The 64,949-nt window shown below is 45.0% G+C and overlaps 2 protein-coding genes across 5 annotated transcripts; one reads left to right on the top strand and one right to left on the bottom strand.

Annotated features, from left to right (window-relative positions):
* Window positions 1-5,036: 5,036 nt before the first annotated feature.
* LOC143956238 (uncharacterized) lies at window positions 5,037-14,205 on the top strand. 3 transcript variants are annotated; one of them, XR_013269874.1, is made up of 5 exons: window positions 5,037-5,151; window positions 8,169-8,325; window positions 9,220-9,418; window positions 10,043-13,364; window positions 13,397-14,205. XR_013269874.1 is itself a non-coding variant. In XM_077466419.1 (4 exons), exons 2-4 carry the CDS (start codon window positions 8,236-8,238, stop codon window positions 11,644-11,646), a joined length of 1,893 nt encoding a protein of 630 aa, XP_077322545.1. In that variant the 5' UTR covers window positions 5,037-5,151; window positions 8,169-8,235; the 3' UTR covers window positions 11,647-14,205. The 3 variants fall into 3 exon arrangements, 2 of the variants coding, with proteins under 2 accessions (XP_077322545.1, XP_077322546.1); XM_077466419.1 differs by having other exon boundaries at window positions 10,043-14,205; XM_077466420.1 differs by lacking the exon at window positions 5,037-5,151 and adding an exon at window positions 5,170-5,301 and having other exon boundaries at window positions 10,043-14,205.
* Window positions 14,206-16,151: 1,946 nt separating this feature from the next.
* On the bottom strand, window positions 16,152-39,547 carry LOC143956216 (uncharacterized). 2 transcript variants are annotated; one of them, XM_077466388.1, is made up of 7 exons: window positions 39,402-39,547; window positions 31,978-32,075; window positions 31,156-31,335; window positions 30,946-31,069; window positions 19,743-19,840; window positions 19,444-19,549; window positions 16,152-17,734 (listed from the first exon to the last, which is right to left on the bottom strand). In XM_077466388.1, exons 2-7 carry the CDS (start codon window positions 32,050-32,052, stop codon window positions 16,212-16,214), a joined length of 2,106 nt encoding a protein of 701 aa, XP_077322514.1. In that variant the 5' UTR covers window positions 32,053-32,075; window positions 39,402-39,547; the 3' UTR covers window positions 16,152-16,211. The 2 variants fall into 2 exon arrangements, with proteins under 2 accessions (XP_077322514.1, XP_077322515.1); XM_077466389.1 differs by lacking the exons at window positions 30,946-31,069; window positions 31,156-31,335; window positions 31,978-32,075; window positions 39,402-39,547 and adding exons at window positions 19,957-20,080; window positions 20,167-20,298; window positions 20,951-21,048; window positions 21,176-21,593.
* Between the last annotated feature and the right edge of the window lie 25,402 nt (window positions 39,548-64,949).

Here is a 64,949-nt window from a genome sequence, read left to right as displayed (position 1 = left end):
GCGAAGTCCGAACATTTTGGTCCGTTCGCACCAAATTCGTGTGGCGCTCACGGCCCACAATGCACTGCGATGGCGCAGTGCATTGCTGGCTCATGATTGGCCAAGCATGCACTGTGACCCCGCATGCTTGGCCAATCGCAGCGAGGAGAGCCATGATTGGCCACAGGCAGGATGCCTGTGGCCAATCATAGCTCAGGCTGTGTAGTGCACGCCCCACACTATATAAGGCCGCCAGCGCGGCGGCCTTGTGTAGTGTGTTGGCGTCTGAAGCAGTGGGTGTTCTGTGTACCCTCAACACAGTACATACCGATCGTTTTCGGACGATTTTCGATCTTGCTGTTGTGTAGTGGTTGTTGTCTGCGTGCCCTGACCGCAGTATACACCGCTATATTCACCTCACCTATATAGCTAGTGATCTATCATTTATAATAGAGCTTGCAGTCAGTAGTGTTAGGAGCTTGTGCGTGCTGTCTGCGTGCTCTGTACCCAGTACATACCGCTATATCCACCTACATAGCTGTTCTCTATTTGAGCCCACTTGCCATCTGCAGGAGTTATTGGAAGTTGTGTGTGCCTCCAGCACAGCACAGTATACATCTGTATATGCCCCTTTATCTCTGGTGTTCTATAATAAAGGCATCTGCAGGAGTTAGTGGGTGTTCACACCGATCGTTTTCGAAAGATTTTCGATCTTGCTGTTGTGTAGTGGTTGCTGTCTGCGTGCCCTGACCGCAGTATACACCGCTAAATTCAACTCACCTATATAGCTAGTGTATTGCTCCGTCAAAATTTAGCCAGCCAAAAATTGATAGCAGGTTCTCAATTTTCCCAATGTAATAACTTTCTATCGGTTATTCCGATCGTGTGTATGCAATTCCGACATGCCACAAATCACGCTTGCTCAGATTCAACTACGAGACAGAAGCTGTTGGCTACTGGCTATTGAACTTCCTTTTTCTAGTTACGTTGTACGTGTTGTACGTTGCAGGTTTCAGTGTCGTGGCACCAGCACCAGTGCCTAAAGCCCAATTTTTCTGCCCCTGTTTAACAGGGGCGTTTAATTACAATTTTTGATGCAATGCTTTGCAGCAGGGCTAATTCCTGCAATAAAACTAGAGTATATGGCAGAGGTTGCAGTGTGGTGGCACCAGCACCAGTGCCTAAGGCCCAATTTTTCTGCCCCTGTTTAACAGGGGCGTTTAATTACAATTTTTGATGCAATGCTTTGCAGCAGGGCTAATTCCTGCAATAAAACTAAAGTATATGGGAGAAGTTGCAGTGTGGTGGCACCAGCAGCAGTGCCTAAGGCCCAATTTTTCTGCCCCTGTTTAACAGGGACATGTAATTACAATTCTTGATATAATATTTCACAGGAGGGCCCCTTCCTGTGCCCACCCAGAGTAACTGTGAGGACTTATAGTGTTGTGGCACCAGCACCACAACCACCAAAGGTCAATTTTTCTACCACTGTTCAACAATGGGATGTAATTACAATTCTTGATATAATCGTTCACAGCAGGGCGCTCCAGCGCCCACCAAGAGTCACTTTGAGGGCTTACAATGTTGTGGCAAAACCAACACCTTGTTCCGCCATTTCTGCAGAGCATATAGGGCAGGCCCCTACTTTAAAACATCCAACTTACAAACGTTTCCTACTTGCAAACGGAAGGAGACAACAGCAAGTGAGATGAAAAAAGATGGACGACCAAACAAATTATACAGGGGTGATAACCCTTCTCTATGTTTTCCAAAAAGCTTAAATTTTTTTTTTTTTGACTGGAGCTACACTTTAAAAATGTACCAGTTTAAAATTACAAACAGATTCAACTTAACACAACAAACCTACACAGTCCCTGTCTTGTTTGCACCGCCTGTATACTGCTGTTCTGAGTATATAGGGCCTGGGGGCCACACGTATTTCCCTTTTTTAATATGGGTACGGGGTTCCCCTTAATATGCGTACAAGACCCAAAGGTGCTGGTAATGGGCAGGGAGGGCTACCCATGCCATTTTTCTCAATGATTTTCAACCATATTGCAGGAACCAGATATAACATTAAAACCGCAAACAGCTTTAAATGACGTTATTTCCGTTAAATGTAATTTTGTGCAGGGACTGTTCTAAACACGGGAAACACGTGGCACTTCACAGGCATACTACAGACACCCCCAGGCACGATATTTAAAGGAATATTTCACTTTTTTTTCCCACTTTAATCGTCATTAAAATCAGTGCTCCCGCCAAAACAGCCGTTTTTAAAACTTTTTTTGCATTGACCCATGTCCCCTGGGGCAGGAGCCAGGTCCCCAAACTCTTTTTAGTACAGTATCTTGCATATTAGCCGTTAAAATTAGCACTTTTAATTTCGAACGTTCGAGTCCCATAGACTTCAATGGGGTTCTAACGTTCGTACGAATTTGGGGTCCGTTCGAAAGTTCTGGTGCGAACCGAACGGGGGGGTGTTCGGCTCATCCCTACTCTAGATCAGTCTTTCTCAATCCGTGGAATTCTGGGGTTTCTTCTGAGGTTGTCAGGTATCCTTGATCAATGATCAGTTTTGGTCTCTCCATTAGGTAACTATTGACGCCATCTTTTAAGCTATCTCTGAGGGCAACTTTCTTGCCAAAAATTAGAAACAATTTAAGAAGGCCCTTCTCCACTGACCACCTTTATGCTTTTCCACTGACCACGTATATGCCTACAGTATATTAGAAGGCCTCCTCCACTAACCACCTCTACACCTATAGCGGGAGGTCTTGCTCTACTGATCACCTATAAGGCTGGGTTCACATATGAGCCACATGCACCTCACAGCAGTGGTCCGGTGCGTGCTGGTTCACCGTTTCAGGTCCGATTTCAGCGCAGATTTTGGGCTGAAAAGGGATTTTGGGCTGAAAAGGACCAAAAGACCCACAGCCTTTTTTCTGCAAAACGCACTGAACCTGCTGCGGAGATATGTGAACCTGTGTTCTGCCGAGAAAGGTCCCACCGGCGGATAATGACCCCCCTGTACTGTGCAGCGTTTGCGCAGTACGAATCACAACGGAGCCGCCTAAAAATAGCCGAAGCTGAACACCTGTGAGTCAGCTGTATACTGCACCTGCGTTCCAACACTGTTGTAAGACACCACTTTGTAACAGGGCCCCTTGCGGGCTCGCTTCGCTCAGCATATTTATAATCTAACTCTATGTCCACTTGGATGGTGGGGCTTGAACCTGGACTCAGGGCAGAATGTAGTATTGAGTGTGCAGGCGCCATGTAGAGCTGACGATCAGCCGTTCATCTTCAGAGACTCAGCAGCTCCGTAGTCGTTCATACTGCGCAATTGCTGCTCCTGCGCTGTACAAGAGGGGTCATTATGTGCCGGGGGACCTTTTTCGGCAGGACACCGGCTCCATAGAGAGCCGATCAAGATCTCCTGCTATTGCGAAACTAGCAGCGCTTTACTGCCGCCTCCCCAGGTGCTGGCTGTGTGAAAGGGCTCTAATGAAGGTGACACAGGAAATTGGAGACAGTAATGAAGGTGACACAGATCAATGAGATAGTAATAAAGGTGACACAGAGAGGTGAGGGAATAGTAATGAAGGTGACACATAAAACTGGGGACAGTAATAAAGGTGACACAGAGAAGTGAGGGAATAGTAATGAAGGTGACACATAAAACTGGGGACAGTAATAAAGGTGACACAGAGAAGTGAGGGAATAGTAATGAAGGTGACAAATAGGGAACTGTGGGGACTCTAATGAAGGTGACACAGGGAACTGAGGGTACACTAAAAAAGGTGACACACAGGGAACGGAGGATATGCTAATGAAGACAACACAGGGAACTGAGAAGACACTAATAAAGGAGACACACAAGGAACTGAGGAGACACTAATAAAGGAGACACACAGGGAACTGAGGAGACACTAATAAAGGAGGCACCCAAGGAACTGAGGAGACACTAATATAGGAGACACACAGGGAACTGAGGAGACACTAATAAAGGAGACACACAGGAAACTTAGGAGACACTAATAAAGGAGACACACAGGGAACTGAGGAGGCACTTAGAAAGGAGACACACAAGGAACTGAGGAGACACTAATAAAGGAGACACACAGGGAACTGAAGGGACACTAATAAAGGAGACACGCAGGGAACTGAGGAGGCACTAATAAAGGAGACACACAGGGAACTGAGGAGACAGTAACGAAGGTGACACAGGGGACATTATTAAAGGTGACAAACAGGGAACTGAGAGGACATTGATGAAGGAGACAGAAAGAACTAAGGGGACGCCAATAAAGGAAACACACAGAGAACTGAGGGGACACTACCAATACTGGTAATTGATTGGCCAGCCCCCTCCTCCTCCATCATGCCTCTGGCAGCCTCATATTGCAGGGAAGCCCCCCTGGAGAGCCATGCTCTCCGCCTCATGTGCGTGAGAAGTCTGCAGCTGGAATGTTTGTCTAAATATAAATGTGTACAGAGAAAATTATCTTTTTTCGGGTGGGGGGGGGGCTGTGTTGTTGGGGGTGTCCCTGAATGGCAGTTTGGAGATGTGGTCACCCTAGCCTGTGAACCCCCCCCCCCCCTGCACTCGGCGGTTGTGGTACTCGGTTTCTTGGGGAGCCACAGTCCATTATGTATACTGTGTCTGGGTTCATGCAGTCTGAAAACCCAGACACATGATTCAAAACCCAGACAGTCTGGGTGAATCCCGGATATATATATATACACATATACACAAGGCATGGAGCTGCCATCTAAATTGAATAGCATTCCAAACGACTAGCCCAGCACAAAGTCCCACCCATGAGGAACAAATAAACGAATACAAGTTTCAAGTGCTCGTGTAAACCCCATTAAAATCCTCTGGAGGTAAAAAAAAAACAAGAATGACACTAAGGGTAATCAGGCTGTGCTTAATTGTCCCAGCCCTTAGCGGCTTTTTTGTTCAATGGCATGGAATGAGATGCGAGTTGGAGGGCGGAACTAAGAACGCGGCCGCTGGGAGGACAATACGCAGCACCATCCGGCCTTTGGAACGCAAAACAAGGAAGCCACGTGGAACGCACAGACCGGAAGTGCATCGGAGCTTCCTCTCCCCGGCTCTCTATGGGAAGAAACGAGTGGGGAAGCTGATGTGTGCTCTGATCGCCGGTAAATAACGCTATACACGTTGTGTGCTGGTGGATAAAGAGGGAGGACTGTCATTTCAGGGGGGAGGGGGGTCATGTGATCATGTCTATCTGGTATAGGGTTATAGTGCCTTCATTTGTCCAGCAGGGGTCTACATGGTCCTGTTAAAGGGTAAGTTCACTTTTGCAATCTAGGGGCACCAGTAGGTAGTAAGAAAACTGAGCAGCTTTGTAAAATGGGTTTTCATTTTATTTTTATACCTGTAGGTCTCCTGGCCGAAAAACTCCCGGTTAGCAACCCCATCGTCCTGCCTTGTTGCTAGGATGCGGAAACCATTGGTTTATACTCCTCCAATGCTGGGAGGGAGCGTCCAGTGGCTTCCATGGCATCCAGTGTTTCCCGTCTTCTAGCAACAAGGCAGAACTGAGAGTTTTTCAGGCAGGCTTCCAGAGGCTCCCGATGGCCTTACAGCTATGACTATAAAATGAATGGATGTATATGTGTCACTGGGCGGCTGTACTCCCAGCACAGTGAACGACGGCTCTCGATCATGTGACCGCCGGGACAGCCAATCTCAGAGGTCGCATGATCCCCAAATCTTCCCACCCCACAGACCCTAATAAAGGGATGCCGGGGAAAGGGTTACCTGTACCGCGAGCCTTGCATGGCGCGCTTGTGCACAGGCATCGCAGGTCCAGCTGCTGTGCCCTTGGGAAATGCAGGGAAAGTAGAGCCCCTGACCCCTTTATTTGTTAATTGCACCTAATCGCATAGTGCTGCGGGAACATGTCATCCGTCACGTGTTAAATCACGTCACAGGTGCCATTAAGAATAAAGAGCACCCCTGCACGTCCGCTAAAGTGCGGGTTGGGAACGCATGCGAGTATGCACACGACCCATACCAGTGTGAACCTGATGTGGTTGCAGGATTGACTTCTGACCACTAGGTGCCGCCAATGCTCATTATTACTACAGGATGCAGGTCACCTGACTGTGGAATGTGCAGTGCTATGGGGCTTATAGCTGTATGGGACATGTGTTTTGTGGCTCTAATGCAATGTAGTGACCACTAATTGGTGCTGTGGTTATTACTGCCGTAGAGCTTCAAATCACCATCCAGTACATTGTGGCTGCAGTGTTTTGTACTGACCACAAGATGGCGCTGATGTTATTAATGATATAAGGATACAAGTAACCATCCAGTGCTTTGTGGCTGCAGTGCTTTGTACTGACCACAAGGAGGTGCTGTTGTTATTGATAGAGGGTTCCCATTGTTACTATAGGGGTACAGATCACCTGAATGTGGCATTTGTCAGTAGTGCTGTTTTATCACCAGCAGATGGCACTGTGGTGCTTGTTACTGTAGGGCAGGGGTGCTCAACCTTTTGAAGAGCGAGGGCCACTTGAGCGACTTGGTAACTGGTCGTGGGCCACAATGAGTGGAGCAGAAGGATAACAGTTCCATGTCCATTGTGCATATGCAGAGCCGACACGGATACAACCCATTCTACTCTATGGGCCATTGGATCCCATCTGCCCAGATAGAAGGGGACGGATCAGAGTGGAGGTAAGTGGGGTGTAAACGGCCACAGGTCCGTTACCTTTAATAACAGTTTTCCATTCAGGTATCGGCAGCTGTTGTCCCAGGCACTTCGCATTTGGTGTCACTCCACCTGTGATAGAAGTTGGTGCCATACAGGAAGTATTGGCTCATGCGGCTCTGCAGCCACTTACTTCCTCTACCAGTGGCTTTTTTTTAGTCACAACTGTGGGCTTGCCAACCCGACATCCCAGAGCAAGAGGTCGCGGGCCACATCAGAGGGCTCCGCGGGCCACATGTGGCCCCCGGGCCACTGGTTGGGCACCCCTGCTGTAGGGATACCTTCTGTGTATTGATCTCCATGAGTATTGTAGCTGTAGTGCTATGTACTGACCACAAGATGGGGCTGAGGTTATTAGTGTCATAGAGCTTCAAATCTACATCCTGCGTATTGTGGCTGCAGTGCTTTGTACTGACCACAAGAAGGTGCTGTTATTAGTGATATAGGGTGCCCATTGTTAATAGAGAGGTACAGGTCACCTGACTGTGGCATATGTCTGTATTACTATGCTACCACCAGCAGATGGCACCGTGGGCTTGTTACTGTACTGTATAACCCCTGTGTATTGTGGCTGTAGTTCCATATACTGACCACAAGATGGTGCTATTGTTAGTGATATAGAGATACAAGTTACCATCCTATATATTGTGTGCAAAATGCTTTAGGGTCAAGTCAGGATTGTCAAGGAAGGCACGAGAAGACCCACACAGGTACAAACCCTTCTCCTAAGCGATATGTGGCAAAAGCTTCAACTACAAGTCCCACCGCAGTGGTCTAGGGATACAATCCATCTGTGTATAGTGGCTGTAGTTCTACGTACTGACCAATAGATGGTGCTGTAGTTATTAGTGATCTAGGCATACAAGTCATCTGTGTATTGTGGCTGTAGTTCTACATACTGACCAATAGATGGTACTGTGGTTATCGGTGATCTAGGACAGTGTTTCTCACCCCAACAGGTCATGTTTTCAGGTTTTCCATTATTTTCCACTGGTGATTTGATCAGTTTCACTGCCTCAGTAATTACCCCAGCTGTTTCATCTGAGGGAAATCCTGAAAACATGACCTGTTGGGGCGCCTGTAAGACTGGAGTTGAGAAACACTGGTCTAGGGATACAAGTCCTCAGTGAATAGTGGCTGTAGTACAATACACAGCATGCTGATTTGTGTCTCTGTAGCACAAATAACCACAGCACTATCTATTGGTCAGTATGTGGAACTGTAGTGCTGTTTACTAACCACTAGATGGTGTTGTGGTTAGTGCTATAGGGATACAAGTCAGTATCCCATGTAATCTGATTGTAGTGATGCTGTCTGTCCTCTGGGGGTGCCGACACTTTTCCTGCTTCTGTACAGAAAGTAAACTGTTTAGTTATAGAGTAGTTGGCAGTGAGTGTCAGCTATTTTCTGTAATTGGTTCTTTCTGTCTATTCTCAGATTTTCCAGCTGTAGAGGTGGCGACTCCGACTGCAAGACCGAAGGCAAAGAGAATTCTGTATAGACAATGCCACTGAGCGTGAGTGAGGGAAGAGGTCATGTTTCCGAGAGGATACTGAGCCTGACCCTGGAGATCATCTACCTGCTGACCGGAGAGGTGAGGAGGATTCTGGGAGGTCACATGACATCACTCTTATCTCTATTAATAAAACACAGACCTGACCGAAGAGGTGAGGAGGATTCTGGGAGGTCACATGACATCACTCTTATCTCTATTAATAAAACACAGACCTGACCGGAGAGGTGAGGAGGATTCTGGGAGGTCACATGACATCACTCTTATCTCTATTAATAAAACACAGACCTGACTGGAGAGGTGAGGAGGATTCTGGGAGGTCACATGACATCACTGTTTCTTTATACAGAGTTTTCCTCCTGTGAATATATGCCACTTATTCTGCCGCATGGGCCACGAAATAGGACTAAAACTTCTCCCAAAGGACTTTCACATGCGCAGACCACACATAGAATATAAATAAGAAAAGTTCTCATAGCGTAAAACTGGTAAACAGACTTTTTTTATTTGTAAAATAAGACACAAATACTCACAAACAGAAGTAAAAAACAGCGTTAATGCCAGCCGGCAAGCAAGCGCCCGTTCGCTCAGAGGTCACGTGATAGCGTCAATACGTCTAAGCCACCCAACGCACGTTTCGTCATAGGTGACGTCGTCTCTATTAATAAAACACAGACCTGACTGGAGAGGTGAGGAGGATTCTGGGAGGATCACATGACATCACTCTTATCTCTATTAATAAAACACAGACCTGACCGGAGAGGTGAGGAGGATTCTGGGAGGATCACATGACATCACTCTTATCTCTATTAATAAAACACAGACCTGACCGGAGAGGTGAGGAGGATTCTGGGAGGTCACATGACATCACTCTTATCTCTATTAATAGAACACAGACCTGACCGGAGAGGTCAGGAGGATTCTGGGAGGACCTTGTGTTTGTGACACTGATTGTTTTACCCAATTACGTTGCAGCATTACAGACCTGTGAAGGAGCAGATAGTGGTCACGAGTAGATGGGCCGAGAAAGCTCCGCCTTCCTCCCTAAAAACTGAGAGGTACAACGACGAGAAGATTCTAGACATCACAAAGGAGATCATTGAGCTGCTGACCGTTGATTTGGAGTTGGAAAAGGACATGACAATGGATAATCAGAAGCCCCTCCCATCTCCGGGTAAGAGAAAGTGGACCTATTGCTCCTTGTGATAAAAAAAACAATATCCTAAAATCCTGAAATGTCTTTCTGAGGCAAAACTAGCCAATGGAGGTTTTATCCTTCTCCTGCCTTTCCTGAAATTCCAGTTTTGGTGTTTCATGGGACTACTGCTGAAGCTTCCAGTTCCATAGATTCCCCTCTCGCCCCCTCCAGCTTATAACCTATGGAACTTCCACATAAATCATCCACTGTATAGGAATGGCCCCTTTCCCGTTACCTCATCTCTTCCCATTAAGCCGGCCTTTCTCAACCTTTTCAACACAGAGGAACCCTTGACATAGTTCTCCGGTCTCAGGGAACCCCTGATAAAAATTAGAAATCTACAACTCATGAAACATTAGTGTGATGGTCAGTGGGAAAAATGGTCCTTACACTTGTGGTCATTGGGAAGAATTACCTCCTTATAGATAGCTAAAAAGATCAATGGCGTGAGTGGAAACTTATCTGAGAGGCAGAAATTGCCCAGTGCTGAAGGAATCCCTAGCAACCTCTGGAGTAACCCTAGTTGAGAATCGCTGCATTAAACTATAGGTTCCCCCATGTGCCCATCTTCTTACCACCATGTCTCCATGTTTCCAACAGATTTACTTCCCGGAGGATCTCAGCTGGACGTTTCTCCATTGCAAGACCTGGTCCAAGAAGATCCACGAGCCACTAGTCCCTCGTCTTTTAGGTCCTCCTCACCAGAGGAGCAAAGCACGAGCCACACTTCAGTTGGAAAAACTTTGACCATGTGGGAAGGACCAGAAGACCATCCCCAGCTCTCCAAGCCAACCAGCCACATGTCAGACTCATCTACCCAGGTTAGAGAGGAGAGGGTTTTGTGTAGAGAACGCTCCTCACAGACAGATAAGGCTACCCCCGAACATCCTCAACCATATTGGCTTCCGTGTATCAAGGAAGAACCCAGCTCATGTGATGAGGAGCATCAAGCTAGGGGTGACTCTTCTCCGTCTGGAGACCAGTGTGACCAAGTTAAGGAGGAAAAAAAGGACCACATTGAGTACACATCTTTCATTATTAAGGATGAAAGCCTTCCATGCAACACCACCTGCTCCCAATGTCACATGTACTTCCCGGATAAAAACAGCTTTCTTAAGCACTGGGAAACGCACTCTAAAACTCAGCCGATTTCTTCCGATTCTGGCAAACCACCTGCTGCAGAGAAGCCGTTCCCCTGCCCTCTTTGTGGGAAGAACTTTGCAGAGAAAGGGTTACTCCGCCGCCACCAGAAGGTCCACTCTGGGGAGAAGCCATTTTCCTGCACGTACTGCGGCAAATGTTTTGCCTGGAAGTCCAACCTAACAGTCCACGTCATGAGTCACACGGGACAAAAACCATACAGCTGCAGCGAGTGCGGTAAATGCTTCATCGCCAAATCGCATGTGGTTGAGCACAAGAGGAGCCACACGCATGAAAAGCCATATCCATGCCCAGAGTGCGGGAAATGCTTCGTCAGTAAGTCGCAGATGCTGAAGCACCAGAGGAAGCACAGCGGCCACCGGGCGTTCCTCTGCTCTGATTGCGGGAAGAGCTTCACCGACAAGTCAGTACTGATCATCCACCAGAGGACTCATACTGGCGAGAAGCCGTATGCTTGCTCTGTGTGTGGGAAATGCTTTACCACGACCACCAACCTCCTGGTTCACGAGAGGATTCACTCAGGAGAGAAGCCGTATTCGTGCTCAGAGTGCGAGCGGTCATTCATCCATAAGTCGGACCTCATGAAACACCAGAAGATCCACACTGGGGAAAAGGCCTTTTCCTGCTCGGTGTGCGGGAAGTGCTTTAGGGTCAAGTCGGGATTGACAAGGCATGAGAAGACCCACACGGGGGAAAAGCCCTTCTGCTGCGCGATATGTGGCAAATGCTTTACGTGTAAGTCCCACCTCCTATCCCACCACCGCGTGCACACCGGCGAGAAGCCTTTCCCCTGCAACGAGTGCGAAAAATGGTTCACCAGCAACTCCGACCTCATCCGACACCAGCGCATCCACACGGGAGAGAGACCCTACGCTTGTAGCGAATGCGGCAAATGCTTCACGTTCCAGTCCGCTCTGGTTCGGCACGTGCGAATACACACCGGGGAGAAGCCGTACGCCTGCGAGGAGTGTGGGAAATGCTTCGTCAGTAATTCAGATTGTGCTCAGCATCAGAAGACACACAGGGGGAACAGACCGGCTTAAAATACGTCGCCACCATGCTCCAGTTTCAGGATGGAGCAAAAGCGTTGATAAATGCTGAAGTCTACATACTGGAACCTTGGTCTTGATCCTTGAGCTACCTTATTCATGCTGCCATGGTTAGCTTCCATTTGGCCACCACACAACTTCCTGTCCCCACTTTAAAGGCCAACTCCTGCTTCCCCCTCTCCCCCATTTCCTACCTCCACCTACTTTGGAGCACCCCCTGCGCTTCTTTATTTATTAAGGAAAAACTGTATGCATACTTTTTTTTTCAGTCTTTGGTCTGGTCACCTGACCAATGGTGAGCACCCACCCGCATCATTCTCCTGTGAGTCCAAGGCAGCTTGATGACACCCCAGGGGGTGGGTGCTTGACAACCCGGGCTTACAGGAAGTGGGTTAAATAACAATAAGTGGACAACCACAGAAGTCGACCAGCATTGGACTACTATGAAGGACACGTAGGGCAGTGCTTGAGCGTGGAGAGGGTGAGAACCGTTTGGAATACTCTTTGGACAGGAGGGGGTGGGGCATATTTAAAAAGATAAAGTTTGACTATGAGCTTGTGCTATAATTCAACAGTGCCTGGTGCCGTTTGGAACTACAAGTACCCAACCTCCTAAAGTGAATGCATAGTGGTTTTGTGCATATTTATTATAGTCAGGACTAATTGCCTATTAATATTTGTGTTTTCCTTTTGAGGCTTCTTTTAACATGTCTAGTTACATATCTCATACTCGTTTTTGCTCGTTGTTAACAGAACCCAATAGTTGAAGCTGAATGAGGGATCAGAGGGGGTGACTCGTTCCTTATTGGATGGCTGAGACCGAGGTGTCAGTTAGGCAGATGGGACCTCAAAGCAGGCAGATTCTCTTTAGCTCAGCCATAGTTCCGTGGGAACCATTTGTCATGAAATGTCTATATACGGTATATTGTATAAAAAAAATAATTAAAAATATTAATTTCAATCTAAGAAAAAATAAACCTGATCTTTTATAAGGGCCTCCAGGTTAGGCATCCTTCCCCTATAAGGGCCCCCAGGTTATGGACCCTCTCCCTATAAGGGCCCCCAGGTTATGGACCCTCTCCCTATAAGGGCCCCCAGGTTATGGACCCTCTCCCTATAAGGGCCCCCAGGTTATGGACCCTCTCCCTATAAGGGGCCCCAGGTTATGGACCCTCTCCCTATAAGGGCCCCCAGGTTATGGACCCTCTCCCTATAAGGGCCCCCAGGTTATGGATCCTTTCCCTATAAGGGCCCCCAGGTTATGGATCCTTTCCCTATAATGACCCCCATGTTAGGAATCTTTTCCTTATAAGGGCCTCCAGGTTAGGGATCCTTTCCCTATAAGGGCTTTGAGGCTTTCCCTATAGGGGCCTCCAGGCTAGGGATCCTTTCCCTATAGGGGCCTCCAGGCTAGGGACCCATTTGCTATAAGGGCCTCCAGGCTAGGGCCGCCAGGTTAGAGACCTTTTCCTTACAAGGGCCTCCAGGTTAGGTATCATTTCCCTGTAAGTGCCTCTAGGCTAGGGACCCCTTCCCTTCTAGGGCTTCCAGGCTAGGGACCCTTCCCCTTAAAGGGCTTCCAGGCTAGGGATCCTTTCCCTGCAAGGACCTCCAGGCTTGGAATCCTTTCCCTATAAGGGCCTTCAGGTTAGGGTTCCTTTCCCTATAAGGACATCCATGCTGGTGCCCCTTTCCCTATAGGGGGCCTTGAGGTTAGGGACCTTTTCCTTATAAGGGCCTCCAGGTTAGGAATTCTTTCCCTATATGTTCCTCCAGGCTGGTGACCCTTTCCCTATAAGGGCCTCCTGGGTAGGGCCCCTTTCCCTATAAGGGCCTCCTGGGTAGGGCCCCTTTCCCTATAAGGGCCTCCTGGGTAGGGCCCCTTTCCCTATAAGGACCTCCAGGTTAGGGCCCCTTTCCCTACAAGGACCTCCAGGTTAGGGACCCTTTCCCTACAAGGACCTCCAGGTTTGGGATCCTTTCCCTACAAGGACCTCCAGGTTTGGGATCCTTTCCCTACAAGGACCTCCAGGTTTGGGATCCTTTCCCTACAGGGGGCCTCCAGGTTAGGGACCCTTTCCCTACAGGGGGCCTCCAGGTTAGGGACCCTTTCCCTACAAGGGCCTCCAGGTTAGGGACCCTTTCCCTACAAGGGCCTCCAGGTTAGGGACCCTTTCCCTACAAGGGCCTCCAGGTTAAGGACCCTTTCCCTACAAGGGCCTCCAGGTTAGGGACCCTTGGTGTTTAGACCCCCAACACCCATTTTTTACTCCACGTCCTGCTGAGCTTTAATGCTGTCTAGACTCAACTTACCACGGGAAGATCCAATCTACCACTTCCGATTATCATAGCAATCCCAGTCTCTATGGGTGAGCCTCTTGGGGCTTCCGGCTCATGTATCTGCTTCCGAAAGCAACCATTCCTAATACATGGGCAAGTTTCTACCCCACCATGGGATCGTCATTGTTGGGTTTGTATATTGTATATATGTATTGATATGTAGCATATGACTTGTAATATTAATTTATTAAAGCGTTAACATGGACTGTGAAACTGTGTTGGGAATCCAATGTGTGTATTGTACTTGACACAATCCGTTAGGAATCCCCATTATTGCAGGCATGGAATATCATACAAATCACAAGGAACGGTAATCACTTATTGGTGGTTTCACTGCAAGTAGCCAAATGGTGAGGTGACAACAGAACAACCACATCAGACAATACATAGACTAGAAGAGAAGCCGATTTGGAGACATCCCTTTTCAGTACTAGTAAAGGAGGTATGTACTTACTATGTACTTACCACCACTGGGCAGCATGTGGTTATTCTGGGCGGAATTTCCAATTGAATCCAATTGCCATTATGATTTGATGGATATACGAGATTTTATTAAACTGAACTTAAAGGGCCACAGCTAAAAAGTGCTGGGATTTGTTTATTCAGAGCTGGGAAGGGAAATGACCATTCAGAGAGCTTACAGGTCTGGTTAGGTAGCATGCATTCGTAGCGGGTAACCCTCCAATTGGTCACTTAGTTCCTGGATATACCGTCATACTCTCCCACTCCTTTCCTGGATATACCGTCATACCCTCCCACTCCTTTCCTGCATATACCATCATAACCTCTGCACTCCTTTCCTGGATATGCCATCATACCCTCCCCACTCCTTTCCTGGATATAATGTCATGCCTTCCCCGCTCCTTTCCTGATCATACCGTCATACCCTCCCCGCTCCTTTCCTGATCATACCGTCATACCCTCCCCGCTCCTTTCCTGATCATACCGTCATACCCTCCCCGCTCCTTTCCTGATCATACCGTCATACCCTCCCCGCTCCTTTCCTGATCATACCGTCATACCCTCCCCGCTCCTTTCCTGATCATACCGTCATACCCTCCCCGCTCCTTTCCTGATCATACCGTCATACCCATCCCGCTCCTTTCCTGATCATACCGTCATACCCATCCCGCTCCTTTCCTGATCATACCGTCATACCCATCCCGCTCCTTTCCTGATCATACCGTCATACCCATCCCGCTCCTTTCCTGATCATACCGTCATACCCATCCCGCTCCTTTCCTGATCATACCGTCATACCCATCCCGCTCCTTTCCTGATCATACCGTCATACCCATCCCGCTCCTTTCCTGATCATACCGTCATACCCATCCCGCTCCTTTCCTGATCATACCGTCATACCCATCCCGCTCCTTTCCTGATCATACCGTCATACCCATCCTGCTCCTTTCCTGATCATACCGTCATACCCATCCCGCTCCTTTCCTGATCATACCGTCATACCCATCCCGCTCCTTTCCTGATCATACCGTCATACCTATCCCGCTCCTTTCCTGATCATACCGTCATACCCTCCCCACTCCTTTCCTGCATATACCGTCAGATCCTTTCCACTCCTTCCTGCACATTATGTCATACATTCCGCACTCTTTTCCTGAATATACTGTCGTACCCTCCACACTCCTTTCTGCACATACCATCTTACACTCCTTTACTGCACAACTTGTCCTACTCTCCACACTCCTTTCCTGCACATGCCTTTATACCCTTGGAATTCTTTTTCCTGCACTGACCATACTACCCTCAGCACTCCTCTCCTGCACACTCCTTTCCTGCACATAATATTCTACACTCTTCTTTCCTGCATATAGCGTCATACCCTGCACACTCTTCTACTACACATACTAAAACCCAGATACCATCCACATTGTTCCTGCACTCAGTGCATCAAACCCTCACACTCCTCCCCTACACATACTGCCTGCTCTCATACCATCCACACTCTCTTCTACAGATACTGCCTGCTGTTAGACCATCAGCGCTCCTTTCCTGCACATACTTTTTGCCTCCATGCCCTCTACATTCCCCCTTACATATCTTACCTACTAAACCAGTTCTTCAGCAGTATTTAGAACATTTTCTATCATTGCCCATTGTGGAAAAGGCACAACTTTGTTCATATTAATGATAAATTGCACTTTAGAAAATAATCAAAAATACTTTATTTTAGACCTCTTGAAGAGCACAACAATGGCTTCTTATCTTGTGTGGGTTTTGCGATGTCTGTTCAGGGCCACCTCCTGTATAAAACGTTTGCCACACTCCAAGCAGGCGAAAGGCTTCTCACCCGTGTGAATCCGCTCATGGTTAAGAAGGATTACCTTTCGCGCAAAACGCTTTCCACACACGGAACAGGAAAAGGGGCGCTCCCCTGTGTGGCTACGCTGATGTACACTGAGGGCTCCCTTAAGGCTGAAGCATTTGCCGCACTCCTGGCACTCAAAGGGCTTCTCGCCCGTGTGTGATCGGAGATGGCGGACCAGATCGGACCTCTGAATGAAACCCTTCCCACACTCGGTACAGGAGTACTTCTCCAGCCCCGCCCTCTGTACAAAGCACTGCTTGCAGTACGGGCACAAAAGCTGCATCTTCTGCCTGCGGATCCTGCGGTGCATGTCTGCGGGTAACTTCAGCGAGAAACATTTCCTGCACTGTGAACAGACAAATCTAGTGGTGCCTCGGTATGTGGTATGATCGGTAAGGTTGCCAGCATGACCAGAAAAAGGGCCGCCAAGTGTAGAGGAGTTGAGAAGATGTCCACTGAGCACAGCAGGACCAAAAGGATGTCCGTCAAGTTTAGAGCCATCAGAAGTGTATCTTCTATATGTGGAGGGATCAGTAGGATAGCCAGTCTGTGTAGAGTGATTGGGAGGATGTCCAATATCTGTAGGGTGATTGGCAGCATGTCCACTATGTACAGAGTGGTTGAGAGGATGTCTAATCTCTGAAGAGCAATTTGGTGGACGTCCAATCTGTGTGTAGTGAGTGGGAGGAAGTCCAAACTGTGAGGAGTGATTGGGAGGAAGTCCAATCTGTGTGGAGTGATTGGGAGAATGTGCAGTCTTTGTGGAGCCATTAGGATGTCCAATCCTTGTGGAGCAATTGGGAGGAAATCCAATCTGTGTGGAGCAATTGAGAGGATGTGCAATCTGTGTGGCATGATTGGGAGGACGTCCAATCTGTGTGGAGCAATTTGGAGGATGTCCAATCTGTGTGGAGTGATTTGGAGGATGTCCAATCTGCGTGGAGTGATTTGGAGGATGTCCAATCTGCGTGGAGTGATTTGGAGGATGTCCAATCTGCGTGGAGTGATTTGGAGGATGTCCAATCTGCGTGGAGTGATTTGGAGGATGTCCAATCTGCGTTGAGTGGTTTGGAGGATGTCCAATCTGTGGGGAGTGGTATGGAGGATGTCCACTCTCTGTAGAGCAACTGGGAGAATGTCCAAATTGTGTAGAGCAATCTGGAGGATGCCCAATCTGTGTTGAGCGATCTAGAGGATGTCCAATATGGGGATGATGTCCAAGGTGTGTAGAGCAATCTGAAGGACGTCCAGAGGGATGTGTAGAGGGATCAGAAGCACGTTCTCCATACAGATCTTCCCCGAGAATCTCTGGATGGAAATCTGGGGTGTTGGGGATTTCTATAAAATCATTTTCTGCTATGCACCTCGGAGATGAAGAGAGAGTCTCCAAGATCTCACTGTTCTCAAGTCCATCTACTAGAAACAAATAAAAAAAGATTATTCTCAAAGTCTAAATGTCTATCAGTCTTTCTCAACCTTTTTACCCCAGAGGAACCCTTGAAATCACGTCTTGGGGAACTCATGCCAAGATTAATCCAAATGCCCCTTACATTGGTGGTCAGTGGGAAGAATGCCCCCTTTACAGTGACGGTTAGAATGACACCCTTACAGACAGCTTTAAAGATCATTGCTGTCATGCTACTAGCTCTGCCAAGTGGTGATGGACCTGGATCTATAGAGGAACCATCCTATGGAAGGTCGATTATCCACAGCTCAAGGAACCCCTAGCAACCTCCTGAGGAGCCCTAGTTTTCTACAGAACCCTGGTAGAGCAAGGCTGGTCTATATATACAGTAAATGACATAAAAATCACAGAAATATTGCAGCTCACAAGTTTTTAGATGTGGTGCTGTATTTGTTTTATTTTTTTAGGTTAAAAAAACTTTCAGCAAGTACAGAAAATACCAGAAATGCAGTGTGCTTGTCACTCTCTCTGAGCTAAAAAGTAAGAATAACCGGTTGTGGATATGCTACACAGTGGGGAGCTGGTTGTGAAGCATCAGAAATTCACAACCAGTTTCCTGAAGTGAAGATGGTAGTACCGGGGACCTGAACACTGGTGAAGGACTGGCCTAGGTGAAGACAGCATGGGATCTCTGGGTTGGTAAAGTGTCTGTATATTAAAGGTCAGCAGATACAGCAGCTGAAGTTATTTTTTAATGCAACCTGATAATAAAAAAAAGAAAAAAAGAAAATCACATTTAACCTCTTAATAATCTTTAGTTTGCAATAATCTGCTCTAATTCACACCTTCCTCCCCTTCCCCCCTTAGTTATTGTTTTCCTGTTTTTTTTTATGTTTCTATCAAATTTAATTTTTTTATTAACATCAATTCATTTTTCTTTTATATATTTATTCTTTTTGTCACTACCATGGCCAGGGCCAAGACAAGGGGTGGGCAGAAGGGGGACACTGTGGTATCATGAGAGGTTGGAGGCAGGTATTTTTGTTAGGAGGGGGAATTTAAGGGGCGGCAGGGGGTATAAGTTGTTCTGGGGGGGGGGGGGGGATATGTGCTAGGAGGGGGATTTGGGGAAAGAGAGCATTTGAGCTGGGAGAGGAGATGGGGTGGCAAAGATTTGTACTGGGAGTGGGGATTTCAGCAGGGGGTGGAATGGTCCTGGGAGCAGAAGGAATTTATGTTTAGGGGGTAAGCATGCAAATTAGTGAAATTAGTGCTCATTTTTTTTTTAATGGGGGGAGGGGGGGGGGGGTTTGCTGACATATAATGTTCATACATCTTATGGGGGGGTTCAGTTTGGCATTTTCGCCCTGGGGTCTAAATTACCTTGTCCCAGTACTGACCATGTCTCCCTCCGTTGATACAGTACAGTGAGTGAGCATTATCACCCTGGATCAGAAAGTGTGTTACTGGCGGGATAATCAGATGGAAACAAAGGGAAAAAAGTAGCCTGAAAAAGAAAACGATTGCAGCCACCATATCTAAAGGACAAATAAGCAGCAAGTGATTATACACCTGGAAGGGAAAGGTCTTATCCCGATTGGAGAAGACGCCTCTAATAAGAAAGAGGACAAATCTTAGATGAATCCACTGGAAGTAATAACAGACAATGCATTCACTTTGGAAGGTTCTTTTCAGGGTGTTGTGTTTAATTAATACTCACCTGTGCCGACCTCTGGAGGAATTTCCCCCTCCATACATGGCTCATCGTTCCTCTCTTCTTCTGACTCATCGACGACTTCAATTTTAATTTGAATCATCTCTTCATCCTGAAAAATAGACTTTTAGTTTTGTCTGATCAATAAAACCACAAAGTACCATTTTATTTGTATGAGGGGTCTTCAAAAAGGTTTCTGCACTTTTTTTTAACTCTTAAATATAAAAAAGTGTGGAAACTTTTTGAAGACCACTCGTATTGGGCCTGTGCAGAAATAATAGTCTATAGTTATCTGGTGTTTATACCTGATCCTCCTGAGGGATCTCCTGATGTTCCTGTGTGGAATCCCGGGAATACAGAGGACGGGGACATCTCTCTGGTGGGTTCCCATTACTGGATCCATCTGTAGGAAACACACACACTGACTGAATACATTGTTTCTATGTGTTTATCAGATGATGGGGGATCTAGGTGGACCCTCCGTACTGCTCTCTCCTTTACAATAAAGTCTCCTCTTACCCGGTGATGTGAGGGGCGGATGATCCTCCATCATGACGTCCTTGTAGAGATCCTTGTGTCCTTCTAAATACTCCCACTCCTCCATGGAGAAATAGACAGTGACATCCTGACACCTTATAGGAACCTGACACACACAATGATACAGTCACCATCCAGACACATCCCTTGTCTGTTACTGGATAATGTCCCAGAATTCCCGGCACCGCTCACCTCTCCTGTCAGCAACTCAATGATCTTCTGGGTGACTTCCAGGATCTTCTTGCTGTTTCTCTCAGATGTCAGGGAGGAAGTTTGAGGCATTGTGATGGTTACAAGATCACCGGACTTCACGGGAGGAAAACTCTGTATAAAGAAACAGTGATGTCATGTGACCTCCCAGAATCCTCCTCACCTCTACAATAAGGTCTGTGATTTATTAATAGAGATAAGAGTGATGTCATGTGACCTCCCAGAATCCTCCTCACCTCTCCGGTCAGGTCTGTGTTTTATTAAAGAGGAAGTAAACCCTGATGAGTTTACTTCCTCTTTGATTCCCTGCAAAGGCAAAGCATAATGGCCTACTATGCATCGCATAGTAGTCCATTATGTGTCACTTACCTGACACAGGAGCCAGCGAAGTCACCGCTGGCCCCTGTAGTCCGGCGCATCCATCTTCTCTGTGGGTCTCGCAGCTCCGCCGCTGTCATTCGGCGAAGCTGCGATGATGTCACTCCCGCGCATGCGCACGTGAGCCGACACGTGCGGCATCTCCATCGTTGACGGTGCCTCGCTCAGTGCGCCTGCGCGCCGCTGTCTACTGTGCATGCGCCGTAGACAGCGGTGGCTGTCTTCGGGCAAATATCTCCTAAACCGTATAGGTTTAGGAGATATTTCTTGGACCTGCAGGTAAGCCTTAATCTAGGCTTACCTGTAGGTCAAAGTGTGTTGTAAGGGTTTACAACCACTTTAATAGAGATAAGAGTGATGTCATGTGACCTCCCAGAATCCTCCTCACCTCTCCGGTCAGCAGGTAGATGATCTCCAGGGTGAGGTTTATTATCTCAGCTGTGTGACTCCTGTGTTTCTCCATCTTCTACAAGTCTGTCTGGTGACCTAGAAGAAAGACATTGCACTCAAAATTCAAAAAGGAAGAAAAATCAGTGTGCTTATGTTTTAGGAAACAGAAAGTCAGGCTAAGAGCTGCTGCAGTATTAAAATAAAAGAAATAGAAAGTCATTACCAGCCTTGGCCAGCCATCAGCAGCAATCTTGCCTCTGTGCTATTATTGTTCAAACCGGAAGTTGTTAGTAAAGTTCAGCTAATATCCGGGTTCTGCGTTCCAAGCTATGCGACCTGCAACATTCTTTAGAGCCACGCTGCCATCTTGTGGCCAAATAAGAGAACGCCTGTTGCCACTAATAAGAGTAATAGAATAGCGTGCCCCCATTCTAGTGTAGTGTGCCGATCTGCCATCTAGTGGTCAGCAAAGAGAATTGCAGCTTATAATTTGTTTCACAGTGCTACTATGATTTCACCAGGGATATTTTTCATCTCTGGGGGAAGGAGGGAATAAAGGGATTGTGGGTATAAGAGAAAGACACAATGCAGCATCATAATCATTTTATTATACATAATAATAATATATTTTTATAAAATGTAATAATATAAATATATTATTATTATTATACAGGATTTCTATAGTGAAAACAGTTTATGCAGCGCTTTACAATCTAGAGGGGAGACAATAGAATTACTATACAGCTCAACACAGATGGAATAGGAGGGCCCATGGAGTTTACAATCTAAAGGAACTGGATTTTATTCCATAATGTAATATAAAAATATAAATATATATTCTATATGTAATATAAATATATAATATTCTATAATGTAATATAAAAATAAATATATTTTGTATAATGTAATATAAATATATATTCTATAATGTCATATAAATATATGATATTCTATAATGTAATATAAAAATATAAATATATAGTCTAAAATATAAAAATATATTAACGTAATATAAATATATAGTATTCTATAATGTAATATAAAAATATAAATATATAATATTTTATATAATGCAATATAAAAAAACATTAAAAAATAAAGTTTTGCAAAAAGTTTGCAATGGTATAAAAGTATCATATGCTGACCACACTATCTTGGAAGATCCATTCTGTAACTTGGAGTATAAAGCCTTCCATCTACTTTAAATAAAAATATAAATTAAAAAAAAATGGAAGGGTTTTACTATTTATGCTTACCTCCAGGACTTCTCCAGAACATCTCCCAGCCTCTGGAACTCCCTACGCAAGTATGTCAGGTTAGCTCCTACCTTCTATCTGCCTTTGGGAGAGCCCCGGAAACCCATTTATTCAGCAGATGCCATCAACCATGGTCACCATCCACTTCTTGAAGTTGGCAGCTCAGATATGGCACTATAATATAAGCATGGGTTAGGGTAAAAATCAAATGCCAGGATTGTGGGGGGGGGGGTTGTTGACTCATGCATCTGAGCAGAGTCAACTCCTCTATGCACAGAAGGTGCCATCATCTGGGGTCACCATCTACTTCATGGACTAAGATTCCGGCTCAAAGATGACAGATGAAGCAGGATAAAGTGCAAGGGGGAGGGCGGGGGTTGTGTAGCTGTCTCCACAATAAGATATATTCAAATTGTGAAGATCTCAATGGTCCATATGACCAATGCGTTGTCGATCATGAAATTGAGCGGTCAACTCCTCTATACACTGGAGGTGCCATTATCCATGGTCATATATGACACCATAATGTAAGGGGTAGGATCAGAATCAAGTGCCAGGATGAGTTAGGATTGGACTCCAGGCCATGACCATGAACAACTATTTCTACAATAAGATATCTTTGAATTGTGAAGATCCCTTCAAAATGATCCAAATTGTCCATAGGGCCAAAGAGTTCATAAAATTGAGCAGTCGACTCCTCCAAGCACTGGAGGTGCCATCATCTGGGGTCACTATCTACGTCATGGACTGAGATGCTGGCTCAAAGGTGACGCAATATTGTAAATAGGGGATCGGCTCATAATCAAGTGCTGGTGGGGGGAGGGGGTGGGTAGCTGTCTCAATTGATTGGTCAACTCCACCATGCACTGGAGATGGGTCAGTTCAGAGACCTGTTCCTTGATCATGGGCATATGTGTAGTTTTCTGGTGTTGCCGAATGCTTTGGCAGCCAGCAGGAAGAAGCAGGGTTTTTGTTTATTGGTGGAGATGGAACCCAGGAGTAGGAAAAGAATGGAAATCTCAGGGGACATACAATTGACTGAACCCATAATGGCCTTGTAAGTGGCAAATGCTCCAGGCGTTTGATATGAGTTCTTCACCTGTTTGGTGTTCTTTCGACCAATGGTTAAAGTCTTTGGCAGGTTTCAAAACAGAGACCTCATTCGTGGTAACTGGCCCTGACTGCATGGGGGAAGGTTCGGGGTGTAGGATAGAAATATCTGAAGCACAAGGAGGGAAAGCACGTGGGGTGAGAATATCACTTTTATAGAGATCTTGCAGTAGGGTTGTGAGGCTGGTCTTGACGCAAACAACCACTGCTTGGTTCTTCTTTCGGCACTCTGTATATCAAACTGGACTTCATAAGGCTCTTCAGCTAAGGGTTCAGGGCTGACGCCTCACCCTCATTCCACTGGGCCAACTCAATATTGAACCCTACTGACTAAGACTGGGATGCCATCAAAGTTCACGTGCAGGCCAGTGCCCCAATACTTTTGGTAATATAGCGTACGTATGTATGTTTTTATAAAAGGTTTAGCTTACAGGACATGTGGTTCATTTCAGAAGGAAACTCTTTCGTTACCTGAACTTGTTTATAGAGCTCAGTAGCTCAAGCTGATTTTTTGTACAGACACTGAATGAGTCAGATAACAGAAACCTTCTAAAGCCTAAAAGTTGCTACCCTACCCAATACCTGGCATTGAGCTGGCAACGCAAGCCATCTCCTGGCTCCCAAGTGTGTATAGCATTATCGCCTTATTTGCATATCACTGTAATTCATGCTCAGGGTCTAAAAGACAGTATGGGTTATTAGTGCAAGGACATGGCAGGAACTGTAAGAACACGGGGGAGCCTCTCAGCTCTGACCCCCACCAACCAAGTCATCTTCAGAGGAGAGCTATGAAACCTCCATAGGGAAGGTGGAGGACACCTAAAAGAGCGCACAAGAATAGGAATACTTGAATATTTAAAAAAATTGACTTTATTTTTGTTAAAAATTAAATGTCTGACCCACATGATTCCCACTGTCCAATAATATATTTGAGTACAAAAACTTCTGTTCTCTCTGTTCCAAAAGTTGGCTCCCTCCAGCGTGCGTCTGTTCATGTTTGGTGAGGTGATATCTGAATGTGAAACACTTTCCACACTCCGCGCAGGAGAACGGTTTACTGTGAACCCTCCGGTGGCTGTTGAGCAGAGACTTATTGGCAAAGCATTTCCCGCACACCGAACACGGGAACGGCTTATAGTCGGAGTGAAGCTTCAGGTGTCGATTAAGAACGGACTTGGAGGTATAAAATTTCCCACACTCCGGGCAAGAAAACGGCTTATAGTCCGAGAAAACTCGCTCCTGATTCTGATAGAGGACTACCTGATCCCCAAAACTCTTCCCACCTTCGGGACAGGAATATGGTTTCTCCTCGGCGTGAAGTCTCTCATGTTTCAGAAGACAGCTCTTCCCCGAAAGGCATTCGCCACATTCAGAACATTCAAGCAAACCCTCGCTGGAGTGAACCTTCTGGTGCTCGGTGCTTTGGTTAAACTTTGCCCTTCCCTCGGTGGATTGGTAAGGCCGGTCTTTGCTGTGGGTGAGCCGATGCCTGAAGAGATTGGACTCCACTGTAAAACATCTTCCGCATTCAAAACAAACGTGCGTCAGCTTGACGATGTCTGTCCTCCTGGGTTGAGGGAGACCTTCATGCTGCGTCAGGCATCTCCCACAATCCGGACATAAAAACGGCACTTTGGGTGTGGCCGACTTCTGCTGGCCAGGAGGTAGTTTTAGCAAGAACCATTTTGCGCACGCCGAACAAAAAAAAGGCTCAACGACCCCGTGAGTTTGGGTATCGGCAGTGTCGACAAGCACCAGGCCATAGGCTGAGGTATTAGGTGATCTGCTTGCTCTGGAAAGTCCAGGATCGATGTCCGGGGAAAGATTATACAATCTGTCTGGATAAGATTCCTCAGCATTAGAGGGATCTGGTGATCTATCCACACTATGAAATCCTGGATGAAGATCATTGCTAAAGGAGTCTTCTCCTGGAGAACAATCTACAAAGTCATCATACTCTGGAGTGGAGGAACGATGTTCCTCTGAGCTCTTGCTCATCCTCTGTTCACCTCCTGGAAATAAAAAGATGGATTATTTTTTAAATTTTTTGGGGATTTATTGTTTATTATTCATCTTGGCTGATCTCCCTACTCCTCCTTACATGGCCCATCACCCCTTATCACATAACATTCATCACTTCTTCCTCTATAGCTTTTATCATACTTTTGAGGCAGACCAGGCTGACAGGTTCCTGGCTGATCGCTTTTGGCAGAAGCGGTGCAGGTTTTTTTACAGGACATCAGAGCGGCCCGGAGGGGGGGGGGTTCCCTGCCCCCCCAGTCGCTCTGATGTTCTGTAAAAAAGCCTGCACCGCTTCTAACAAAAGCGATCAGCCAGGAATCTGTTAGCCGCAGGACACAGAGCGGCAGGATCGGACGGCCCTGGGGCCGCTTTGAGCTGAGCTGAGGCCTCTCTCTCGCCTCTTCCTGTGTATCACACACACAGCGGGAATTACCATCTGTGTGTCAGGGAGCTGGGTCTGTGTTCGACGGTGCTGTAACAAGGTACCGCCCCCCTTAGACCGGCTCGTGTGATACTAGCTGGAACACTGAGTGTTCCCCCTATCATACAAGCCGGTCTAGGGGGGCAGGACCTTGTTACAGCGCCGCCAAACACAGACCCAGCTCTGTGACACACAGAGGGTAATACCCGCTGTGTGTGTGATCCATCATCCATGGTGAGTCTGTATTGATGATGGGCACAGTGAGTTGCATTGATGGGCAGTGAGGCTGCATTTATGGGCACAGTGAGGCTGCATTCATGGGCACAGTGAGCTGCATTAACAGGAAGTGAGGCTGAGCACTCATGGGCACAGTGAGCTGCATTCACGGGCAGTGAGGCTGAATTCATTGGCACAGTGAGCTGCATTTATGGGCACAGTGAGGCTGCTATCATGGGCACAGCAAGGCTGCACTAATGGGCACAGTGAGGCTGCATTTGATGGGCACCGTAAAGCTGCATTTGATGGGCACTGATATGCTTTATGTTAATATTGTTAAAGTTGTTGTTAATGTTTATTTTTGGAACTTCATTCTGCATAAAACATTTAACAGTGTCATTTCTTGGGGGTTGGGCAGGGCAAGTGGTGGGGAGTAACTCTTAAGGCCTCACTAGTGGCTCAGGACTTGAAATTTTGAACCCTGTTCTAGAACACCGATTACAAAAATAAAAAAGGACATCCAAGAGGTGCTGGGACTCTGATATAAATTTATGTGAAGTAGTGAGAGCGCAAAAAGAAATTTGAAGAGCCTACTGACTTTTTTATTGGGCACCCCAGCTGTTTACCAGAAGAAGAAAAAAAGGAAAAAACACACATACATACATGGAAGGAGAGCCACACCATAAGATAAAAGAGTCCATTTTTATTTCTTAGTATTGTGCTAAAAGACAACAACGCGTTTCTTCAGTCAAAAGGAACTTCCCCTTCATCAGGGCTTCAGTTAAAGATGAGAACCACAAGAGTGCTCATGCAGATGCTGGTGAGTAACTCTTCTAATCCAGCAATAAGCTTCCCTGCACAGATTCACACAGGAAAGCCTTACTCTGAGACCAGTCAAGGTTCTCATCTTTAACCGCCTCCCACCCGCTGTATGGACAAATGACGGTGGGCAGGATGCTCTCTTGTTATGGGCTGATGTCATATGATGTCACCCAGTTTTGCTAGGGGGGCGCACAGCACAGTCATTGCAGGGGGAGCTGTGTCCCTGGGACACGGCGCAACCTCGTTCTCAGCTCTTTACCCATGTGATCGGCTGGGTCTAATCGCAGCTGATCACATGTAAACAAGAAGATGCCCTTTATCAGCTCTCCTTGCCTCACACTGGCAGAGTGAAAGGAGAGCCGGTCAGTGGCATCTCCTCACAGGGGAGATCTGCACTGATCATCAGGGCATTGATCATCAGCGACCTGATGATCACTGCAGCCGCAACTGTGCCGATCTGTGATGCCAATCTGTGCCCATCAGTGACATCAATCTGTGCCCAGTGATGTCAATGTGCCCTCATCAGTGATACCAGTCAGTGCTGCCTTTTGAGTGCCTACTAATCAGTGCCGCCTATCCATGCCACGATCATAGCCCATAAGTGCCGCCTATCAGTGCCTACTCATCAGTGCCCATCTATGCCACCTATCAGTGCTCATCAGTGCTGCATATTAGTGCCTCCTCATCAGTGCCACTCCATCAGTGCCCTTCTGTGCCACCTCAGTGCCCATCAGTGCTGCCTATCAGTGCCTCCTCATTAGTGTCAACCCATCAGTGCCCACGTATGCCACCTATCAATGCCCATCAGTGCTACATATCAGTGCCTCATCAGTGCCACCCCATCAGTGCACTTATGTGCTGTCTTAATGCCACCTATCAGTGCTGCATATCAGTGCCTACTCATCAGTACTGCCTATCAGTGCCGCCTATCAGTGCCTCCTCATAAGTGTCAACCCATCAGTGCCCATGTATGCCACCTATCAATGCCCAGTAGTGCTACATATCAGTGCACTTATGTGCCGTCTTAGTGCAGCCTATCAGTGCCCATCAGTGCAGCCTCAGTGAAGGAAAAAAGTGACTTATTTACAAGAAAAACTTTTTTTTTTCATTCTTGGTCTTTGTTTTCTTTTGTTTTCATAGGTCTGCCTGGTTAAGGCCTGTTGTTGCCTCAGAGGCAGACCGATCATGTTGTGTTACCTGATATGCCCTGCTGCGGTTGTAGCCGTAGCGGAGAGTTTGCCCCTGCGTGGGTACTGTTGGCCCGGGTGTGGGCGATTTTCTATGCTGTTGAAAAACTCAATAAAAAAGATTTTACAAAAAAAAAACCCAGAGGTGATTAAGTACCACCAAAAAACAGCTCTATTTGTGGGGAAAAAATTATAAAAATTAATTTGGGTGCAGTGTTACATGACCGTGCAATTGTCAGTCAAAGTGTGAGCGTGCTTAAAGCTGGCCTGGGCAAGAAGGGGGTAAAAGTGCCCAGTAGGCAAGTGGCTTCAGCCATATTTTGATAACTTAAAAGTGAGCAGCTACAAACACTATAGACACTGACCTCTTCCAGGATCCGGCAGTGTCCTTATCTGGCCGGTTTCTTCACTGGGCTTCGCCCATCAGGATAGCAAGTATGGGCAGCCGGCTGTGACTGCTTGCGGCTTCATAGCCGGCTGCTTACTGCGCATGTGTGAGACACGCCATCTGATTGGTAACGCAGCATTCTGGGACTGGTGACATGTCCCAGAAGGCTAGGAGGGGGGAGGGGGGGGCGAACTTCCCCTCAGATCGTCAAGGTGCCAAATGTGAAGGAGGAGGAAAATATTTACAGCCCAGGCCAAGTCTGGCATTCCTCTCCTACATGTAAAAATCATAATTTTTTTGTTGGAAAATTACTCAGAACCCCCAAACATTAGATCTACTTTTTTTAAGCAGAGGCCATAGAGCATAAAATGGTGGTTGTTGCAATTTTGTATGTCACACGGCATTTGTGCAGAGATTTAAAAAAAATTTTTTGTAAAAAATACACTTTAATGAATTTTAATGCAAAAAAACACAATATATATATAACCCACTTTTTTTTGTAAAATATAAAATGATGATGTTCTCGCAAGTTGATACCTAACATATCACGCTTTAAAATTGCGCATGCTCGCCGAATGGATCCAAATTCTGATACTTAAATTTTTTTTATAGGCGACACTTTCACATTTTTACAGGTTACATGTTTAGAGTTACCGAGGAGGTCCAGCGCTAGAATTGTTGCTTGTGCTCTAACGCACGTGGCGATACCTCATATGTGATGAAAACACTGTTTACATATGTGTGCGCAACCTACGTATGTGTTTGCTTCTGGGAGCATAGGGGGTGGGAGTGCTTTAAAAAAAAAAAGGTATTATTATTTATTTTCTTTTTCTTATTTTTTATATTTTTTTTCTTTTTACTTTTTTCCCTATAACAAAAATTGTAAACATCGCTTACAATAGAAATAAGACATGACAGGTCCTCTTTATGGAGACATCTACAAGACCCCAGATCTCTCCTTTACCCTTGAAAGCATCAGATCAAGAAAAAAAAACTTTGGTCTGATGTTTACATCCACCCTAAACCGAAAGTAACATCTTGACGTCACTCTGGTCCTCCCAGATCATAGAGGTGAGGAGAGATGATCTGGTAAGGCATAAAGGTCCTCTATGGACATCTGGGGTCTATAAGACTCCTCTACCCTAGAAAGCATGAGATAAAAAAAAAAAAAATTGATCTCTGCTTTCCAGAACAAAAAATTTGTTTACATCAGCGCCTAGAGGCGATTCAGTTCGCATTGTGCGCTATACAAGTATTTCATTCATTCATCTGCGAGAACCGGAAGTGACATCATAATGTCACTTCCGGCCTCCCAGGACCATAGAGATGACCGGGGACTGTCCAGCCCACAGCCAGCTGTATGTAACCTCTATGATAACCTGGTGGCACTGCTGGATCAGAACCCTGACTCCCCAATTGCACAGGAAAGCTTGGAGAGGCATCGGGAGGGGTAGATGTCCTCTCCTGCTGCCTGTAAAAGGCATCCAGCAGCTAATTAGCCATTAGGATGGCTTTTAAATCTCAGGGAATCACTGGCTGAAAAAAAAAAGCCTGTAGCTGTAGGCATCATCTTGGTAGAACAATGGAAAGTCAAGGACATCCACCCAGCGGAAGGGGGAGTTCTTCTGACCCCCCGAAAAGCATTGGCTGTCTTTTAGCCAATACCAATAAATGAAATTGGACTCTTATCTTTTGGTCTGTCGCTCCTTCCATGTATGCATGTTTTACTTTTTTTTTTATTCTGGGACACTGGCAGAATGACAGAAGGGGCTGCAGAGAGGAAGTTATGTTTTCTCTCTTGCTTTGGTCTCTTCTGGTCTGTAGCTCCTACTCCCTTCAGCTCCTCGTTCAAAGGAAAAACCTCATCCTAGAGGTCCCCAAATGGTACCACATCTTACTTGTACTGATCCTTCCCCCTACCCCAAGAAGAGATCTGGGACTCTTCTCTAGATTCAGTGTTTAGTACTCACCTGCTCGGATCTCTGGAGGGATTTCCTCCTTCTTTGTATATTGCCCATCATCCCTCACATACAGCTCTTCTTCATCACTTTCCACTTTAACAACAATCAAGTGGTCCGCCTGCATCATAAAAAGAGAAGAAATATACGTATTGTTATCCAACCTCATGAGTGAAACTTGATTTGACTCCATTGTCTCTGTACAGATCACATTGTGTGTATTGCTGGTTGGAGATGGTCATAGGAAGGAGAGACATTTGTTTTTTCTAATGTAGTGCTAGGTTGCCTGGACCTGAGAGACCTTCTTGGACAGGTGAAGGTGGATCACAAGAGGAAAGATTCTGTCTGGCTTGTGTGTTAGAGTTATATCTGGCAGTATGGTGGGCGAGTTCCACCTACCTCAAAATCTTGAGGGTCCTTGTGATGTTCCTGTGTGGGATCCCGGGAATACAGAGGACGGGGACATCTCTCTGGGGGGTTCCCATTACTGGATCCATCTGTAGGAGACACACACACTGACTGAATACATTGTTTCTATGTGTTTATCAGATGATGGGGGATCTAGGTGGAGCCTCCGTACTGCTCTCTCCTTTACAATAAAGTCTCCTCTTACCCGGTGATGTGAGGGGCGGCTGATCCTCCATCATGACATCCTTGTAGAGATCCTTGTGTCCTTCTAAATACTCCCACTCCTCCATGGAGAAATAGACAGTGACATCCTGACACCTTATAGGAACCTGACACACACAATGATACAGTCACCATCCAGACACATCCCTTGTCTGTTACTGGATAATGTCCCAGAATTCCCACCACCGCTCACCTCTCCTGTCAGCAACTCAATGATCTTCTGGGTGACTTCCAGGATCTTCTTGTCATTTCTTCCAGGTCTCAGCAGGGAAGGTGGAGGTCCTGTGAAAGGGCTTTGGGTCCTGCTCCATTTTCTAGACATAGGGGGATAGATGTCCCTCTCAAGTGATGAAGTCTTCACCAGGGAGTAATTCTAAATAAAAAGTAGCAATCAGAAAGCATGTCACTATCATTTTTCCAGAATCCTCCTCACCTCTCCAGTCAGGTCTGTTTTAATAATAGAGATGAGAGTGATGTCATGTGACCTCCCAGAATCCTCCTCACCTCTCCGGTCAGGTCTGTGTTTTATTAATAGAGATAAGAGTGATGTCATGTGACCTCTCAGAATCCTCCTCACCTCTCTGGTCAGGTCTGTGTTTTATTAATAGAGATAAGAGTGATGTCATGTGACCTCCCAGAATCCTCCTCACCTCTCCGGTCGGGTCTGTGTTTTATTAATAGAGATAAGAGTGATGTCATGTGACCTCCCAGAATCCTCCTCACCTCTCCGGTCGGGTCTGTGTTTTATTATTAGAGATAAGAATGATGTCATGTGACCTCCCAGAATCCTCCTCACCTCTCCGGTCAGGTCTGTCTTTTATTAATAGAGATAAGAGTGATGTCATGTGACCTCCCAGAATCCTCCTCACCTCTCCGGTCGGGTCTGTGTTTTATTAATAGAGATAAGAGTGATGTCATGTGACCTCCCAGAATCCTCCTCACCTCTCCGGTCAGGTCTGTCTTTTATTAATAGAGATAAGAGTGATGTCATGTGACCTCCCAGAATCCTCCTCACCTCTCCGGTCAGCAGGTAGACAATCTCCAGGGTGAGGTCTAATATCGCATTGACCTGACTCTTAGTTTTCTCCATCTTCAGTGAGTCAGTCTGAAGATCTAAAGACAATTCCAACAATTGATCAAGCAATGAAATAACTCAGATAAGAAGGTATTGAAGGATCAGTCAAGCCAAATCTGATATCTCAATGTTTGGTCAATACTGGTGAGCTCACCCACCTGACATTTCTTTCTGTCTCTAGGTGACTGGATTGGTGACATCTCTGTGCACCTGCTGTGCCCATTATGAGGGGTTTCCACCATCCCTGTGCTGTGTTCCTGGGTCTGTATACATGCTGTGGCCATTATGAGGGGTTCCCAACATCCCTGTGCTGAGTTTCCAGGTCTGTATACCCGCTGTGCCAAGTTCACAGGTCTGTACACCCGCTGTGCCCATTATGAGGGGTTCCCACCATCCCCGTGCTGAGTTCCCCCGGTCTATACACCCGCTGTGTCCATTATGAGGGGTTCCCACCATCCTTGCGCCGAGTTCCTGGGTTTGTACACCCGCTGTGCCCATTATGAGGAGTTCATTTTGTTTATTGAAAAATCTTACTAACAAGAACTTATATACAATAAAACCATAATAAATAAATAAAACATATTTACAAAATAATTGGCCCCATTCACTCATGGAAAGAAACTTCAAGTTGCCCTTCACATATAGTTTTCCATGAAAGGCAAGCCAAGCCTGATCCTTAAACTTCATTGGGATTCTCTCCAAATTAATCAATCGTAAACCCAACACCAAATCCAGGCTTGGGCAATCCCTCAAGGCCAGTGGCTTGCAAAAAGTAGAGCTCACTATCTGCTTCTCAAGAAATTTCCTTGGAAGAGATCGGACTTCTCCTGCTGTTACTTGCCACTGCCGAAGCATTTCAAACACGGGGCAACATAAGCAGGTAGTTTATCATGTTTGACCCTCAGGCTTTTCACTGGCCCACCATTTTCCCAGTCTCACAGAAAGGGCCTAAACCAGGACTGGAAAATACCAACCCACCCAGGTGGTCTCTCTGCCAACATGTTACCAAGTTTGTAATTCACAAACATCAGAGAGAAAAAGACTACAGGGTTGATCATCCCTAGACCACCCTCCCGCCTAGAAAGGTAAGTCACATTCCTTTTGACAACGCTTATTTTGTTCCCCCGTAACAGCTGGAAGAAACAACTATGGACCCTGGTAGAGAGAGAAACTGGCAAAACAAACAAAACTGACATACAGAAAAATCGGAATCAGGTAAGTCTTGATCAGATCAACCTTTTCCCTCAAGAAAAGCTGCCAACCTTTCCAGCTTGCCACCTTGGCATTGACATTCTCCAGCCTGTTCACCCAATTTGCATGACCATAGTCACCTGGGTCAAATTCAATGCCTAGAACTCAAATTTTTTGTTGGGGCTCCGGGAAGTCACCCGGGAGAACAAAGCTCTCACCTTCCACGCCCATCCAGAAAGCTTCACACTTGTCCTGGTTGACCTTTGAACTTTATGCCTCTGTGTACTGCCTTATCACAGAGACCACCTCCTGCACCTCCAGCATAGGCCACAACCTTTAAATAAGGCTCACCAGCGATGCCCAAAAGGTACCCCACACAATGGTCCACTCTCTAGCCTCCTAATAAAGGGGTCGGATGCTGACACATATAGCAGAGGACTCAATGGACACCCATGAAGAAAACACAAGCTGAACACAAAGGGCTGCCTGGCCCAACCATTAACCAGAGGAAATATTTCAGCCCCTTTGTGCAAAATCTTGAGCCAATGAAATCCCCCTCCAGGCCATATTTGCCAAGAAGGAGCCATAAGTACTCATGATTAACCCGATCAAAGGCCTTAGCCTGATCCAATGTCAGCAAAAAAATTATCCCAACCAGCAGCCCTACAATACTCCAAGGCCTCCCTGACAGCTAACACTGCTGAGAAAGTGCTTCTACCCTGGACCGAGCAGTGCTGGTGGTGGGATAACAAACTGCCTGTCACTGGTGATAGGCAAGGTAGGGAGCCAGGATTGTCTTAAAACATTTATAAAATTTGGCTGTCAAACCATCTGGCCTTTATCAATAGCCTGGATTACCTCATCTGCAGTGATTTCATCTGTCAAATTCAAAGAAACATTACTCTCCAGACCTGGTGCAGAGTTAAAAAAAAGCCAAAATCCTGGTCTGATCAAGGTTCTTTCCTCCCAGGAGATTGGCATTATATGACCTGACAACCTCCACGGTCCCTGACCAGACTTCGTCAGAGAGCCCGTACTGTCCTTCAGGCCATGGACCGTCTTAACTGCTACACTCTGTTTACAGTTCTGGTAAGGATCAGGTGAATGGTATTTCATGTAATTCGTCTCCTGAACCAAAGAGGCGTGTCGGTCATATTGATGTCTCCTAAGGAGGAGCTTCACCTTAGAGATCACTCCAGAATCTCCTCCATTCAAAACAAGGCGGTCAAGTTTCCTCTGCAAAGGCTGGTAGGTGATAAACTTATCTTGCTGCGTCTTTCTTCATATGGCCTTGAAAAGCCCAACAGTTTTACAAGCTCCCACCATTGGGACTTACTGTTGCAAAAGTCTAGGATAGTTACCTCTGCTTGAAAAAAATCCTCAAAAGGATTGTCTTACTCTCTCGCCTTCCAGGAGGGCCAAATTCAATCTCCAACTACCCTTCCCCCTAGGTGGCATGTCTGAGGCATTCAGAGTCACAGATAGAATACAGTGATCAGAAAACTCCACTGCCTGCCAAAAAAGCTACTCTGACTACTATCTCACTGAAAAGTGAACCCTGTGCTGTCTGAGCGGCGCTTAATGTGCACATATATCAGATCTGCTTCCCTATTGCATTGAGAAAAAGGCTGTCATAGCCCAGCTTATCTCTGAAACCTCTCCTGTCTTTAGACCTAGTAATGGTGTTGAAATCACCTCCAAAGATAACCTGCTGGGCCGTAAAAAGAAAAGGCTTTATCTTTGTAAAGAGGAATTTTCTGTCCCACTTTGTCTGGGGACTATAGATGTTTTATCAGGCGCAGGTCCTGCCCCCTCACAGAGACGTCCAAGACCATGCATCTCCCAATCTCTACCTCAATTACTCACCGGCAGTAAAGTTTACTGACAGTCTACTGGCTGGAATGGTGCCAGCTGATTGGAGAAAAGCAAATGTAGCACCAATATTTAAAAAGGACCCAAAATACATCCCTGGGTTAGCCTAACATCAATAGTATGTAAACTCTTGGAGGAGATGATAAGGGACAATATACAAGATTTTAGTAATGAGAATGGTATCATTAGCAGTAATCAGCATGGATTCATGAAGAATCATTCTTGCCAAACCAATCAATTAACCTTCTATGAGGAGGTGAGTTGCCAGCTAAAGAAAGGCCTGTAGATGTAGTGTATCTGGATTTTGCAAAAGCATTTGACACAGTTCCCCATAAATATTTACTGTACAAAATAAGGTCCGTTGGCATGGACCATAGGGTGAGTACATGGATTGAAAACTGGCTAAAAGGGCGAGTTCAGAGGGTGGTGATAAATGGGGAGTACTCGGAATGGTCAGGGGTGGGTAGTGGGGTCTCCCAGGGTTCTGTGCTGGGAACAATCCTATTTAATTTGTTCATAAACGACCTGGAGGATGGGGTAAGCAGTTCAATCTCTGTATTTGCAGACGATACTAAGCTAAGCAGAGCAATAACTTCTCCGCAGGATGTGGAAACCTTGCAAAAAGATCTAAACAAATGAATGGGGTGGGCAACTACATGGCAAATGAGGTTCAATGTAGAAAAATGTAAAATAATGCATTTGGGTGGCAGAAATGGGAATGCAATCTATACACTGGGGGGGGGGAGAACCTCTGGGGGAATCTAGGATGGAAAAGGACCTGGGGGTCCTAGTAGATGATAGTCTCAGCAATGACATGCAATGCCAAGCTGCTGCTAACAAAGCTAACAGAATATTCACATGCATTAAAAAGGGGATCAACTCCAGAGATAAAACGATAATTCTCCTACTCTACAAGACTCTGGTCCGGCTGCACCTAGAATATGCTGTCCAGTTCTGAGCACCAGTCCTCAGGAAGGATGTACTGAAAATGGAGCGAGCACAATACTGGAAATGGAGCGAGCTTATAAAGGGTCTGGAGGATATTAGTTATAAGGAAAGGTTGCGAGCATTGAACTTATTCTCTTTGGAGGAGAGACGCTTGAGAGGGGATATGATTTCAATGAACAAATACCGTACTGGTGACCCCACAATAGGGATAAAACTTTTTCACAGAAAAGGGAGTTTAACAAGACTCGTGGCCACTCATTAAAATAAGAAAAGAGGTTTAACCTTAAACTACGTAGAGGGTTTTTTACTGTAAGTGCGGCAAGGATGTGGAATTCCCTTAAAAAGGCGGTGGTCTCAGTGGGGGGCATTGATAGTTTCAAGAAACTTTTAGATAAGCACCTGAACAACCGCAAAATACAGGGATACACAATGTAATACTGACATATAATCACACACATAGGTTGGACTTGATGGACTTTTTTCAACCTCACCTACTATGTAACTTGATGAATTGCCTCAGCACCTCTTGCTGCCTCTGCAATTTTGGAAGACATGGAATTATTGGACACATTCTCGGTAACTGATACCTTACCTACAGACTGGAAAGACACGGGCACACTAAAACTCTGGATAAAGGACAAATCATACTCGTAGGAACCGGCTGGACTGATCAGGGTGAAGATATCTGTGGGCCTAAACCCCATCTGCAGAATCTTATCCACCACTATCCTCCTATGCGGAGGAAGTCCTCCACCCTCCCATCTAAGCTGCACAACATTCCTCCTTTTAAACAGGGAGGAAGATAAAACATTTCCATGCTCCTTCCCCACTTGCTCCCCTTTCCCAGATCCTGTAGCAGCAACACCAGCATACGTTTTCCTTACAGACACACCAATTGCAGTCTTGTCGTTAAACACAATCAAACCAGCTGACAGAGAGTCTGATTCAGCTGGGATAGCAGTCTTTGGATTAACAGAGGTGAGACCCGCCCTCTACCTCTGCTCTGAACACTCAGCTTCTTTCCTGGGTTCAAGCACAGTCTTGGCTACTGCAGACTCCTGGAGAGTTGTAGCACTACTGCTTCCAGCATCTCCTCCACCATTCTCAGGAACAGCCGCTGTATCTGGTCCAGGCAAAGTCACTGTATTGTCCATAGTGCTCCTCTCTGCAGACTCTTCCCCCAGAAGCTGACAATTACTCTCACCAATTTCACCTGAAGCTTTGTTTTCAGCAGGTAATTCAGACTGCATTGCATGCTGTACATTGGCTATGGGTCTGGGCTGACTACCTGTAGCACTGCAACCCTCAGCAAGCCCATTGTCATTAATAAAGTCCACATCACCATCTTGCAGACACACTGTACCTGCTTGCAGTGCTGTTACCTTTGTGATGTCATGGCGGACGGGCTGGATCAGACTCCCCCCCCCCCCCCCAGCTGCTGCAGACTTCATGGTGGATCTTCGCTCTCCACAGGTCTCTCTTTCACAGGGCGAGGAACAGTGTCCATCTCCTCATCATCACCATCTGAGGAATCCACACCCAAAGGGGATTCCAGCTTAGTGATGATCTCCAGCATGCCAGTACCTCCCTCAACCTCCTGCTCACATGTTCCATATTGCTGCTGCAGAGGCAGGGGGACAGAGGCCTCCGCCATTAAGGGCTCAGCAGATGTCTGAGGTGTTGAAGAGCTGGGCTCATCCTCCGGGCCCACTTTCTCACTCTCTGCTGACTCTGTCAGTACCTGCATCTCCTCACTGATTGGGTCACTTTCCATGCAGGAAGCGGCTCCTCTTCTCATTTGGCTAAACCGTTCCTTGTTTCTATATTTTTCTTTAAATATTCCGCTATTCTCCTTCAGAGAGTTCACCAGTTCCTTCAGCTTCCTCCCAGCTTGCTCCAAGTCCTTCAACTCGGGCCTCAGATCCGGTCTATTTTTACTGTATACTTTGGCACAACGCTGTTTTTTCTTCCTAAATTCAGCCATCAAAACTAACAATTTCTCCTCTTCTTTCTCAATTAGTTTCAGCTTACCAACAATCCTCCGTCTAAAGGCAGACAGGGACTCATATCTCTCCTTGGGCCAAGCCCAGTATCTTCCACGGGCTGAGGCCTAGTCACAGGCCTATCTAGGGGGCCCCCGCCGAGAAGCCACTCTAGCCCCAGGTCCCTGGAAGCACAGGAGCTAAAGAACCAGCAACCTCATTGTCAAGGAGTAGAATGGCAGTTTTCCACCATCCCTGTGGAATGCCCAATATCCATAAGTGCCGCTCATCAGTGCCACCTATCAATGCCATCTATCAGTGACAGTGCCACCTGTCAGTGCCAGTGCCACCTATCAATGCCATCTATCAGTGCAAGGCCACTTGTCAGTGTCAGTGCCACCTATCAATGCCATCAGTGCCAGCGCCACCTGTCAGCGCCAGCCAGTGCCATCAGTCAGTGCCACCTAATCCTATCAGTGCTGCATGTAAGTGCCACCCAATCTTTATTGTGCTTTGAAAACTGTCACGACATAAAAAAAAAAAAAAGTATCGGTATTCAGTTTCGGAGAGTACTTGAAAAAAAGTATTGGTACTTGTACTCGGTCTTAAAAAAGTGGTATCGGGACAACCCTAGTAATTAATATGCGATTGGTTTTAAAGGGATGAGGTGGCAACCCTAGTGTGGGGGCTAAGCGTGTGAGGGGAACCCCTCCCCAGTGCTCCTCTCCTTTTATTATACAGAGAAAGGGACACACAAAGGTGGGCGGAGACACCCAGAGCTCCCAGGTGTGCAGGAGCAGAGTCGGGAGATCTCACGGTTGATGTCTCCATGGCCTATAACAAGCCTGGGAGTTGAGTCGGCCCACCCAGCTCCACCTGTATCCAGAATATCACTTCTCGATGGGCTAGCTTTACCGGTAACACGCCCCTATCTCCCCCCAAACCCCCCCCCCCGCTGTGATGTTTTCATCCGATGTGTCCATCCCTCTCTGAGCAGAGACAGCGCCCCCTACCTGTGTGCCAGGGAACCTGTACTTCCACCTATATGGGGGTCACCATCGATGACCGGCTGGAAGGGTGGAGTCACCGACCCGGAAGGAGCAGGCGGGTCGGGAGTGGTTCTTCTCTTTCACTGGCTGCATGCTTATTCCGGGATAGTGCTTTACAAAGCATGGAGGCCAAGAACAGCCAGGAAAGTGGTATTTCCTACACATCTATATCTGTGTGTGTTGACACAGGCAATCAAGGGGCTGATATCTCTAAATCAGTATCTCTATATCACACCTCCACCTACCCCAGCCCTAAAATCCCTCTTCTTGTGGCACAGATAGATAATAATAATCATAAATAGGAACATATAAATGTCATTACCAGCTTTGTACACACATCAGCTGCAAGCTGTCTTCTGTTGTCCCCACCGGAAGTTGCTAATAAAGCTCTTCCTGCCTCCTGAGTCGGCTGAATTCCACCAGGAAGAGCTGTGCGTTCCAAAGGACGCCCTGTGGTGCTGCCGCCTCGTGGCCGGAAATGGAAGCTGCACCTTACTGGTGCTATAATGCTGAAGGGAGTGCAATGCTGTAGGTTGCTGCCATCTAGTGGCTAAAGTTGAAACTGCAACTAGGAATAGATGAAGTGTTCACACATCCTTTTCCTTTTTCTGGGAGAGCTCATTATTCTTTTAATGTGGTCAATCTTAAAAAAAGAAACATGCAACCAATAATAAAAGCAATGTTTTTGAAAACTCATTTACATTTTTTTTGTCTATAAAATTTTGGCTTTTCTTTTTTTGCAAATTAAAATAGTATTAAACCCTCTGCTTTTATTATTTTTTTTTTTTTTTTTAGCTTAGCACATTGCTACCAATAATATAATAATTTACTTCTAAACTATTTGTTAAAGTTCTTACCTCAGCACTTGCACTTTACAATTCTCAGTGCTGCTTCCCTGAATTTCCGGTCTTCATAGGAAAGAGTTAACAGTGGACAGTGCAGTCACGGGTCAGTATGATAGCTTGGGGGAGGGAGGAGCAGGGGAGCGCTTTGCCACCTTAGGCTATGGGGCTGTGTGTTCCTATTGACACACACAAGTAGAGAGAGACTCAACTCTAGTCTGTGAATTCAAGAGTGGCTCCATAGGACGCTGCAAGTGAAAGGAGCCATCCTGAAACTCGTCACCCCCCGGGGCAATGGTTTTATCACCAGCTTAAACAGTCTGCAACTTAGCCTACAGTGCATCCAGAAAGTATTCACAGCGCTTCACTTTTTCCACATTTTGTTATGATACAGCCTTATTCTAAAATAGATTAAATTTGTTATTTTCCTCAAAATTCTACAAACAATACAATGTGAAAGAAGTTTGAAATCTTTGCAAATTTATAAAAAAAAAAATCCCATGTACATAAGTATCACAGCCTTTGCTCAATACTTTGGTGAAGACCTTTTGGCACCAATTACAGCCTCGAGTCTTGTTGAGTATGATGCTACAAGCTCGGCACACCTATTTTTGGGCAGTTTCTCCCATTCTTCTTTACAGGACCTCTCAAGCTCCCTCAATTTGGATGGGGAGCTTCATTGAACAGCCATTTTCAGATCTCTCCAGAGAAGTTCAATCGGGTTCAAGTCTGGGCTCTGGCTGGGCCACTCAAGGACAATCACAGAGTTGTCCCGTAGTCACTCCTTTGTTATCTTGGCTGTGTGCTTAGGGACGTGGTCCTCTTGGAAGATGAACCTTCGCCCCAGTATGAGGTGCAGAGAGCTCTGGAGCAGGTTTTCATCAAGGATGTCTCTGTACATTGCTGCATTCATCTTTCCCTCGATCCAGACTAGTCTCCCAGTTCCTGCCGCTAAGAAACACCCCCACAGCATGATGCTGCCACCACCATGCTTCACTGTAGAGATAGTATTGGCCAGGTGATGAGCAGTGCCTGGTTTCCTTCAGACATGACGCTTGCCATTCAGGCCAAAGAGTTCAATCTTTGTTTCATCAGACCAGAGAATTTTGTTTCTCATGGTCTGAGAGTTCTTCAGGGGCCTTTTGGCAAATTCCAGGTGGGCTGTCATCAGGGGCGGACTGAAAACTCATGGGGCCCCGGGCAATAGGAGATTATGGGGCCCCCAGACAATAGAATTTTATGGGGCCCCTGGGCAATAGGAGATTATGGGCCCCCCAGGCAATAGATTATGGGGCCACACAGTACATACATACACACAGACACACAATATACACACACAGTATACACACACAGAATACACATACACACGTATGTACTGGAGGTACTGGAGAGGCGGGGCAGCTATAATTAGGGATGGCCGAACGGTTCGCCCGGCGGTCGTTTCGCGGCGAATTTCGGCTGTTCGCCGTCCGCCCGATCGGCGGACTATTGCCGCCGTTCGTCCGGCGGACTTCCGTGTTTACTGTGTAAAAGAACTTTGACCTATGATGACACATCCATCATGGGGTACAGGACAGCCAATTGAGACATTACAGCACATGGACACTTGGACATTCCCCCTAACTTATAAATACACCCGATCCGGCGGCCATTTTACATTCTTTCTACTGTCACTATAGGGAGAGGTTGCTGTGTGGAGCAGGGAGAGACTTCAATGACCCAAATTGCTAGCTATTAGGTCCACAAAAGTTCTTTTAAGGACTGGTATCATGGTATAGGTGTTAGGTGTAGTTCAGGATATAGGTTTGAGGCAGTGCTGTGCTAGTGATTGTTGCAGAAGCCTGAGTGTCTTTTGTCAGTATAGAGAAAGGGACAGGACGCTGTGTGCTGCAGGGACAGTCAGTTTAATCATTAGCTGTTACTATTAGGTCCACAAAGGTTCTTTTCAGGACTGGTATGGTAATAGGCTTGTACACGTATAATATTCTTTCTTCCAAATATAGAAAGAATATTATACTTGACTGCTGCCCTATACTGCAGCAGTCCTTTATCAGTATAGGGACTGAGGTACAGTCTGCTAATCATTCACAACCTACTAGTTCCACAAAGGTCCTTATAAGGACTGGTAAGGTCTAGGGTACTACAGTACATAGGGTTGAGTGAGGTACAGTCTGCTATTCCTTAAGGACTGGTATAGGTCCACAATATATAGGGTTGAGGTGCACTACTGCTGACTGCTGCCCTATACTGCAGCAGTCCTTTATCAGTATAGGGACTGAGGTACAGTCTGCTAATCATTCACAACCTACTAGTTCCACAAAGGTCCTTATAAGGACTGGTAAGGTCTAGGGTACTACAGTACATAGGGTTGAGTGAGGTACAGTCTGCTATTCCTTGAGGACTGGTATAGGCCCACAATATATAGGTGTTAGAAAAGTTTTAAATGTTTATTGTGTGACTATTAGAAAAACAATAGTCCTGAGACTGATTTGTTAAAAAACTTACTTCTGAGCACATTATTGTATTAACTCATTGTATTGTTTTGTCTTAATTAACTCCATAGTAGGTAGGATGATTAGATTTAACTAAATATGATAGCCTAAGAATGTACGGGAACATGAATAGCTAATAAAGTGCTAGCCTGTGCCATGACAACGTTATTTATGTTCCCTCAGCCAATAGAAGCATAGAGATGTTATTCTTATGGGATATGTGAGGGCGGAACACAGGCTTTTGGCAGACATTTTTCTTCAGCTTTCATGCTGTAAGCATGTCTCTCTGTTGTGGGCCACATCAGAAATATATTTTCCTGCTTCTCAGAACACCTGAAGTTTTTTTACTGATCACGAGGGAAATTCCTAACATTTTTGGTCTTTCGAGCCGGGAGCAACACGCTGGTTTTCAGATCAGACGGCCCGACAAACCTTCGGTGAGTATTGGACTTTGAAGCTCACCGAACGCTTACAAGTCCCCCCAATCAATGTTATTTGGTGAAAAAGGGGCGGGGCCAAAAGATCTGGATTCCACTGTCTGTTTCCGAACCTTGTGTGATCCAGTCCAGGTGTTTGAGAGGTAAGATAATTTAAATTATTCTTAATTCTTTCTAAGAGTCTTTTCTTCTCTCTTTGCTTCTGGTTTAATGTGTTGTAATTGCCGACATTGGTATTGATCGTATAATATCTAGATGATCCAGTGCTCGTAGACAGAGACACTTGGGGACGTTGTCTAAGGTAAAAAATTACGTTGCCCGCTGTCCGGACAGATAACAAAAAGATTTGAGGTATACCGAATGTCAGAGGTTGAATGCCTGACTATTTCAGCGCTGTTTAGTTAAGTGATCTACAAAGATCGCAAGGCTATCTTTTTTCTGTGTGTGTTTACTTATCTTTGTTCATGTTTAACCCTTTTTGATTCTCTTGATAGTGTGGGGAGTGCTGATGTTTTTTCTCTTGTATTGACATGTTTTTTGTGCTGGTATTTCTCAGAAGATAAGAGGCCAAGCACTGCTCTCTCCCCCTCCCCCTCCCCTCATGGAAGGATTAGTTCTGCAAGAAGTTGTAAAAGTTAACCCTTGATTAGCTATGACAATACAGAAGGGTTATATTGTAAATATTGAAACAGCATAAAAGAAAAAGAATGTAGATTGCATTTTGGAGTAAATAGAATGTTGTAGAATTATTATCAGGTGGCTTGATGAATGTGAAAAGAAATGAAAAAAAAAAGGCTGAGGATGTTTTCATTGCTATGAAGGTCAAGAAGCTGTTTCTCAGAAACAAGAAAATGCAGATTGCCTGACAGAGGTTAATTTGTGCATCTGTGAAAATATTAGGACTTTTGGTGGGAAAAAGAGTTTGAAAAATAGTCTTAAAGTAAATATTTATATTGGATTGGAGTTGATGATGCAATGCTGTTTATATTTGGGTACATTTATAAAGTCAAAAGGCAAAGTTTAAAAAAGGTATGGGTTGGAAATGGCAGAGTATTGGCTTCAGCATGCTAAAATTAGGGTAGAAGGAAAAAGAACAAAGGAAAAATGCCAAGCCCAATTGTCCCTAGTGGACAAAGAGGATGATCTCATCTGCTACACCCAGAGACCACCTCCCTATAATGGTCCTCCCCCTCAGGTGCAAGTAACTGCCCAGAGTAACACCTTCCCTGTGACATCCACCCCTGTCAAAGGAACCGCCTCTGAACAAAACCCCAACTCCACTTCCTCAATCTCTCCAGACAGTAGTTCAGTCCTGGAGATGAACAGATCGATCCTTGAAACATTAACTGACGCCATAACTCATGTACTAGGTGCCCCAGCAGGAGCCAAGAGACTAAGTAAACCTCCTATTAGGTATGGTGTGGAGGACGGTGAGGAATGCCCCTGCGCCCCAGAAAATGCACAGGGACGGGGGGATCCATTGCCTCCAGAAAGCCCAGACTTAGGGAACAGGTTGACTGCCTTATTGAACAGATGCCGGCTTAGATGGGTACAACGGACTGATTGGCAAAAAAATAAATATGACAGTACAAGAAGACAAAGAAAGTGTCAGTGACTACCTAAATAAATTACGAGAGATTTTTAGAGTGTTCTCTGGGCTCCCCGAAGCTGAGGATGTGTATAGTGCATATCAGCAACAGCTAAAGATTGCTTTTTAAATGGATTGAAACAGGATCATAAGGATTACATTGTTTAAAACATGGTTACTTACCGAACTGCATCAGTTTTAGATGTTTTACAATATGCTAAGCATTCTGAGAAGTATTTGAAAGCAAAAGCAAAAAAGAATGTGAAAGTAAAGGTTCTTATGCAAGGTGATGAAGGAGAGGAGGATGCAGAAGAGTACACTGCTGAGGCAGAACTAGAGGGGTCTCATAGAGGAAGGATTACTCTACAGAAATAGACAGTGCAACGAGAGTACTTCCACCCTGTGTACAAGCACTGGTAGCATCAGCGGTGTAGTGGTTAGTACTCTCGCCTAGCAGTGAAGGGGGTCACTGGTTCGAATCCCAATCATGACGCTGCCTGCCTGGAGTTTGCATGTGCTCCCTGTGCCTGCGTGGTTTCCTCCGGGTGCTCTGGTTTCCTCCCGCACTCCGGGGACATGCAGGTGGGTTGATTGGCTTCTGTCCCGGTTTGGCCTTGGTATATGAATGGGGACGTTGGATCCTTGGGGGTGGAGAACGATGTGGGTGTACAGGGGTAGGGGCTAGACACTCACTCAGGCTGAACCGGATGGACTGGTGTCTTTATTCAACTTTACTAACTGAAAAGGTACCACATGCAGTGTTTGTTATCCTGTTACAGCAAAAGATATCACATTTGAGCCCAGCACGACACCTTTCCTGTATGACAATACTCTTGACACAACCTCACTTAACAATACAGAGGTGTACTACATTAAAACCATCCACACTACTACCACTTCCTACTGACGGGTATAAACATGACTGCACTGCTGCCATCACTGAAAAGGTACTGCCACGAAGTGATCTGAAAGATGTACCATTATCTAACCCTGACATGATACTTTTTGTTGATGGTTCTAGTAAGAAAAATCCAGATGGCACAAATGCAACAGGATATGCAGTAGTGACACAGGATGAGATTTTGGAAGCGGGGCCACTACCAAAACATTATTCAGCACAAGTTGCAGAACTTGTAGCATTGACAAGAGCATGTATACTGTCAGAAGGAAATCTGTAACCACATACACTGACAGTCAATATGCCTTTTCAACAGTGCATGTTTTCGCACAACAATGGAAAAACAGGGGGATGGTCACCTCCGGTGGTAAACCAATTTCACATACGGACTTCATTTTAGAACTCCTAGATGCAATACAGTTACCAAAAAAGCTTGCAATCTGTAAATGTCAAGCACATACAAAATATACGGACCCCATCTCAAAGGGAAATAAAAGGGCAGATGAAGCTGCACATAAAATAATGACGAGAAATCATAGTGATAGATCATACAGTCCTTACTGATATGCAGTAAAATGCCCCCCTGGGGAAAACAATATTGGAAAACAAAGGGTTGCACAATAATTGATGACATTTACACATCACCTGAAGGGAAACCAGTATTACCAAAATCTTTATTTAGGTATGCAGCAGTATTGACACATGGAGTAACGCATGTGTCAAACAGGGGGGTGACTGAGATGTTAAATAAAGTATGTACAGCCTATGGATTCACAAATTACTCAAAAAACTTTTTGCTCTCAATGTCTTATATGTGCAAGACACAATGCTCAGGGAGGTATAAGACCACAGAAAGGGAAGTTCCCTACACCGCAATATCCATTCCAACACATTTGCATGGATTTTATTGAATTAGACAAACGTGAAAGGAAGAAATATTGTTTGGTACCCAGGCACCCTGACCAAATGGGTGGAGATATTCCCGACAGGAAGTGCAGATGCACAGACTGTAGCCAAAGCATTACTAAGAGATATTATTCCTAGATTTGGAATCCCTGAAAGGATTTACAGTGATAATGGACCCCATTTTGTAATTAAAAAATATACAACATTTGACAGAAGTGATGAGAATTAAAGGGAAATACCATTGTGCCTATCATCACCAATCAGCTGGATTGGTAGAAAGACATAATGGCATTCTAAAAAGCAAACTGAGAAAAGCTATGGAAGAAATAGGTAAAAATAATTGGATGTATTGCCTACTAGTAGCTGTGACCAGTATGTATATCACACCCCCAAAAGAAGATGAAAAAGGTGCATGTGGGAGATTGGGTCTCAATAAAAAGTAATAAGAAAAAAGCAGTGGTACTCCCCAAGGTGGGATGGTCCTTTCAAAGTCCTTTTAACTACCCCTACTGTGATAAGGATAGCAGAGAGGTCTACCTGGATTCACCAGTCCCATTGTAAGAAGGTTTTACAGGCAGAGTAGGGCCAGTTGGCTACAAGAGGTCCAGAAAGTCCGGCTACAAAGGGAGGTCTCACACAAGGTGGGACTTGTCTCAAACCGGTGAAGTCTCCCTCCCCTTCCAACTCCCTTATCCTATCCGCTGGAACTCTGTAGCTGGTTAGGATGAAAGGGACAGTAATTATCCTTGGGTTACTGGTGACTCTAGGAGAGGCATCCATAAGAGGGGGTAGGCGCTATGGAAGAGTAGAGGAACCTTTGGATTGGGAAAGAACAGGAAAAGCATTAAATCTAACCTTTATAGAGGGAATAACTAGCACTATACTGGTAGACTTCTGTCAGGTTGCAGATTGTGGGAATACAACTGGGGCTAGAGGACTTCTATGGGCAGATAAATATATCTGCTGGGTCTGGAATAAGGCAGGATGTCAAGCATGGGATCAGGCCCTGTGGACTACAGTGCATCAAGATTGGGGGTATAATCAACCAGGGGCTAAAAAGAGTGGTATAAAGGAGAGACTCATAATCACAAAAGCGGCCAACTCCCCCTGCATACATAGTAAGAACTGTAACCAACTATTAATAACATTAAAGGAGCCGAGGAAGGAAGATCAGCGGTTGTATTCCATGGGAGCATGGGTGTCAGGAACTGACCCCTCAGGAACATTTTCCTTGAGGTATTACCACCTAATAAAATTAAACAACAGGAAAAAGTAGACTCAGAAGGGAAAGAAGAAGGCCATACTAAAATAGAAGTTCTGAGTATAACTATAAGATTCACTAACCTAACAATAGAAGATGCCATAGCTTTGGAGACGGGCTACCAAGAAAAAAATGAGTGGTTAGAATGGTTGAGGTACACGGTTAGAACTCTGAAAAAGGAAAACTGTTTAGTTTGTGCCGGAGCCAGACCACATTTAGCAACAGTTCCTTTTCCTCTAGATCACAATACAGATCCAGAAGGTTTAAAATGTATGTTGCAATTGTATAATAAGAGCTATAAACCTGAAGCAAATTCTATTTGTCACACATTGAGTTTGTTGTTTCCCCCAGTACAGAGACCTCAGATACCTCCAGCGGTTACCGCTTATCCGGGCAACTTTACTTGTTTTGCACTCCCAGGGAACCGTAGCGCAGTGGATCTTGGGTCACTACCTGATGACTACTGTGTGGAGAGGATTAACACGGACAACGGTGACTGGGTTGGACATGACATTCAGAGAGCTGATGTCTGGTGGATGTGTGGGGATAAGAAACTGCGAGCTAGACTACCGGCCAATGCCCAAGGGGATTGCGCTATGGTCCAGCTGGCTATGCCCCTGAGAATCCTGTCAGAATACCCGTGGACTAAGAGTCACCGACAGTATCGTAGGGACACCTCTCCCTTGGGGTCATTTGACTCTCAGATCTACATAGATGAGATTGGGGTTCCTCGCGGGGTGCCGGACGAGTTTAAAGCCAGGAATCAGGTGACAGCTGGGTTTGAGTCTCTTCTCTGGTGGGTGACTATAAATAAAAATGTTGACTGGATTAATTATATATATATTATAACCAATAACTATTTGTAAACTATACTAGGGATGCTGTGAAGGGCCTAGCAGAACAGTTGGCCCCCACATCTCTAATGGCCTGGCAGAACCGAATGGTTTTAGATATGGTCTTAGCTGAAAGAGGAGGGGTATGCAAAATGTTTGGTAGCATGTGTTGTACCTTTATCCCCAACAATACAGCTCCTGGAGGGACAGTGACCAGAGCCTTGGAAGGACTGACTGTGCTATCGAATGAATTGGCGGAAAACTCAGGTATTAATGATCCATTCACAACTTGGCTTGAAGGATGGTTCGGTAAATGGACTGGATTTATCACATCATGTTTGATCTCAATCGCTGTGGCTTTGGCTGTTTTGGTCACTTGCGGATGCTGCTGCATTCCCTGTATTCGAGGACTTTCACAAAAACTCATTGAAACTGCAGTCTCAAGAACAATGTATCAAACCCTCTCTACCTCTGAGGAGACCTATGTGGACATTGAAGCTCAACTTAATGACATACAGTCCGAAAGTGTATAACACAGGGACTATCATCGAAATGTGTTGAGATAAAATAGTCACACAAAGAGGAGGGAATGTTAGAAAAGTTTTAAATGTTTATTGTGTGACTATTAGAAAAACAATAGTCCTGAGACTGATTTGTTAAAAAACTTACTTCTGAGCACATTATTGTATTAACTCATTGTATTGTTTTGTCTTAATTAACTCCATAGTAGGTAGGATGATTAGATTTAACTAAATATGATAGCCTAAGAATGTACGGGAACATGAATAGCTAATAAAGTGCTAGCCTGTGCCATGACAACGTTATTTATGTTCCCTCAGCCAATAGAAGCATAGAGATGTTATTCTTATGGGATATGTGAGGGCGGAACACAGGCTTTTGGCAGACATTTTTCTTCAGCTTTCGTGCTGTAAGCATGTCTCTCTGTTGTGGGCCACATCAGAAATATATTTTCCTGCTTCTCAGAACACCTGAAGTTTTTTTACTGATCACAAGGGAAATTCCTAACAATAGGGTTGAGGTGCACTACTGCTGACTGCTGCCCTATACTGCAGCAGTCCTTTATCAGTATAGGGACTGAGGTACAGTCTGCTAATCATTCACAACCTACTAGTTCCACAAAGGTCCTTATAAGGACTGGTAAGGTATAGGGTACTACAGTACATAGGGTTGAGTGAGGTACAGTCTGCTATTCCTTGAGGACTGGTATAGGTCCACAATATATAGGGTTGAGGTGCACTACTGCTGACTGCTGCCCTATACTGCAGCAGTCCTTTATCAGTATAGGGACTGAGGTACAGTCTGCTAATCATTCACAGCCTACTAGTTCCACATAGGTCCTTATAAGGACTGGTAAGGTATAGGGTACTACAGTACATAGGGTTGAGTGAGGTACAGTCTGCTATTCCTTAAGGACTGGTATAGGTCCACAATATATAGGGTTGAGGTGCACTACTGCTGACTGCTGCCCTTCTGCTGCAGTAGTCCTTTATCAGTATAGGACCGAAAGGACGTTCAGCGCAGCAGGGGGGATTGTGACCGATAAGCGTACTTGCCTAGCTCACGACAGTGTTAACTACCTCACATTTCTAAAAACGAATGAGGCATGGATCTCGGAGGAATTCAACACATGTGACCAGTAGACCATGTATATGTCTAGAAACGATTTTTTTAATCGAGCACACAGACCTTCTTTCTTCATTTGGCTCACTTCCTTGTCCAAAAAAAGCACACCGTACTATATGCCCGTACCCTCCTGTTTGAAGAGGTTGAGCGGTGTCATATTTCTACTGGGGCTGCTTATTATGAGGGGCTCCCACCATCCCTGTGCTGTGCTGACTTCCTCCTGGGGCTGCTTATTATGAGGGGCTCCCACCATCCCTGTGCTGCGCTGACTTTCTCCTGGGGCTGTACCTCTGCTGTGCATATTATGAGGGGCTCCCACCATCCCTGTGCTATGCTCATTATGAGGGGCTCACACCATCCCTGTGCTGACTTCCTCCTGGGGCTGCTTATTATGAGGGGCTCCCACCATCCCTGTGCTGTGCTGACTTCCTCCAGGTGCTGCTTATTATGAGGGGCTCCCACCATCCCTGTGCTGTGCTGACTTCCTCCTGGGGCTGTACCTCTGCTGTGCATATTATGAGGGGCTCCCACCATCCCTGTGCTATGCTCATTATGAGGGGCTCCCACCATCCCTGTGCTATGCTGACTGCCTCCTGGGGCTGCTTACGGTGCAGGTGTCAGTGCTGTATATCACGGTGCTGGTGTGAGTGCTTTATGTCACGCTGCTGATGTCAGTGCTCTCTATCACGGTGCTGGTGTCAGTGCTGTATATCACAGTGCTGGTGTCAGTGCTTTATGTCACGCTGCTGATGTCAGTGCTCTCTATCACAGTGCTGGTGTCAGATCACTCTATCACGGTGCAGGTGTCATTGCTGTATGTCACGCTGCTGATGTCAGTGCTCTCTATCACGGTGCTGGTGTCAGATCACTCTATCACGGTGTAGCTGTCATTGCTGTATGTCAGGCTGCTGATGTCAGTGCTCTCTATCACGGTGCTGGTGTCAGATCACTCTATCACGGTGCAGGTGTCATTGCTGCATGTCACGCTGCTGGTGATCATCTCCTGCACCCTCTTCTTTGCCTACCCTGACCTTCCCTCTCCTCCATTGCCTTCATGCGCTCCACAATCCTGAATTGTCACAACAATTTTACATATAAAAAAAGAATGCTTGTAGTTGTCGATCCCAGATTCACCTCATACATGTGTTATGTCATTGGCCATGTGGTGGGACTATGTTTGCACAGCTAGTAATTATTTTGTGGCTGCAAATTTGACCTGTAGGTTTGCAAAGTTCGCCTCCCATTGAAGTCAATGGGGCCCGCCGCGAACGTTACGGTTCGCGAACTATCGGCCGCGTTCGCGGAACTTCCCATCGGAAGTTCGTCCATCACTAGCTATAATCTTGGGATTTAAAATAAAACACAGATTTTGCATACTGTCCCCCCCCCCCCCCCCATCCATACCAGGCCCTTAAAGCCTTTGCTTTGTCACGTGAAGTCAGAAAGATGACATAACCGGGTGGCCCCGCCCCTTGCCTACATAAGAGCTGTCAAAGAAAAGAGAGGGCAAACGGCGAGTAGTCTCTTAGGAGAGGGAGCAGTTTTTGCCATTTTTTGGGTCGGCGGGCATCGAGGGGCACTATTTTTTATTTTATTTTTTTAAATAAAGGATTGGTCCTGTGTTTCCTACTTTTTGACACTTTTTTTGGTGAATGGGTATGGGTACGATTTACCTGATACCCATTCACATAAGGGAAGTTAGGATACGGGGGCCCCCTTGTTAAAGGGAGCTTCCAGATTCCGACAAGCCCCCCACAGAACCCGACAACCACAGGCCAGGGTTGTCAGGAAGAGGCCCCTATCCCCATACACGTTTGGGGTGGGGGACGCAAAGCCCTCCCTACCCCAAAGCACCCACCCCTGATGTTGATGACATGTGGCCTGGTATGGTTCAGGAGGGGCGGTGCGCTCGCTCGTCTTCCCCTCCCTTTCCTGACCTGCCAGGCTGCATGCTCAGATAAGGGTCTGGTATGGATTTGGGGGGGACCCCATGCCGTTTTTATTTTTTAATTTTGACGTGGGGTTCTCTTTAAAATCCATACAAGATCTGAAGTGCCTGGTATTGACTGGGGGGGGAACCCTACGGCATTTTTTTTAAAAACATTTTTCTATTGCCAGCATTCTTTATCTTCATATTCGTCTGTCAGTGGGGAAGCCCGCTGACAGATGACGAGCCATGGTTGTTAAGGACGCTGGCGGGAAGCCGGCTTCCTGGCCCGCTGCTTAACAACCAGCTATTTCTTCAAATAGATTTAGAATCGGTTGATTGTTTTTCAAATCCGAGTTCTAATGCCACGTACACACGACCGGACTTTTCGAGGGACTAGGTCCGATGGTCTTTGCGACGGACTTTCCGAATGAACGGACTTGGCCACACACAATCACACCAAAGTCCGACGGATTTGAACGTGATGAGGTACGACCGGACTAGAATAAGGAAGTTCATAGCCAGTAGCCAATAGCTGCCCTAGCGTTGGTTTTTGTCCGTCGGACTAGCATACACACGAACGGATTTCTCGGTCCGGTGGAAAAATTTAAAACATTTTCTATTTCTAAAGTCCGCCGGATTTTTGGCAAGCAAAGGTCCGATGGAGCCCACACACGATCGATCTGTCCGATGGACTCGTTCCGTCGGACCTTTGCTGTCAAAAAGTCCGGTCGTGTGTACGCGGCATAGTCATTCTGAAAAGTTGGAATTTGTTAGAAAACGAATATAAAAAAAAAAAGGTTATTGGATTTAAACTAATGTTGTTACCATTCGTTACTATTTCATTCAGAGACTTGGATACACCCGAATCTCAGAATAACCAAAAATTAGTCCGAATTTGTATTTGGACCAAAATGAATTGCACATGTCTAGTTCTCCTCTCTGCACAGACAAACACTGGAACTCTGTCAGAGTGACCATCGGGTTCTTGGTTACCTCCCTGACTAAGGCCCTTCTCCACCGATCGCTCAGTTTAGCTGGGTGGCCCGTTCTAGGAAAAGTCCTGGTGGTTCCAAGCATCTTCCATTTACAGATGATGGAGGCCACTGTGCTTATGGGGACCTCCAATGCTGCAGAAAGTTTTCTGTACCCTTCCCCAGATCTGTGCCTCAATACAGTCCTGTCTCGGAGGTCTATAGACAGTTCCTTGGATTTCATGGCTTGGTTTGTGCTCTGACATGCACTGTTAACTCTGTGACCTTTATATAGACAGGTGTGTCCTTTCCAAATCATGTCCAATCAACTGAATTTACCAGAGGTGGACTCCAGTTGTAGTTGTAAAAACATCTCAAGGATGATCAGTGGAAAAAGGATGAACCTGAGCTCAATTGTGAGTGTCATGGCAAAGGCTGTGATTACTTATGTACGTGGGATTTATTTTTATTTTTTTTATAAATTTGCAAAGATTTCAAACAAACTTCTTTTAAATTTTTCACATATGGGGTATTGTTTGTAGGTTTTCCCCTTACATATATTGCCTCGTGATGCTTAACATACACAATATATATATATATACTGTTTATACTATTTTATTGCCTTTTAGTTCAGCAGTGACCCCCCCCCCTTCCTTTTTTCCCCTTTTCTAGGGGAGAGGGGGTGTCTCTTGTCTCCTATTTCTGCTCTTTTCTCTGCTCTTCTCTTAGCATCTATTCTGTTCTTATTTGGATTGAGTAGGTTTACCAGGTAATACCTGGATTTGCCTTTGGTAGATAGGAGGAGTTTGGGTACCTCATATGGGGTAATTTTCATCATGTGGATTGCGTTCCTTTTTTATGTTACGTGTTGCTGTATTATCATATATTCTTTTAAAGTATGGGAGAGTGGGGGTTTGTGCAATATAAGTATGTAATTCCTTTTAGACAAATTTTGGGGAGAATGCTTGGTTTATATTATTATTCTTCTTATATGGGAACACTCCGGCCCCTTCCATATGATTGGATAACACCTAGGGGGAGGGGGTGGAACTTACACGACCGCTCTCCCATAAAAAGCATAGGGTGTAGCAAGATGGCACTCCCGCTGAAGACGTCAATGACGAAACGCGTACGGTGTTGCCCTGCTTACTAGGTCACTTCCAGGTATCAGAGCTAGTGGGTGGAACGCACGCTGCAAACCCACAGCTCTGCTTACCTTTGCTACCTTGCGTTGTATGGATTTTTGATTTCATTTGTTCTTAAATTTTTTGAGTTTTTTTAAATATTTTTAATAAATTAACTTATTTGGATACTAAGCTATGGGAGCCAATCTATTACTTTTAGGAGGTATTATACTGCATATACTGGCCATACCTGGAAATCCAAAGGAAGTTGCACCAATTCTTTTATTTTCTAACCTTTTCTATTATATTCATTTCTAGTCTATTCTTTTATTTTCTATTATATTCCTTTATTTTCTATTATATTTTATTATGTTTTACTCTATTCCATTCCTTTATTTTCTATTCTATTCTTTTTAATCCTATTTTATTCAAATCTATTCTATTCTTTTCGAATTTGGAATTTCGGCAGACAGCTATATTCTAACACTAATACACATAGGGGTTGATTCACTAAAACTGGAGAAAGCAACATCTGGTACAGCTGTGCATGGTAGCCAATCAGCTTCTAACTTCAGCTTGTTCAATTAAGCTTATTTATTTGTTTCTACTTTATTCTGTTCTTTTCTATTCCTTTATTTTCTATTCAATTATTTTATTTTCTAAACTTTTATTTTCTATTACATTAATTTCTAGTCTATTCTTTTATTTTCTATTATATTCCTTTATTTTCTATTATATTTTATTCTGTTTTACTCTATTCCATTCCTTTGTTTTCTATTCTATTCTTTTTTAATCCTATTTTATTCAAATCTATTCTATTCTTTTTGAATTTGGAATTACGGAAGACAGCTATATTCTAACACTAATACACATAAGTTTTGATTCACTAAAACTGACGAAAGCAACATCTGGTGCAGCTGTGCATGGTAGCCAATCAGCTTCTAACTTCAGCTTGTTCAATTAAGCTTTGGTGGCTATATTCTTTCTATTCTATTCTATTCAAATGTATTCTATTTTAGTCTATTCTTTTCTATTATATTCCTTTATTTTCTATTCAATTATTTTATTCTCTATTCTTTTATTTTCTATTCTATTGTTTTATATTGTTTTATTTTCTATTCTATTATTTTCTATTCTGTTCTATTGTTATTTTATATTCTATTCTATTGTTTTATTCTTTTCAAAATTGGAATTTTGAAAAACAGCTATATTCCAACACATAGGGGTTGATTTACTAAAACTGGAGAAAGCAACATCTGGTGCAGCTGTGCATGGTAGCCAATCGGCTTAAAACTTTAGTTTGTTTAATTAAGCTTTGACAAAAAAAAAAAAAATGGAAACTGATTGGTTTCTATGCAGAGCTGCACCAGGTTTGCATTCTCCAAGTTTATTAAATCTAAGCCTAGGCACTGTGGGAGGAAGTTGGGCCTGTCTGTGTCCCATTGAGGAGATTCTTCTTCAACGCTTGTCCCAAAAGACACAACAGGAAGTGAGAGGAAATCTCTCCAAAGTAGGATGAAATCCCCTTTTAGAGGTCACTGGAGCTGGTGTGGTTCCCTAGGTTTCCCATCACTTTATGTCTAATGGATGATGGTCACCCGAACAAACAGGGAGATTAAAACCCCCCTCCCCCACACAGCAGCCGCACAGGTAGCAAAAAAAAAAACAATCATGATCTGTTATACACTGACGTATGGACAAAGCTCTTTCAGTCATACTTCTCTTCTGGGTCACAGGAGTGCTTGATTGCTTGATTGCTTTTGAAAAGCTCACTGCCGGCTGACGTCACAGACCTGCTTCAGGCTCTGGAAGGATCCGGACAATAATGTTGGGATCTACCCAGCTGCCTGGCTCAACCTCTGAGCTTGCAGCTGAAAGGCTAAGCCAGCAGCTTCCATCTCCTGTACAGCCTGGCACTGCACTGAGTGCTGGAGGGGCAGAGACAGTCACCACTCTGAGTGGACTGAGAACTGAATGATCAGTGGTCGTACAAGCTTAGAGCTGGTAGGGGACAGCTAAAGGTGAATATGAACGTTTGTTTTTTTTTCTATTGATCCTTCATTATCTGTGACGAAGCCTGCATGAAAATACTTTGGGTAACCATTTTCTACCTATATTTAATCTTCATATTGTTTTGTCATTCTTCAAGCCGATATGTTGTACCTTGATCTTTGGCTATCTGTAAGGAATCCCCCATGACGACACTTTGCATAGACATCTCTAAATATGAGAAATCCTCCATGATAATATCCTTGGTAACTTCCACCCTAGAACTAATCTTCAAGTTATTTTGCTGTACCTCAATCTACAGCAAGGGCAGACAACCCAGGGCCCTCCAGCTGTTGTAGAACAACAAGTCCCATCATGCCTCTGCGAGTAATTGTAACTGCCAGTCTTGCAATGCCTCATGGGAAATGTAGTTCCATAACAGCTGGAGGGCCCCAGGTTGCCTACCCCTGCTCTACAGCTATCTGTGAGGAATCCCCCATGAGTAACTGCCTCCCTATAACAAATCTTCAATTTTATTTGTTGTACCTTGATCTTTGGTTAATTATAGGGAGGCAGTTATCCAAGGTGTTGTCATGGGGGAGTCCTTACAGATAGCTAAAGATCAAGGTACATAAAAAAAAAAACTTGAAGATAATAAAAAGGGCAGAAGTTACCCAGGATGTTTTCATGGAGGATTTCTCACATTTAGAGATGCCTGCCCAGGGTGTTATCATAGGGGATTCCTGATAGCCAAAGATCAAGGTACAGCAAAGCAACTTGAGGATTAATTATAGGGTGGAAGTTACCCAAGATGTTATCATGGAGGATTCTTCACATTTAGAGACACCTACCAAAATTGTCATCATGGGGGATTCCTTACAGATAACGAAAGATCAAAGTACAACAAAGCAGCTTTAAGAAGGATTATATGAGGCATTACCCAGGGTGTTGTCATGAGGGATTCCCCACAGATAGCCAAAGATCAAGGTACAACAAAACAACATGAAGATTATTTATAGGGTGGACGTTATCCAGGATGTTATCATATTGGATTCCTCACATTTAGAGATGTCTATCCAAAGTGTCATCATGGGGGATTCCTGACAGCCAAAGCTCAAGATACAACAAAACAACTTGAAGATTAAATATAGGTAGCTGGTTACCCAAAGTGTCGTCATGGGGAATTCCCCACGGATAGCCAAAGATCAGGGTACAATAAAAACAACAAAGATTTAATTAAAAGGGCGTAAGTTCCCAGCATGTTATCATGGAGGATTCTTCCCATTTAGAGACGCTTACCCAATGTGTTATCATGGGAGATTCCTTACAGATATCCAAATATCAGGGTACACCATATCAGGTTGAATAATTATTATATGAGGCAGTAACCAGTGTTTTGCCATGGAAGATTCCTCACAGATAGCCAACAATCAAGGTACAACAAAATAGCTTGAAGATTAATTAGAGGAAGGCAATAATCCAGAATACTGTCATTGAGGATTTCTCAGGGATATCCAAAGATCAATGCACAACAAAACAGCTCAAATATTAACTGTAGGGAGAAAATTACCCTGGGTGTTATCATGGACTTTTACTGGAAATGGAATTATGGGTAAGTCTAATATCTGTGGGTTACCCCAGTTGCTGTCGGGGGATTCCTCACAGATTGCTAAATATCTAGGTACAGCAAAACAACCTAAATATTAAATATAGGTAGCTGGTTACCCAAAGTGTCGTCATGGTGTATTCCTCACCGATAACCAAAGATCTAGGTACAACAAAACAACTTAAAGATTAATTATAGGGAGGCGGTTACCCTGGATGTTATCATGGGGGATTCCTCACGGATAGCCAAAGATCGGGTACAAAACAACATGAAGATTATTTGTATGGCGTAAGGTACACAGGATGTTATCATGGAGGATTCTTCCTATTTAGAGACACCTACCCAAAGTGTCATCATTGGGGATTCCTTACAGCCAAAAATCAAGGTACAACATAACAGCTTGAAGAATGATTATATGAGGCATTACCCAGAGTTTTGTCATGGAAGATTCCACACAGGTAGCTACAAATTAAAAAGGTACAACAAAACAGCTTGAAGGTTCATTATAGGAAGGCAATAGTCCAGAATACTGTCACTGAGGATTTCTCAGAGATATCCAAAGCTCAATTCACAATGAAACAGCTGAAATATTAACTCTAGGGAGACAATTATGCTGGAGAATTTCTGGAAATGGAATTATGAGCAAGTCTATTCTGTGGGTTACCCAGGGTGTTGTCATGGGGGGATTCCTCGCAGACAGCTAAATAATTTGAAGATTTAATATAGGTAGCTGGTTACCCAAAGTGTCGTCATGGAGGATTTCTTACAAATAACCAAAAGATCAAGTGTCACGGTACTACCACAGGCGAGCAGGTAACACGGGATCCCCCAGGAAATGGAGTCTAAGGGCCAGCCGGTATTCTGCCAGGGACCCCCTCACGAGGGTTTGGGCTTAGCGGAGTGCTGACGCCAGGTCACCCCCCTCGGGTTCACCCTGCTCGCTAGGGGAGTACCAGAAGGCACAGTCACACAAGGATAGATGGATGAAGCAAAGGAGAGCCGGATAGCGAGCCAAGATCAGGGCGGGCTGCAGACAAGATAATCAGGTCAGGTTAAAGCTGATCTGAAAGAAATTTAAATAGAGAAGCACATGGGGGGCTGGACAGGAAGTAGGAGGAAGGAATGATATAATTAAGCAACAGGTGGAGCCAGCGACACCCATAGCTGCAGAGTGCAGCAGAGCTGAACACAAGCTAGTGGAACAACAGGTGCCAGCCGACCCACAGCAATAAAGGTAAGACACAGATCAGCTCCGCAGCTAAAAATCAAGGTACAACAAAACAACTTGAAAATTCGTTATAGGAAGGCAATATTCCAGAATACTGTCATTGAGGATTTCTCAGAGATATCCAAAGATCAATGCACAACGAAACAGCTCAAATATTAACTCCAGGAAGACATTACCCTGGGTGTTGTCATGGAGGATTTCTGGAAATGCTATTATTAAGTCTAATTTCTGTGGATTAAGAATTGCATCTGTGGATGCAATTCTTTTTAGACTGAGCTTGGTGGATGTTTTTTTTGTTCAGATTCTAATGAGGAAATTTACAGTTTGCCTTGATGACACCATGGAACCCAAGAAGACACTAGGAATGATTTCTTGGCGAATATAGCCTACAAAGATTTGTTTTACAAGGCAGGGAAGAAGTCCAGGTAGGAAAGGCTTTTTAAACATTCTACTTCCTACTTTCCTTTCTAAGCTGGGATCATCTTTTGTAATAGGGGAACGGTGAAGTGGATAGTTTTAACAACAGACTGAAGCAATGAAGGTGGAGAACACATGTAATAACCATAGAAGAGCAGAATGCAATCAACACCGGGAGGTGAACCGTCCCCTCTTCGTACCAATTCAAGAGAGATAAGCTCCACCCTTTCCTAACTACATAACAGATTGCCAGCGACGTGCGTATGTGTGTGTTTTGCGAGATGCGACTTGAACGGAAAAGACTTCCCGAACTCCCCACACGAGAACTGTTTGCTGTGAACCCGCCGATGGCTCTTTAGCAGGAACTCATCGGCGAACGATTTCTCACACTCCAAACGGCTTAAAGTCCAAATGAGTCTTCAAATGCCGGTTCAGGATTGTCTTTTCCGTGTAGCCTTTCCCACACTCAGGGCATGAATACGGTTTGCTGCCATGGGTCCTTTGGCAGTGGCGGTTGAGCATCGCCATTTCGGAGTAACACTTCTTGCACTCAGAGCAGGAGTGGGGCTTATCTCCCGTATGAATTCTCCGATGCTCCACCAGCTGCGCCCGGTGCTGAAAACACTCACCGCAGTAGGAGCACAGGAAAGGTTCCAGGCCCATGTGCATCCTCCAGTGCACTACAAAGCGAGATTTCTGGTCGAAGCTCTTGCCGCAGTCAGAGCAGATGAAAGACCAGAGTGGACCCTTAGATGTGCGATGAGGGATTCCTTCTGTGCACAGTACTAGCAGAATTGCCAGCATTGGCACAGTGATGTCATCACCCTTGCATGATCAATCCTACATCTAGACCACAAGCTGATAACAGAACTGCCACGTTCTGTATTCCTGCCCATGCCTTTTTTATTTTAACCATGTGATTTGTTTTTAAGTCAAGTTGAAATTTTTTTTTAATCATGTGAGGGTAAAGGGCATTAGGTGATAACCAAATATTATGATCAAAGCAAAATCGTTTAGGCAGAGGAGTGGCAGGTTCCATGATTCAAAAAGGGTTTAATAAAATCTGTAGTTGCACCAGTTGGTATTTCACTATCCCACGCAAGAGAGAACAACCTTATAACACCCAGAAGCATATTCTCTGTCTTTGTCCAACCCTGAAGTATATCCTCTATTTCCAATTCCAACCCACCCAGTAGGGTATCCTTATTCCACTCAGAATGTCCTCTGTTTCCATCCCACGGAGGAGGATGTAATTTGTCTCCATCCCAACCAAGCGTGTGTCATCTGTCTCTACCCTATCAAGGGTGATGTCTTCCGTCTCCATCCCACCCAGAAAAATTCCATCTGTCTCTATCCCAACCCAGGTTGTCCTCTGTCCCCATCCTACCCAGGAAGATGTCCTTTATCTCCACCATATAAAAGATGTCATTCATCTCTATCCCACCTAGGAAGATGTCCTCCATCCAACCCAGCAGGATCCTCCATCTCTGCCCCATGAACGAAGATGTCCTTAGTCTCCATCCCACCTACTGTAGGAAGATGTCCTCCATCTCTGTCCCATGAAGGAAGATGTGCTCAGTCTCCATCCCACCCAGGAGGATGTCCTCCAGATCTACCCCATGAAGGAAGTTGTCCTTAGTCTCCATCCCACCCAGGCGGATGTCCTTAGTCTCTACCCCATCAAGGACGATGTCCTCCATTTCAGCTCCATGAAGAAAGATGTCCTTAGTCTCCATACCAACCAGGAGGGTGTCCTCAATTTCTGTACCGTGAAGGTCAACGTCCTCTATCTCTGCCCCATGAAAGAAAATGTCCTTATTTTCCATCCCACCCAGGAGGATGTCTTCCATTGCTGCCCCATGAAAGAAGATGTCCTTAATCTCCATCCCACCAAGGAGGATGTCCTCTAATTTCAACCTGTGAAGGAAGGTGTCCTTAGTCTCCATCCCACTATAGGAGGCTGTCCTCAATCTCCACCCCATAATAGAAGCTGTCCTTGGTCTCCGTCCCACCCAGGAGGATGTTCTTGTCTCAATGCCAAAACAGAGGAATGTCCTCTGTTTCCACCTTATCAAGGAGAACATCCCCTATCTCCATCCAATCCAATAAAAATAATCTGTCACTGTCCAACCCAGGAGGATGTCCTCTTGTCCATCCTACCCAAGAGAAGGTCTTTGTCTCCATTCCAATTAGGAGGGTGTCCTCTGTCTCCACTCCATCAAGGAAAACATCCTCTGTTTAAATCCAACCTGGGTGGATGTCCTCTGTTCCATCCCACCCAGGATATGAATGAACGAATGAATGAAATACTTGTATAGCGCACAATGCGAACTGAATCACCTCTGAATCCATATGGTCTTGTCTGCATCCTAACCAGCAGGATGTCCTGTTTCCACCCTATGAAGCACAATATACTCTGTCACTGCCCCACCCAAGATGTGGGATGGTGTCTCCATCCCACCCAGGAGGATGTTCTTAACCCACTAAGTAGGCTGTCTTCTATGAAATCCTGCCCAGGAGTCTGTCCTTTGTCTCAGTCCTGCCAAGAAAATGCTCCGTCTCCATTCCACCAAGGAAAATATTTGTCTTCATTCCATATAGGAGTCTCAAAAACCATACATGGACACAAGGAGACACTAATGAACATAACGGACAGAGAAATGAATAGACACTGATACACCTAAAACTTGGATTAATGAGGGGACACCAATTAAATGCGACACTGTGTCTTGTGTGGAGAAGAATCCATGTCCAGAAGAGAGATTGTTGTGATGGATGAATAGGGACAAAGGGATTTGGGACCAGTTGTGAGGGGTGAAGTGATCCAGGTCCAAAAAGGGCATTTAACTGCCAAAAGCCTTACTTTTCATCCTACAATATGCTACCGGTACTTTACTACCAGCTTAAACATTTACTTTTCTAGTCCTCCTCAATATGCACCTCATTGAGACTTCATTATCATCAGTCTGAGAGCTGGTGGTCTTCAAGCACCAGGGAGCTGAAGATGACCATGCAGAACGTATTACTAATGTTCAGATAAAGGAACATCTGGGTAGCAGTGACCATAACATGATTTCATTTGATGTTAGCTGTAAGCAAAAATCACATACGGGAAAGATAAAAACACTTAATTTCAAGAGAGCAAATTTTCCAAGGATGAGGGCTGCTCTCCAGGACTTAGACTGGGAGAGAATATTGGCACCAATGGGCACAGAACAGAAATGGGAATTCTTCAAAAAGCTTGTTTGTGATCTCACGGCAAAGTATATTCCCATGGGCAATAAGTTTAAAAGGTTAAAAATAAAGCCGATGTGGCTCACGGCCAAAGTTAAAAAAGCTATAAACTATAAAAAAAGAGCTTTCAAAAAATATAAAAATGAAGGAACACTAGTGTCATTTAAATGTTACAAGGAATTTAACAGAATATGTAAAAAGGAAATCAAGGATGCAAAAATTCAAAATGAAAGACAGATTGCAAAAGACAGTAGGACAAACCCCAAAAAATTCTTCAAATATATTAATAGTAAAAAGGTTAAGTCTGAGCATGTAGGCCCTTTGCAAAATAATCTGGAGTGGGTGACTGGGGACAAAGAGAAGGCTAACTTATTAAATACTTTCTTCAGCTCTGTGTATACAAAGGAGCATGGGGGAGCTCATGTCCACAATGGGGGTGGTACTGACGCAGCCCCTAATCCACAATGGCTCATAAGTGATATGGTCCAGAAATATTTGGACAGAATAAAGGTGGAGAAAGCACCTGGACCTGATGGCATCCACCCACGGATCCTAAAAGAATTGAGCTCTGTAATTTCAAAGCCATTGTATCTAATTTTTAGGGACTCATTAATGACAGGAATAGTACCACTGGATTGGCGCAGGGCCAATGTGGTGCCTATATTTAAAAAGGGAACAAAGTCTTTACCAAGTAATTATAGACCCGTTAGTTTAACTTCTATAGTTGGGAAGATACTGGAGGGATTAATAAAAGACCACATAGATGAGTTCTTGCAGGAAAAAAATATTTTGAGCAACAGACAGCATGGATTCATGAAAGACAGAAGTTGTCAGACAAACCTGATTTCTTTTTATGAGGTGGTAAGTAAAACCTTGGACAGAGGGGTGGCGGTGGACGTGATATATTTGGATTTTGCAAAAGCATTCGATACTGTTCCGCACACACGGCTCATGTGTAAGGTAAAGTCTACAGGTTTGGAAACATCAGTTTGTAGATGGATAGAAAACTGGCTAAAAGACAGAATTCAGAGAGTAGTGGTTAATGATTCTTACTCTGAATGGTCTAAGGTTATGAGTGGTGTACCCCAAGGTTCAGTGCTGGGACCCTTACTTTTTAATATCTTTATAAATGATATTGGGTCTGGGATCAAGAGTAACATTTCCGTCTTTGCAGATGACACCAAGCTATGTGGTGCAATAACGTCCTTACAGGATGTCACCAATTTACAAGCAGACCTCAATGCTCTGTCTAATTGGGCGACTATGTGGCAGATGAGGTTTAATGTTGAGAAATGTAAGGTTATGCACTTGGGGGCTAAGAATATGCATGCATCATACACGCTAGGGGGAGTACAACTGGGGGAATCCATAGTGGAGAAGGATCTGGGGGTTTTGGTAGATCATAAGCTCAATAATAGCATGCAATGCCAAGCTGCGGTTTCCAAAGCGAGCAAAGTCCTTTCCTGTATTAAGAGAGGTATGTACTCCAGAGAGAGAGATATCATTTTGCCCCTGTTCAAATCATTAGTAAGACCTCATCTGGAATATGCCGTTCAGTTTTGGGCACCAGTTCTCAAAAAGGATATCGGGGAACTGGAGAAAGTGCAGAGAAGGGCAACCAAACTGATAAGAGGCATGGAGCAACTCAGCTATGAGGAAAGATTAGAGGAACTGAATTTATTCACTCTTGATAAGAGGAGATTAAGGGGGGATTTGATCAACATGTACAAATATATAAGGGGTCCATATAGGGAACTTGGTGTCGAGTTATTCACTTTAAAGTCAACAAAGAGGACAAGGGGGCACTCTTTACGTCTAGAGGAGAAGAGATTTCATCTCCAAATACGGAAAGGTTTCTTCACAGTAAGAGCTGTGAAAATGTGGAATAGACTCCCTGCAGAGGTGGTTATGGCCAGCTCAGTGGATTGCTTTAAGAAAGGCCTGGATTATTTCCTAAGTGTACGTAATATAACTGGGTACTAAAATTTATAGGTAAAGTTGATCCGGGGAAAATCCGATTGCCTCTCGGGGGATCAGGAAGGAATTTTTTCCCCTGCTTTAGCAAATTGGATCATGCTCTGCTGGGGTTTTTTGCCTTCCTCTGGATCAACTGTGGGTATAGAATTGGGTATATGGGCTGGTATATGTATGTATGTGTGTATGTATGTGTATGTATATGTATATATATATATATATATATATATGTGTATATGTGTATGTGTATGTATGTATAGTATATTTTATTTATTTATTTATTTATGTATTTATTTATTTTTTTTGGTTGAACTGGATGGACTTGTGTCTTTTTTCAACCTGACTAACTATGTAACTATGTAACTATGACGTGTGTAGGCACCTTACAGGAATCGAGCAGTAACAGTTCCAGAAGTGGGCGGAACCATTGGCAGTACCGATTGTCCCGACAAGTTTTACTAAAACCTATAAAAGGCCCACTTCCCAATCACTGGAT

Source organism: Lithobates pipiens, unplaced genomic scaffold (genome assembly GCF_037356315.1).
Source record: "Lithobates pipiens isolate NorthernLeopardFrog02 unplaced genomic scaffold, aLitPip1_a1.2 Scaffold_35, whole genome shotgun sequence".
NCBI classification, from domain to species: Eukaryota; Metazoa; Chordata; class Amphibia; order Anura; family Ranidae; genus Lithobates; species Lithobates pipiens.
This window is presented reverse-complemented; position numbering and strand designations above follow the sequence as displayed.

Coding starts and splice junctions, on each gene's coding strand:
- LOC143956238 (XM_077466419.1), top strand. CDS start 8,236: ATGCCACTGAGCGTGAGTGAGGGAAGAGGTCATGTTTCCGAGAGGATA. Junction 8,326..9,219: donor TCTACCTGCTGACCGGAGAG/GTGAGGAGGATT, acceptor ATTACGTTGCAG/CATTACAGACCTGTGAAGGA. Junction 9,419..10,042: donor GAAGCCCCTCCCATCTCCGG/GTAAGAGAAAGT, acceptor TGTTTCCAACAG/ATTTACTTCCCGGAGGATCT.
- LOC143956216 (XM_077466388.1), bottom strand. CDS start 32,052: ATGGAGAAAACTAAGAGTCAGGTCAATGCGATATTAGACCTCACCCTG. Junction 31,336..31,977: donor TCTACCTGCTGACCGGAGAG/GTGAGGAGGATT, acceptor CTTTTTATTTAG/AATTACTCCCTGGTGAAGAC. Junction 17,735..19,443: donor TCCTCCAGAGGTCGGCACAG/GTGAGTATTAAT, acceptor ATTTGTTTCTAG/TAGATGGACTTGAGAACAGT.